Source organism: Macaca nemestrina, chromosome 12 (assembly GCF_043159975.1).
Source record: "Macaca nemestrina isolate mMacNem1 chromosome 12, mMacNem.hap1, whole genome shotgun sequence".
Classification (NCBI taxonomy): domain Eukaryota; kingdom Metazoa; phylum Chordata; class Mammalia; order Primates; family Cercopithecidae; genus Macaca; species Macaca nemestrina.
The window spans coordinates 89,119,408-89,191,496 of NC_092136.1; the positions used below are offsets into that span (position 1 = coordinate 89,119,408).

At 37.8% G+C, this 72,089-nt stretch overlaps 3 protein-coding genes across 4 annotated transcripts; 1 reads left to right on the forward strand and 2 right to left on the reverse strand.

The window, feature by feature from the left end:
• Positions 1 to 19,467: 19,467 nt before the first annotated feature.
• LOC139357557 (tripartite motif-containing protein 43-like) lies at positions 19,468 to 25,332 on the reverse strand. The gene is made up of 6 exons (XM_071075424.1): positions 24,766 to 25,332; positions 24,055 to 24,150; positions 22,750 to 22,980; positions 21,748 to 21,770; positions 21,127 to 21,224; positions 19,468 to 20,016 (listed from the first exon to the last, which is right to left on the reverse strand). Exons 1-6 carry the CDS (start codon positions 25,174 to 25,176, stop codon positions 19,535 to 19,537), a joined length of 1,341 nt encoding a protein of 446 aa, XP_070931525.1. The 5' UTR covers positions 25,177 to 25,332; the 3' UTR covers positions 19,468 to 19,534.
• On the forward strand, positions 21,255 to 49,761 carry LOC105468955 (tripartite motif-containing protein 64C-like). Of its 2 annotated transcripts, XM_071075421.1 has the most exons (7): positions 21,255 to 21,318; positions 44,142 to 44,553; positions 45,092 to 45,187; positions 45,888 to 46,118; positions 46,893 to 46,915; positions 47,895 to 47,992; positions 49,085 to 49,761. In XM_071075421.1, exons 2-7 carry the CDS (start codon positions 44,146 to 44,148, stop codon positions 49,576 to 49,578), a joined length of 1,350 nt encoding a protein of 449 aa, XP_070931522.1. In that variant the 5' UTR covers positions 21,255 to 21,318; positions 44,142 to 44,145; the 3' UTR covers positions 49,579 to 49,761. The 2 variants fall into 2 exon arrangements, with proteins under 2 accessions (XP_070931522.1, XP_070931524.1); XM_071075423.1 differs by lacking the exon at positions 21,255 to 21,318 and having other exon boundaries at positions 44,080 to 44,553.
• Positions 49,762 to 59,109: 9,348 nt separating this feature from the next.
• On the reverse strand, positions 59,110 to 65,416 carry LOC139357558 (tripartite motif-containing protein 51). Its single transcript, XM_071075425.1, has 6 exons — positions 64,899 to 65,416; positions 64,522 to 64,617; positions 62,482 to 62,712; positions 61,747 to 61,769; positions 60,696 to 60,793; positions 59,110 to 59,619 (listed from the first exon to the last, which is right to left on the reverse strand). Exons 1-6 carry the CDS (start codon positions 65,337 to 65,339, stop codon positions 59,120 to 59,122), a joined length of 1,389 nt encoding a protein of 462 aa, XP_070931526.1. The 5' UTR covers positions 65,340 to 65,416; the 3' UTR covers positions 59,110 to 59,119.
• Between the last annotated feature and the right edge of the window lie 6,673 nt (positions 65,417 to 72,089).

Genomic DNA, 72,089 nt, shown 5'->3' on the forward strand with positions numbered 1-72,089 from the left:
CTATTGACCATTCTCGTACTCACCATAGCCCTTATTCAGGCTTATGTCTTTACACTTCTAGTAAGCCTTTATCTACATGACAACACATAATGACCCATCATATAGTTAAACTCCGCCCGTGACTACTAACAGGAGCTGTTTCATCTCTCCTGATAACATCTGGTCTAACCAGATGGTTTAACTTTAACTTTCTTATTTAACCCTAGGCATATTAACCAACACACTATCAATCATGACGTGGTATTATGCGTGAAAGTACATTTCAAGGCCACCATACAACAATAGTCCAAAAAGAACTCTGATATGGAATAATTCTATTTATTATCTCAGAAATATTCTTCTTTGCTGATTTCTTCTGGGCATTCTACCACTCTAGTCTAGCCTCAATTCCAGAATTAGGAGGACATTGACCTCCAACAGGCATTTTTCCCCTCAACCCCTTAAAAGTTCCCCTCCTAAACACATCTGTATTACTTGCATCAGGAGTCTCAGTTTCTTCAGCTCACCACAGTCTAATAGAAGGTAATTGAAAGCAGATAATTCAAGCACTATCCATCACAATTACCTTAGGAATTTACTTTACCCTACTACAAATCATCTCAGATTGCTTCAAAGCCCCATTTCCTATTTCTAATGGAATCTGTGGCTCAAAATTCTTTATAGCCACAGGCTTTCATGGACTTCACTTTATTATTGGGTCAACATGTCTTACTATCTGCCTCCTCCGCCAATTAAAATTCCACTTTACATCCAAACACCACTTTGGCTTTGAAGCCGCCACCTGGTATTGACATTTCCTAGATGTAGTATGGCTGTTTTTCTATATCTCTATCTACTGATGAGGATCCTACTCTCTTAGTATAATCAGTACATTGACTTCCAATCAGATTTGATAATATGTGAAAGAGAGTAATTAACCTGACACTAGCCCTAGTAACCGACACACTACTGGCCCTATGACTACTTATAATTATATTCTGACTCCCACAACTTAAATTCTATATAGAAAAATCCAGCCCCTATGAATGTGGATTTTACCCAATAACCTCCCCCTGCCTACGCTTTTCCATGACATTTTTCCTGGCAGCCATCACTTTTCTCCTCTTTGATCTAGCATCCATAATACCCATCATCCTCCAAGCATTCGCTGCCTGTGAAGCCGCAGTGGGCCTTGCCTTACTAGTTTCAATCTCCAAGACATATGGCCTAGATTATGTACAAAATATAAATTTACTTCAATGCTAAAAATTATTATTCCAACAATTATATTGCTGCCAATGACATGATTATCTAAAAATACTTTGATCTGAATTTACATGACTACTTACAGCCTCATTACTGTACTATATTTTAACCAGTTTAATGATAATTTATACAACTTCTCATTAATTTTCTTTTCTGACCTGCTGACAACACCCCTTCTAATCTTAACAGCTTGACTACTTCCTCTTATAATCCTGTCAAGCCAATATCACCTGTCCAATGAATCACCACCACGAAAAAAGCTCTATATCGCTATATTGTTTCCCTCAGATTTAATTATATTATTCACAGTCACACAACTTTATCTACATGACATATAAAGAGAATATTATATATTCCCTTTAAAGCTACACTAATTCCTACCCTAATTATCACCCGCTGAGGCAATCAACCAGAATGCCTCAACACAAACTCATATTTCTTATTTTATACACTAGTAGGATCTCTTTCCCTACTTATTACACTCATCCATACTTAAAATACATTAGGTACACTAAATATACTAGTAAATATACTTACTGCCCAGGAGCTATTAGCCTCCTGATCCAGTAATCTTATACGACTAGCATGTATAATGGCTTTTATAGTAAAAATACCTTTATATGGACTTCACCTATGACTCCCCCAAACCCATGTAGAACCCCCTGTTGCCAGCTCAACAATACTTGCAGTGGTACTCCTAAAACTAGGCGGCTACGGCATAGTATGGCTTACTCTTATTCTCAAGCCCCTAACAGAATATATAGAATACCCCTTCCTCATGCTATCCCTATGAGGAATAGTTATGACAAGCTCTATTTGTCTACGAGAAGCCAATTTAAAGTCACTTATCGCCTACTCCTCTGTAAGTCACATAGCACTTGTCATTACAGCTGTCCTTATTCAAACCCCCTGAAGCTTTACAGGGGGAGTCACCCTGATAATTGTTCATGGACTTACTTTATCCCTACTATTCTGCCTAGCAAACTGGAACTACGAGTGAGTCCACAGCCAAATTATATTACTTACCCAAGGTTTTCAAACTCTGCTTCCACTAATAGCGTCTTGATGACTTCTAGCAAATCTCACTGACCTTGCCCTACCCGCTATCATTAATCTAGTAGGAGAACTCTTTGTAACCATGGCTTCATTCTATATTACTATTCAATATTACTATTGTGTAATATTACATTCAATATTACTATTGTGCTTATAGGACTTAATATACTAATTACTCCTTAAGTATGTTGACCGCAACACAATGAGGGAGACTTACATATTATATTAACAGTATTAAACCTTCCTTTACATGAGAAAATACATGAATATTTATACATCTTGCGCATATCTTCCTATTATCCTTATACCCTAAAATTATTATGGGATTTTCATGCTGTAGCTATGGCTTAACGAAAACGTTAGACTGTGAATCTAATAATAGAAGCCTTCAACCTCTTATCTGCCATGAAAGTACGCAAGAACTGCTAACTCATGCACCCATGCCAAACAATATGGCTTTCTCAGTTTTTAAAGAATTGGAGTTATCCATTGGTTTTACGAACCATAAACATCGCTGGAACTCCAAATAAAAGTAACAAACATGTATTTTTCCACTACTATCATAGCACTAACTCCCTTAATATTACCAGTTATTACTACCTTAACTAATCCCTGAAAAAGGTTCATATCTATATTTTGTAAAAATATCTGCTGCATGCACCTTCATCATTAGCCTCATCCCTACCACAATGTTATATATACAGACCAAGATGTCATTATCTCAAACTGACTGAATGACAATTCAAACTCTTAAACTCTAACTAAGCTTCAAACTAGACTACTTCTCCATAATATTTATCTCAGTAGCATTATTCATTACCTGATCTATTGTAGAATTTTCAATATGATATATAAGTTCAGACTCCAACATCAATCAATTTTTCAATATCTACTTATTTTCCTCTTTATGAAATTATTTCTGGTTACTGCCAAAATCTCTTTCAACTATTTATCAGATGAGAAGGTGTAGGAATCATATTGGCTTTTGTTTGGTAAATGGTTTGATTGAGATAATTTGATAGCACTTTAGTGAAGTTTGGGACTCGAGTTGGCTCAATGTGATCAGGTAGTGATGAAATCTTCCGGGTGTAAGTGGATGCTTTGATTTAAACTACATTTTGTTTTGTCCAAGTGCAGCTTCCAGTATCCTTACCATGTTCTGACTTAGCTCCTCTATATGTGCATAGAGAGTTTTTAGTGATAATAGTTTCTAGAGCAATATTTGAGGATGATGGTGAGCAGTCTGTCCATGCTTCATGGCCTTATTCAACTAAGCACTCTGCTCTTGGTTTCCTACTAAATCCTCCTTGGACCTTTAAATTTCCTAAAGGTTGTTGTAAGATTTTCTGGATACAGAAAATGTAGCCCATTTCTTGCTACCTCATGAGCTGCACCTTGACATAACATATTTATGTAAATACTTGTGCTTACTCCATAACCTTTTTAGGGTTTGCTGAAGATGGTGGTATATAGGCTGGGAGCAAGAGGTGGTGAGGTATATCGGGGTTTATTGATTATAAAACAGGCTCCTCTAGAGAGATATAAAGCACCTCCCAGTCCTTCGAGTTTTAAACTGTTGCTTGCAGTATTCTGGGGAATCGTTTTGTTAATGTAACTATTAGAGTTTAGGGCTAAGCAGAGTGGGGTATCTAATCCCAGTTTGGGTCTTAGCTATTGTGTCTTTAGGCTATTAAAGCCACTTTCATAGTATATTTTCTTTCATCTGGAGTTCATTTTTTTTCTAATGACTTAGAGTTTAGCTTTATTTAGGGACCTTAAACACTCCTTACGCCGAGTTCTATTAGGTTAACTTGGGTTGAGTATGGCCGCGGTGGCTGGCACTAAATTGACCAACCCTCGACATCAGTAGACCATAGTTAACCTTTTGTTTATTACTAAAGATTTATCACTGCTCTTTCCCGTGGGGGTGGTGTGATTGAGCAAACTGTTTTGAGTTGCCTTTGTGTGTGCTTGGTATCTGCTCCTTTTGATCTGGGGGATCTAGAGGGCATTTCCACTGGGGCGGAGATGCTTACATGTGTAATCTTACCAAGAGTTAATAGAAAGGCCAGGACCAAACCTATTTGTTTATGGGGTTGTGGAGACCCATCTAGACATTTTCAGTGTACTGCTTTTAATAATTAAGCAACATTAACTGCAAAAATACTTACGTGTAAGATTAAAATGTGAAGGGAAAAAGTAATTATGAATCGCAATTTTCAGTTCTGAAAATTTAGAGTCTTTAAAGTTGAATTGACAGAGGCTTGACTGACACAATATTTATAATTAGGGTATAACTGATTTAGGGTATAATATGCAGGGTATCACTTTCAGAGGGGTATGCTCTACGTACTATACTATTATTAGGGTGAAACTTTAGTTATATTTATTATACGAAATGGAACCTTAATTTAGTAGGAGGGTCTTAAGAGTTTTTTAGGAAAATTACATCAATTGAAGGGTAGCTGTTGGGATATTGATGGTTAAAATACAGTTTTTGGACTCTGACTGGGTTGCATTTAGTTTCTTGTTTTTGGGGCTTGGCAAGGGCACATTGACCTGGGTTGGTGATAAGTTCAGAGATGAGGGGATGAAGGGTTTGCCGATTTAATCGGAAGTAGTTCTTGGAAGTGAGTGGATGTGCGTGGGCGTATGCACCTATTGATTGATTATTATGTCCATCAAGCATGAATTAATAATCACCTCATGGTTGGAATGCCAGTTCAGAATATTCAATATAAGCTCAGCTTCTACAATTGATTTGGCAGAAATAAAATCCAAGTTCATCTACAGCTTATTTAGAGGGGACCAGGTCTTCTGCTATGGTGAGTGATAGCACCCCCAAAGTTAAAAATACCAAACGCATGGCAGTGCTCCTATGACTGGTTAATAGGGTGATAGTCATTAGTCCATAGAGATGTCTTATGTAAGGGAAAAGTGTGGGCGATCTTAATTTTATGGCCCTGAGGTAAGAACCAGATGCCAGGTATAGTTTCAATGTAGTTTCCCCCAAGTGTAATGGACCCAGAGCGAGGAGGGTAGCACTCACGAGCAGGATGGTGATTTCTCGGAGGTTGTAGATTAAGAGACCAAAGTTTGGTGGGGGATATCCATATTGATGAGAAATTTCTTGACTGGGACGTGCTGTGGCCAATGAATGAATATATGTACTATGTAATATTAAGGATTGACAGTATTAATTGGGCTAAATTTGTATTGTACTGTTAATATTAGTAGGTTGATGGAGGGATTTCTAATACATGCTTATATGCATGTGGGTAAGCTTTTAATGCACTTTCATGCAGGAATGGCCTCAGTATCCTGACCGTGCAAAGGTAGCATAATCCCTCGTTCCCCAAATTGGGACTTGTATGAATGGCCACATGAGGGTTCAGCTGTCTCTTACTTTTCATCAGTGAAATTGACCTATCTGGGAAGAAGCGGATGTAGATAAATAAAACGAGAAGACCCTATGGAGCTTCATTTTATTAATGCAAATAAAAACTCAAAAAGCCTACAGGCCCTAGCCAGTATCCCTGCATTAAAAATTTTGGTTGGGGTGACCTCAGAGCATGACTCAGCCTAACTAAGACTGCACTATTCTAAGCGTATCAATATATATCGATCCAGTAGTTTGATCAATGGAATAATTTACCCTAGGGATAACAGTGCAATCCTCTTCTAGATTTCCATAACAACAATAGAGTTTATGACCTTGATGTTTGATCAGGACATCCTAATCATGCAGCTGCTGCTATTAAGAGTTCATTTGTTCAACGATTAAAGTCTTAGGTGATCTGAGTTCAGATCAGAGCAATCCAAGTCTGTTTCTGTCTATTTAAGATTTCTCCCAGAATGAAAGGACAAGAGAAATAGGGTCCACTCATAAAGTGCCCTTTCCTCATAAATGACGTTATCTCAATTTAACAAATCATTATATACCTTACCCAAGAACAGGGTTTGTAAAGATGACAGAGCCTGGCAATTGCATAAAACTTAAAACTTTATAATCAGAGGTTCAACTCCTCTTCTTAACAATATGCCCATAATTAATCTTCTCCTACTTATTTTTCCCACTCTAATAGCCATAGCATTCCTTACACTCATTGAGCGAAAACTCAGGCTACATACAACTATGCAAAGGGCCTAACATTGTAAGCCCTAATGGACTGCTTCAACCATTCGCTGATGCAATAAAACTTTTCACCAAAGAACCCCTATGGCCCTCAATATCTACTATTACCCTTTGTATTATTGCTCCAAATCTGGCCTTTTCTATCTCTCTCCTATTGTGAACTCCCCTCCCTATAGGAGGTCCTCTAATTAATTTGAATATAGGCCTCCTATTTTTACTAACCATATCAAGCCTAGCCATCAACTCTATTCTATGATCAGGATGAGCATTCAAATCCAAAGTATGCACTAATTGGCACATTACAAGTTGTAGGCCAAACAAGTTCACAGGAAGTAACCCTAGCCATTATCCTGCTATCAATTCTACTGATAAGAGGCTCATTTAACTTATATGCACCCATCACAATGCAAGAATTCCTTTGGCTGCTCCTACCATCATGGCCCCTTGCCATGATATGACTTGTCTCCACACTAGCAGAAACTAATCGAGTCCCTACATTATATATATTTTATAATATTTATATATTTATATTTTATATAATCTATATTTTATATATTATATATAAAATTATATATTAATTTTACACCCTGTGTAGAGAGAATTTTGTTTCTATGTCTATCCATAATAAAATACTATGTCTGTCCATAATAAAAATACTAGTGAAAAGTAGGAATTATAATCACATAAGAGATAAAGGAAAATCTGTTAGTATCAATATATTAATACATATAGATGGTGTTTGTTTTTAAAGGGTTTAGTAAAAGGCATTCTAGTTTTCTAAGGTATTTCCACTTTACAATATATTTATTTTTCTCTCTTTCATGATTGGAAAGTGTGCAACAGTATGCGTCCCTATGCAATCATCCTTGATTACATCTAAGGGAGTTTCTGCAGTAATAGCATTACAGAGTTAATATATTCATCTAGGTATTATAGGGTAACCAAACAACATTCCAAATTCTTTCACCAGCAAAGCCCAGTGTAATCCTAATCCAGGTAGCCACTCGAATTAATGCAATTAACTCAGATACATAAATATAGACATATATTACATATGTATATGTCTGCATGTGTGGATGCACTTACATGATTATAAATACCATCGAATTTTTCTCTCAAACAGTATTTTTGTGGAGAATGATGTATATTCACTAGTTCATCAAAAATATGTTTAAAATTCTTAGATGATTACATTTGTTACAGTGACTAGCTGGATTAGAAATAGATTGGGTTAAAAATGATGAAAGAATTGGGGAGAGGGGGCAGAGTGTTGGCTGTTAATTAACACATGGATCAAAGGAGAGCACTGATGTGTTTAGAAGCCACAACATTGACAGAGTAAAAGATAGACCTAAGAATCCAACTGTAAATCTCTTTACTGTGGTATTTTCTGCCATTTCTGCTCCATAACACACATCTTAACCACTTTGTCTTGGTATCTGCAGCATTCTATTTTAGTCTAAATAGCATTTTCTCTCAAATTCATTGTTTCTCTCACCTTCATCTTCCTTCCCTTCTTCCTTCCAGCTGTATTTTTTCACTAGAGAACACTAGATATGTTTATGTAAAAAAGGCCAGAAACAGAGGCTCACGTCTGTAATCCCAGCACTTTGGGAGGCCAAGGCAGGCAGACCACCTGAGGTCAGGAGTTTGAGACCAGCCTGGCCAACATGGTGAAATCCCGTCTCTACTAAAAGTACAAAAATGCATTGGCAGTACACGCCTGCAATCCCAGCTACTCAGGAGCCTGAGGCAGAAGAATTGCTTGAAACCGGTAGGCGGAGGTTGCAGTGAGCGGAGATCGTGCCACTGCATTTCAGATTGGGCGAGAGACACCCACTAATAGGAAATTTTGAGAAAAATGATTATATATACGTAGACAAACAATTATATGTTTACCAAGTAATTTGAAATGTAATGTATATCTAATATTTAGAATATATGATCAATATTCCCATAATCATGTCTGATGTGCCATCCTCCACATTTGAAAATAGGTAATTCCCAAGTTTCAATGACAAGCTGTTGTCATAAGTGAGCTATCATTATTAAAATCTAAAATTGGACAGAATTAATACATGATATTATCAAATATTCTGACAGTGTAAACTAGGTACCATCAGTTACCATTTGAAATGTTGGTATAAATTTCATGGAGAATGTTATTGGGAAAATGCATTAAAATCCTTACACATAAGTTTGTCTCTGAGCCAGCAATACTAGTACTGGGAAAGAGTTCTAAAATCTTCACTGGACAACAGCAGGCAAATATAAATTCTAGCCTCAAGTATTTCTATCTATGCTTCAAATAATACACATGCCACATGCAGCAGATAAAAAACCTTCTTTCCTATTTCTTTGTTTCACAATGATTGAATCTTGTAACTTCAGGATTTTAATACATTGTATTTCTCAGTGTTTTGGCAGGTGACCTGCGTTGAGAGCCCTCAGCTCTTCTCTCTATCTTCCTTCCTGTGGCTCTACTTTCTGCTCCCAGCATCCCAAACATCAGTCAGCAAAGCTACGTGACTTGTGCTTCTAACAAAAAGAAGAAAACAAGAAGAGAGGAGGAAGAGCAGGAGTGGGAGGAATTTTTTGAAAACTTATGAATTTACTGCAATGCTGCAGTTTGAAGTTTACAGAATAGTGCAAAAGATATAAATGTAAATAAACATATTTACAATGATAAAATCTTGGATTTAGCACCAGCGTCTACAGGTTACTCCTTCGGTCAAACATAGGAAATATCTCATGACAGTAGAAATTAGCATAAGTGAAACAATTCATCAAAATAAATTCAGGATTATGAATACTTATATTCAGCTATTTATTCCTTATACCTGTCATATTCTACTTGGAGGTGGTGGGACATAAACCCTGTGTGTCCTCTTCTGATATACAGAATAACAGGATTTAGCTTAAACTGATATTTTCATAATTTTATCAACAGACTTCAATCATATTTTTTAATACATGCACTATAAAGCTATGTAATCCAGCTTAAATATCCATTGTCCACAATGTTGGGAACAGAAGAGTTTCAGTTTTTGGATATATTTGGATTGTGGAATATTTGCATATACATAATAACATATCCTGGGAATTGACCCAGGTCTAAACACAAAATTCATTTATGTTTCATATAGACTTACGCAGATAGCCTGACAATAATTTTAGACAATATTTGAAATAATTGTGTTCACAAAACAACATTTGTGTGCACATATCATTTTATAACCCTTTATGAGTGTGCCTGCCTGGGGAAATCTAGGTGGACACAGAAAGATACGTTGCAGCTTAAGAGCTTGGAAGATTCTTTCGTCTATTAGGGATATGTTTCTGACTGCCATCTTTCACATGAAGCCATGCGTGGAATATTTCACCTTTTGTGACATGTCAGAGCTCAGAAAGTTTTGGATTCTAGAGTACTTTGGATTTGAGATTTTTTGATTAGTGGTGCTTACCCTGTATACTATTCCATCTTCATCTTCTTCATGTAGGAATAAAAATTGCATTTTTTAACTTATATTACAGAACGCCGACTTATGCATATTAGATTTCTTCATATTTTGATGGAACGAAGATTCTCAGGTTATATGAATGCCTTCCAATAATTTGTATAATCTGTCCATTTGATTTAGGGCTAATTTGTCCTTTATGAAAAGATCTGCGTAAGTTTGGTTTTGCAGAAGCTAAGATTTTTGGTAGCTGTCGAAGAAATTTAAGGTGAATGAGTTTTAGTTATTCTCCGCATCCCTTGTTTAAACTCAATGCTACCTTATAACAAACACAAGTCCTAAACTAAATCTGGCTACATAAACCATATTTTGTTAACTAAACATTTACTCATGTTTATAACAAACAAACTCATCCAAACTGTTTTGTAGGTTTCAGAATGTTCCATTCCATGAACTTCTAAGTTTTTCAAACATAACCTTGCCAAGATTACTGAGGCAGAATTCTACTTACTTTATAGTCAACATCAGGCATCCAGAGTCCTTCTTGGTTCATGATTTGCACAAGAACAATTAAAAATTTAGCTAGAGCATTATCTGTAAGGGTGAAAATTACAGGGCCCACAGGATTCTTAATTCTTCCAAAGATAAAAGGTATCTCTAAAATACTTTAGCTTAGAAACATATTTAATTTTACCACTCAGAACCCATTTTAACATTCCTCATGCCAGATAAGAGACCTGTAATTTAAGTCCGTTACGGACATTCACCCATACTACTTATGGTGCTGGATGTTGTATGAATTATGAGTTGCACTGGTAATAGTTGCCTGTCAGGCTGGAGTTTCCCGACTTCTATGCGATCTTACCATTTCTGTGCTTCAGACTGTAATCAAAATTCTAGCAGTGTGTATGCTATATTTTAACCTAAATAACAAATACAACAAATGGTTTCACACTGTATATCCTGAAGTATTTTAACATCTGTGAAAAATATTGTAGATGTAGCAAATATTAGAACAGTGTTTGATACAAAGAGGGGGCTCAATGAATGCTAATTCCATGTTATTAATTCATTAATTAATGAACTTATCGTTGTGTAACTACATCCAAATAGAGTAATATGACGACAAGCTTAGATGCAGAGTTAAGAATATTGAGCAAGAATGGATTAAGAGGTTGTGAGGTGTAGGTCACAGAGAAACTTAATTTCTATAATTTACTGAGTCATGTTTGAAAGGACTTGTATGCCAACTAGGCACACAATTTTTTGTATTTTTAGTAGAGTGGGGTTTCACCACATTGGCCAGGCTAGTCTTGAACTCCTGACCTCAGATGATCCCCCTGCCCCAGACCTCCCAAATTGCTGGGATTACAGGTGTGAGCCAGCGCACCTAGCCCTTTTTCCCTATTCCTAAATGTTTTCTCATAATTTGTTCCTTACATACTTCTTTACTGGAATACTCAGACCCTTCTTTGCCACTCATAAACTAAAATGACGGTCCAATTCAAGTATCATAGGAACAGTTCAAGTAAATTTTTTTATAACTAGCCAAGAAAATAAATGGTTAGCACACAGGGACTAGGGAAGCCCAGAGGAAATGCTGCTGGATCCATTATGGACCCCAGACAGTGCATGGGTTACACTGAAAAGACACTCTATTGACCCCAGATGGGGAGAGCATTTCAGGCAGAGACTCACAGGTGCAACTGATGAGAGAGAATAGAACATGAAGTGCATTAGAGGAATTGCCAGAAATTGGGTAAAATTGGATCAAAGGAATGTGACCTTGTGATCTCCCCCATGGGACTGAAGAATGTTAGAGTGGTTGTTGGAAAGACGCCGTTCTGAAGGCAGAAAGACATTTAGGCACCTATTGTAGAAATCCAGATGAGAACGTAGAAAATAAAAATAAAGCAATAGTCAAAAATAATTTCACGAAATATTTGTAAATCAAGAAAAACCTGATTTTGGAAATATTTTCTTGTAGACAAGAATAAATAATTATCTAAGGCAATCCTTTATACTGTGACTTAAATCCCAGGAAGATGACCATGTTCCTCAGGTTTTGAGATATGGAATAAATGATGAGATAAAACAGAACATGTTGAATGTAAATGATTATGGAATATACAGCTGACGATGATGTGATATGATACATTATCTACATGATGAATTGAAATGAGGTGAATGATGTAGGCACTGACATGAGCTTTAGGCTATTATTGACCTTCTGTTTTCCTGAATCTGTGTTACTGTCCTTACTTGCACTAAATGGTTTAGCATTACTTGTTTTGGGGGCTCTTTTGCTAAAATCTTCATATAGGTTCAAGGCTTTCTGAGGAAACATGTTGCCATCAGTTGGAACACGTTTCTTGTTCATGCCTTCTACACACACATTTAATGACCATTGTTTTTAAATCTTAAATAAGCACTTATTACACACTGCGGCTGTAACTTCTGCAGTTTGAAATGCAATAGCAAAACTAGTATAGATTTGTTTTTCCTTCTTCACAATTTAATGAGTAAAAGATTCAACCCACGACCTCAGCATATATTTTTTTTCATTTCTTTTTCAGTAGAAAACTTTTACCTTCTCACTTAAAAGAAGCACTTTATTATGACTTCTCTTTAGCATATTTGAATCACCAGCATCACTACTCATGTGCTTGGGGACATTATACAATAAGAAATGAATTATTTCAACACAAGCACTACCATACCATGGCAGTTGAAAAAAGTGATAAGTGAGAGGTTACGGATGATTGTGGTGGTGTAAATCATGTCCTAGGTGGGACAAAGCAGGAATGAAAAAGATTTCTTCATGCTATTCAGAATAGCAGGGAACTTAAAACTTAGAAGCTGTTTATTTGTGGATTTTTTTTAATTTAATATTTTTTGGCCAAGTTTTGATCCCTGGTAACTCAAACCTCAGAATGAAAAACTGTGGATAAGGGGGACTACTCTACCTAACCATAGACACATTTTCTCCATGATTTTCATGTGGTTAAACATAAAATAAGCTGATAAAATACACAAGTAAAATAGAAAATAGATTTCTACAATTGATGTTTTATAAATGTTTTTGAAATTAGAAGAAAAACTTTTTAATGTAAAATTAGCTTTAGGAAAAAGCTTGTTGAAAGTGTGGACTTCTAATATATTCTTGTTTTTGAAATGAATATTAATTAAAGCATAATTAGAATTTTTCTTAAGTAAACAAGAAGGTACAGAATCAAAAATTCTTTGATGATGCAAAAAAGATGTTTTACGTATTTTTACTGACTCTCAAGTCTTGCAGGTTGTTTCAAGAGTGCAGTGAGGGTACATGTACACTTTTCTTCTTTCAGGGCTATGATAATGTATCTTTTGTATATTAACTTCTCGTGGCTAAGAATGTTGTACGCATTTGGAAAACACTGTTGACAATTGTACCATTTACTTCCCTGCTCAACATTAAATTTGTAAATTAGCTTAAAAGATTTGATTCTTTTCATTTCAAATAACAGATATCATAAGTGATTTTTACTGGCAGGTGGTTTTAAGGAGTATAACTCAGGATAGATATTAAGATATACAAATTAAACTGGGGTTCTTTTCGTGATGTTTTACAAACATTTCAAATTAGTTAGGCACGTACTGTTTACTAAGCCTTATCCTCCTTGAGTAGAATGTAGAAATGAAAACTGTAATTTTTGACTTCAAACACTCAGTCTAATGAGGAAGATTGACCAGTAAACGTCATCAGTAAGAGGCTGTATTATTTGATTTAAAAAAAAGTGCTAGCAGTAAAATTTGACAGATACATACAAAAACTCAGAATGTGCTATTACTGTAGTTTAAATGAATCCCCTAAAGTGTGAAAACATAATCTGCAGTGCAATTGCATTAAGGGGTGGGGCCTAATTAGAGGTGATTAGGTCATGAAGACTCTTCCTTCACGAACAAATTAATGTCATTAGTGAAAGGGAGTAGATTAGTTCATCTCAAGAGTGGGTTTATCATAAAAGTGAGTTTCTCCTGTTTCTTTGTGTGTGTGTGTGTGTGTGTGTGTGTGTGTGTGTGTGTGTGTGAATCATGTTCTTGTGAGTTAGGTCTGACATAAACAAAATAATCAGTTTCCTTAAGCAAATTGGGAGCCATGCCTGGATTTAAGTTATATTTTAAAGAATCACTGCCACCTTTATACTTTACTTTTTGAAGTGAAACCACCTCGCTTGAATACACTATAGTCCTGGAATTTGATATTAAGAATCTGCAGTTAGATAACTTCTCAATGCTTTCAACAAATTTTGCCCGTATTAAAAGTATTGTGAAAACTGCCTTTCAAAACTTTTTGCCTGAAAATAATTTCACAATAAATTTCCCCGTATGCCTGAAAAAGGACCATTGGCTGTGGCTGCAAAGACTGCTGCCACACAAAATGACAGCTTCAGGGCAGAACTCAGAAAGCACAAGGGAAGAAAGTAAGTACAGTCTGGCTCTGCATAATGACTTTTTGACCAATAGCGGAATGCATACAAGATGGAAATTCCATAAGTTATAAGGAAACTGAATAAGTCCCATCTGATAGCGATGTTACAGCTGTCATAACATACACAATGCATTACTCATGGAAATGTATGATGAACAAAAGAAACAAACCAAACATATACCACGTGTTTCTAAAACGGATTATCTCTCCTTAAGAAGAACCTCAGGCAAGTTCTTCAGGAGCTATTCCAAAAGAAGGCGTTGTTATCATGGGAGGTACAGTTCCATACATGTTATTGCCTCTGAAAACCTTCCAGTGGGCCAAGATGTGGAGGTGGAAGACAGTGAAGGTGCTGACTCTGACGCTGTGTAGGCCTTAGCTAATGTGCGTGCTTGTGTCCTAACATTTAACAAAATACTTTAAAAAAAATGCTTATACAACCATAATATAAAGAAAATATTTGCAAAAATCTGAACAATGTGTTTTGTGTTTTAAGCTAAGCATATTACAAAAGAATAAAAAAGTTAAATTAAAAGTTTAAAAGGTAATAATTTACAGTAAACTAAGGTTAATTTAATATTGAATAAGGAACATTTAAAAAATAAATTTTAGTCTAGCTTAAGAGTACAGAGCAATGTTTATAAGCTAATGTCCTAGGCATTCACACTCACTCACTCACTAACCCAGAGCAACTTTCAGTCCTTCAAGCTTTATGCATGGCGAGTGCCCTATACAGGTGTATCACTTTTTATCTTTTATACCATATTTTACAGTATCTTTTCTATGTTTAGATCTGTTAAGATACACGAATACCATTGTGCTACAGTTGCCTGCAGTATTCAGTAGAGTGACATGCTGTATAGGTCTATAGCCTAGGAGCAGTAGGCTGCACCATATGGTCTAGGTGTGTAGGACGCTATACCGTCTAGGCTTGCTTTAGCACAGTGATGAAATTGCCTTATGACGCATTTCTCAGAATGTATTCCCGTGGTTAAGTGAGTAATGACAGTACTTACAAGGTGCTTTCACATGGACCTTATGTTACTTCTTGAGTACTGTGCCCAGGAAGTGATGTGTGTACATCTGCAGTCCCTCAGACTTGAGGTTCCCAGATCCCAGAAGCAGTTCCCCCAAAAATTCCAGCACCAGGTACATCCTTCATTTTCATTTTGAAAGAAAATGTAATGCTCTCAGAATTGTGAACTTTACCATTTTGGTGCAGAAAAAAACTTGAGTAACAGAATCAGTGATGAGACTAGCTGTGAAAACAGAGAAGCTTTTTCAAGAAGTGTACTGTGAGCTATTAACCATGAAAAGGACAAAGAATAATATCCCAGGTAAAAAAAAAAATAAAACGAACACAAAATTGTTTTACAAAGATCTACCTGAATACTAAAATTTGGTAGAAACCATTGCTGTTATTTAGGAAGAAATACAGGGGAAAGAGAGGAAGGGAAAGATGGGGCTGGGAGACAGGAGTAGGGAGAGAGAGAGAGAACTCAATCAGTAGACTTAAAAACTACAGATACCAAGACAATATGATTGGGTGTTTGGTATGAAGCAGAAGCGGCAGAGAAAACCACAGGAAGGCGTTATTTACAATGGAATTTTTAGGCCTGGCTTTTATTCTGTCAAGGTTGTAATGTTTTCCCTGGATCCACGCGCTAAATAACAGTCAACACCCACAAATTCTTTCATCATTAATGTTCAATCTAATCCTAATCCGGATATTCAATCTAATAAAAGCACATACCACCGAATAACTTGGGGGGAAATCTGAATAAAGTCTGGAGTTCAGCTCGTCGTAACGTATCAATATTGATTTCCTAGATTTAACAAATGTACAATGAAAATGTAAGATGATTATTTTAGAGTAAAAATTAACCAGGTATGGGAATATGTAAGTCTCTATCATCTTCCCAACTTCTTATAAATCTAAAAAATTATGAAATAAAATCTGAAAGATTACGATGAAGGAAAACATCCATCTGTACTCCACAGCATATTTATATAATAAAAAAGGCAAGTTGTAGAAAGATTCATATACATCAAACCCTCAAATAACATCATTTCATTGTAAGTAATTTTGTTATAAAATTGATGAGAAAAAAAATCAATTACCAGCCATGGCCACTGTCCTTGTACAGTTTGTATGGTCACTCCGTGTCTGCGTATATACAATTACTGTGTATGTACAAATACTATATTTTATAAATATATGCCTAATATACCCATACACCCCACACCCATACACAAGGCTTTGAGAAAGGCACTTTGCTCTGGGAATGAGGCTTATGAGCAGTGAGTTTGGGAGTCAAATCCAGGCAATTTAGCTTCAAGACATCGCTCTTAACCATGCTACCACATTACTCTCGCCTGACTTTTTCACAGTGGAAAATACACAGTAGAAACCTCATGCCAATTCCAGGAAATGTAAGGACTCAAGAATTATTTTGACATGTGCAGGAAATGTTGCTTCTTGTCTTCTTTATCAGTATCCCTTGTTCTCTACAACTTTGCTTTTCCTCACCAAACTTTACTTTCCTGACACATTTATGAGTGCATTCCGGTAAAGAAAGAGAGTTTTACTTTGTGTCAGACACTGATAGAAACTCTCCTTCTCCATATATGCCTGAACTTGACTGTCCTCTTTCTGTTGCCATTAGTTAACCCCGAATACCATTTACCCTTTTAGATTCATAAGGGTGTGACTGAGCAGTTTCAAAGGCATCAACTTTTGCTTTCTCCTCCTCCCTTAGAGTCCTGCATCTGCACTGCTGGTCTCAGACAAAACAGGCAACCCCTATTTCCCATTCTGGGATGTTTTAATGACCAACTTTTCTTATGTTGTGAATTTGAAGGGCAAGGACAAATCATTGGAAAGCAGATAGACAGGGACCTGTGTTCTGAGAACTGGGTCAGAAGACTGACAGAGGCACAGAAGAATTTCAGAGTGATTCTGGCAGGCATCATGGTTCAGTAAGGGCCAGAGGAGTGGAACATATCGTCACAGGGTGAGAGGCCTGTGACAGGACGCGGCCTATCTCTTTTGCAGCGGAATGTTAATAGACATTAGATTTTAGTAAACAGAGAGCATATCTCTGAGTCAGCATCAAAAACTTCCACAGTCTGGAAGAATGAAGAGTCACAGGACCTAGCCTCACCTTCCCTTTTGAGTATGAGAGTCTACAAGGCAGTGAGAATGGAAAAGCTTTTATCTGAGCTTAAAACCAGTATCTGTCTCTTCAGTCCACACTTACTGGTAAGGTCCAGTGGATGACTCGGCTACAGGTTTCTGAACTTCTGGCTTTTGAGGGAAAGACTTTGTCACCCTCTATGCTGAAAGTATTCTATGTACTAGGAACCCCAGTCAGTGAATCTTAATATCAAGAAATCTTGGGAAGCACAAGGTATTCTAAAGGCTTACATGAATAGTTTGCAGCCACATACAGACATCAGAAGAGGGGTCCTGACAAGGATGCACTGACCTTCTTTATCTCACTGTCCTAGAATTACTGTGTCTGTACGTGGTCACCTTGAAGGAGACGGACCACCCCTTCCACCCCTCTACTCCAGTATCGTGTGCATCTACCTCAGTGATTTTGCTGTGTTGTGTTCATAATGATTGTCCAGTTGATACCAAATCTTGAAGAAAATTTCCAAAAGAATATTAACGTGGTTAATTGTCGATTGCCCCTTTACAGGAATCTGGAATCTGAATGGTGTTTCTATAAGGAGCTCTTTGGATCTCGTTTTACAGGACCCTGAATCTCTGGATATAGATCCTCAATGTCCACTTCTTAGGAAGAGTAGGTGTAGTAGGTTATATTCCTCCCCCATTCTCACTAAAAAGTGCTAAAATATATATTCCATCCCCCATTGTCTTTCTATGATGTAACTTCAAGACTGCTACTGCTGTGTGTGTTCTAGTCCCTTTACTCTGTGTAGGGTTGTGACTGCAGCTGATGTTTTACTCTGTAGCATAATGGTAGTATAGACTTCTCCTGACTCTGTGGGAATCTTCACTGTGGAAAATTATCTACCATGCTGTGAGCAAGGCCAAGCGACTACCTGGAGAGGCCGTTTGAATATATTCTAGGTAACAGCCCCAACCAAGGAACCCCAGACATCAGCCAGGATCATCTGCTGGACTGGAAGTAGAATGTTTGTTTCCATTATTTAATCAGTGATCATGAAAATGACCATTTGGTGGGTAGACAGACTCAATGGACTCACTATAAACTGGGTTTTCATCAGAACTGGGTTATGTTTGTTTTGTTTTTTGATTTGGTTTAATTTAGTTAGTTGTTTTTTTTTTCCCCCTGATACTAATATGTTTCCACTGTAACATGAGGTAATGGTTATGTCTCAGGTCTCTAGAGTATCAATGAGAATTCAGTCTGTCTGAATTGGAAGTATTAACACATTTAATACAGACAGTCTCCTCATCTGTCTATTTTTCCCTGGGTGATGCTGTTTGATTTAATAAATAGCAGAATTCCATGTGGGTTAAACTCTTTTGGTTCTTGCTCAGACATTGCTAGCAACTTCTCAGAGAAGCAATAGACTGTACCATTAGCCTATGTCTGTAGGTGGATATTCTACGTAGGTTTTTGTAGTGTGTTCTGATGTTTACACAATGATAAAATCGCCTAATAATGCATTTCTCAGAATGTATTTTGTCTCCATAGGATGTATGACTGTTAAGTTCCTATTCTAGCCCAAAGATTCAGTGAAAACTTCTGTGTAAAGTACATCTTTCGCCCTAAAGTGATGAGGTGTAGAATTTACTGTATTAATAGGAGGGAACGTTCACACTTACAAGTGCATTGTACAAAATCCTGTCAGTCTGTGATGTGCAAATTTTGTTCCTGCACGAGATCATTAAGTTGGAAACATACACCTACATATTTCCAGAATTCCATCCAATAAATTCACAAACACTTGAAAATCACAATACATATTTTAGGAAATGGGCCATAGGAGATTATTTTAATTGTAAGAAAATGTACAAAAAGGTTTTGCATTTTACATATATTCTATTTAATAGCAACAAAATGAAGTGACACTAACATAGATAAAAGCCTGAACAGTATGATTTCTTTGTATCAACAGTGAAGGGATCCCTTCTATATGGAGTTACCAAACAGTCAGGGTTCTTAATCCTGATCATCTGTGGCCAGTGGAAAAGAAAGGCCTGACAGGAAAATTTAAGGAGCCAGCCGGGTAACTCCATATGAGGGAACTCCTGGTGACATTCAAAAAACTCACACTTCCAGCTTCAAAATCAAGAAACACACCAACCCGGCCCAGAGGTTTCTCTACATAGTGAGGAAACAATGGGGAGGTGGTCAAGAGACTGAAACGATTATCCACCTTCACGCACAAAAGAAGAAATATGTCCTTAGATGTAACCATTGTGCTATTCTTCCTTATCCAGGAGTCCTTACAGACTCCCAGAGCCCAGTCCCAAGAGCTGTCCACATCCAGCTCCCAGTAGTGTTTCCCAGAGGAGAAGACCCAGGTTCCCCATGCAGCAAAATAGTCAGATCTGTCAGAATTCAAAGATCCACGTCTAAACATCAATCTTCTCACATCCCCAAACAGCCTGATATTGTGATTGGTTACTTCCCAAGTGAAGGCAATTTCCACTGTAGAAAAAAGAGAATGTTCAAGTGAAAAGTAGTTTATAAATTCTCATGTTCAGATAAGAAAGAGACTCTCACTAGAAAACACAGGTCAAGATTAGAAAGAAACTTCTGTCTGGAAAAATGTTGGAATCAAAGGGTGTTAGTGTATCTGTACAAGTAATTGGCTAAACTACAATGATCACAATTTCTATAAACTCAAAAAGTATAAAGGGGAGGAAGGTCATGTGTATGTCTAGTTGAGCGACCTTTCGTAACAACTGAAAAACTGGAAGCTCTTGCCCTGCAGCCAAGTCCATAGCAATAAAATTAACCTCCATTGCCTCTTCTCTGTCAGGGCAGAGCAGGAGGCTGGGGACGGGAGATGAGGTGGGGAGCATTCCTAGACCCAAATAAAAAGTTACCATTTTGCCAGAAATATTATAATCTGTCACTGAAGCTAGCAAATTCATACTTAAAGAGAAAATCTGAATCTGCCTTCTGAAAAGTGCAGATTCCTTGCAAGAATTATCTGACTTTCATGTCAGATTCAGACACAGGCTTCTTTCGTCTGCTAGATTTATCATGATCTATCCTGGAGTTCTATCTAAGGCCTCATCAACCACTAAATCACGTTTCTGTGCTTCACAGATTCTCAGTTTTGCGCTGTTATATAAGTTACTCATGTATGCTTTTGTTGATTAAAAACGTGACTAAAATTATAAATGCTGTGAATCTTCACCTGAAATGTATTTTAAAAAACACTGTCACTCAAATCAGTTGTTAACTGCACTAAATTTGAAATTGAAATGTCCTCAATTAATTTAGTTCTGCATATTTCATGTAATAATTGTATACATGAAATTGTATCAGGGAATGCTTCCTAAAGTCCTAAAGGGCCCTTCTGCATGTTTTATTTTTCTAAGAAATTTGTTATGTGGCTGATTCCTATTACATTTCACCAGATTTTATTTATTCTGGTCAGTTTGATGATAGTGAAACTATAAATAGAAATACCTCTTCACAGACTATTCTCTTCTTCTAGATGAAAGATGATTACACTGGTAAAGCTGCCCATAGAAAACCATAAATGAAGGCATTGCATGTTGATCCCACCAAGAGGGCGACACTCACCTCGGAAGCGGTTGAGCCTGTCCACCAGTCCAGTGATGGGCCCTAGAGTGAGCTCTGGATTGACAGGCTGCGGCATGTGCATCAGCACAGACTCACTCCTGCAAGGAAGTTGGTTGAGTTGGTTAAGTTTCCCATGTCTGTGTTTAATAGATTCCAACAGAAAATGCTTCATTCAAATCCACTTCTGATATGGTAATGTACCTTCACAATCCTAGGATGGGTTTGTGGCTCTTAGGGAATCTTTCTAACTATTCACTCCATTTCTAACCTACTGCCACTGAAAGATAAATGCCTCTATCCCTATCTGCCACCAAATAGTTTATCTCTAATTAGGATTCTGAATCCTAAAAACAGGCAGTTGTATTCTAGCAACTTCTGCATTGAACTATTCAAAACATAACCCCCTGAGTCACTTGGGAAACTAAGAAATGGTTAATGTCTGATAAAAGGCATAGGTAACATTCAACACACCACACAAACACATGAGTACATGCGCATTCACACACCATCACACTGGCACATTATGGTGTTAGTAAATTATGTTTTCATTTTGTTGGAAACAGCTTGATGTTTTCATGGCATGCCTTGTGCTCCAGCTTGCACTGATGACCAAAGACATACCTTGCCACGATGTCTCCCAAATCCTGTAGAGAGGGAGAGAGAAAGAAAAAATGACTTCTTTAGAAAGTTGTTATTCTTGTTGGGTGAGGTGGCTCACACCTGTAATCCCAGCACTTTGGGAGGCCAAGGTGGGTGGATCACCTGAGGTCAGGATTTCCAGACTAGCCTGGACAACATAGCAAAAACCCATCTCTACTAAAAATACAAACAAATTAGCTGGATGTGGTGGTGCATGCCTGTAGTTCCAGCTACTCGGGAGGCTGAAGCAGGAGAATTACTTGAACCAAGGAGGCAGAAGTTGCAGTGAACTGAGATTGGGCCACTGACTTCAGTCTGGGTGACAGAAGAAGACTCTTTCTCCAAACAAACAAACAAAAAAGGTGTTATTCTGCCTATCTGGTCTTTAGCTTTGAAAACTTTAGAATTGCCATATACTATCACTGCAACTCTTTTAAAATGTGTTCTCATCTCTAGCAATTATACCAGTAAGACCTACTGACAGAATCAATTTCTGATAAATTCAGGACCCTAAATTTGCATGAGAGAGAAAGGTGTGAGTAGTGACTGCGCATTGCTGCAGCTGTCTACAATGTAGTCTTTTTCAGGGCTAGCCCCCAAAGGTTAATATGGCTGAAATTAAGAGCATTTCAAACCTAGGACTTCCCAAAAGGAGGAAGAAGGAAATGTTAGTTTTTCCATAATTTCTATGGATTATCCACTGGAGACAAAAGTAGAATTTTCACATGAAATTTTTTCTTCCACAGTTTTAATGAAATGTGCTGGAGGAGGAAGCTTGTGGTAGAAAATGATCTATGGAAATCTAGTTGCACAATTCCATAAAGGTTTACTTCCATGATTAGGTTAGCAGTTATCGTTTATCTCTATATGGCTCTCACCATCAATGTGGGAGAAGAAGAAATAATGTCTTGGGTACCCAATGGAAGGCAAAGATGTAAAGGGCAGCTAATACAAAGTATCTCAAGGGGCATCCTCCATTCTTACCTGGAGCAGCTCCACATCTGGTTTATGACACATTTTCATTAGTTCCTGATACATTTCTTTCAAGTGTTTACTCTTTTGATCCATGTTGACCCAACTTCTCTGGAGTTGCTGAAAAATCTCTTGGTACTCCTTGTTCAGTCTCTCTAGATGTTGTTTTTCTTCCCTATGGAGAACTGGATGCAGCTTCCTATACTCATTCCTGATCATCTGTGCCCGTAAAACCACATCGCCCTGTAGGGACATGGATTTTGTAGGTTACATACCCAGGCCTACTTCCACCTCACAGAACCCACAAATTCATCCTCCTCATTCCTTCTTTTATTTTCCATCATTTACAAACAGTCTGATGAGTTAAACAAGACCTTCCTTCAAAATTTAAGTAATTCATCAATTCCCAAACACCTGCAAATTAGCCCTGCAGATTTAAATGTTTAAATATATGTCCTCTTAAATCTGAAATACCATTAGAAAACAAGTAAAATTTATGATTGATTGTCAAATTTTCATGGATAATATATGTAATCTTTGTTACTCAATTAGTTTGTTGTTTCAAATCTCTGTACTTCACAGACTAAAGAATCACTGTCAGTAGAAATGATTTTAGTATATTATAATCAGAATCAGAAGCCATCACACAAAAAGGATCTTAGTAAAAAATTTAACCCCCATCTCTCAAACCGACTACCTCTTTTCTGTCTCCTATCTTTCTTCTGTCAAAAGCCATAGGCTCTGTATTGCCCTGCCATTCTAAGAACATGAATCTCCATTCCATTGTGTCTCTCCTCTCAATATTGACATAGTTATTCTCTCACTCCCCCAGTCATTTTTTACCCCTTCTCCTCAGCTTTTCATCATGTTACATTTTCTCCTACATGAACTGGCATCATCTGGGTCCTTTGCTATCAGACTTCACCAGCACAGGCACATTTCTTAAATGACTGTTCCTACCTGATTTCTTCCCCCTGGCCAACATCATATTCAACATTAAATAACTTTATTTCTCAATTATGTACTATGTAATTAATATTCTATAATTCAACTTATTCAGAAAACTCTGCCTGAAACATTTATTAATTTTAAGCACATACTTGCCCTTCAGAATTTATATTTATTTTTTACTTATCTGAAGAACATTTCCAAAAAACCTGAACAAGCATTATATTGAAGAGTCTGCTTGTTTTCCAGCCTATGAATAAACACAGGACAAAATCTGGCATATGAGAATTTCAACTCAAGTTGCTAATATAAATGTTGTCAGCATGCTTGTCTCAAGCTGGTTGTGAGGACTCACGGTCTCATACTTACCCTCCAGAGGAGGGCTGTTCTTCTCTCCTCATTTAGATTTCTCTGATTTTCTTGAATCTTTTTCCATAAAATCCCCATTTGCTCTAAGAGCTTCTCCTGCAAAAGAATTATGAGGTTAAAAAACAGAAAGTCAAATACCATAGATTCCACACTCTGAATGATATACGCAGGCAAGGGATGTAATCTATAAATACATTAGAGAGAAGGGAAAAAAACAATTTTTTCACTGCTCATCCTCAATTGATATTTTCAGTTCTGAGGTTTCAGAATATAGAACAGTTTAGAAAACTGAAGAGTCAAGATTTCCTGTAACCTGGCTAATGTTCAGTGAAACATCCTGCTTCAGAACCCACTATGCTAGCCCCCTGATTTTGTAGTGTGCTATCCCCATACTCGTTTGTCCAGTAATATAAATATATTTCAAAAATACGTTTCTTTGCACTTGTAGTTTTGGTTGCTTTTCAATGCCTTTAGCATTGAACTGTAGAGTCAATAATAAGAACATTTACTTAATCAGTCTCTTTTTGGGTGCAAGCTCCATGAAGGAACGTAGAGTTGCACATTTTATCCAAATGTCATAATTGATACCAAGAACAGCACCTGGCACTCAGTAAAGAAGAGAGTAATCACCATGATAATTCTCATCGTCCTTCTAATCTCTTTAACTCTGCCACCCTCCAGCTTTCAGGTGATTGCAGAGCTATCTCTTACCCGGTGTTCCTCAGCGGCCCCTTCAATGGGATAGTGTTTGTGAGAGCCGTGCTCCTGAGAGTTGGAGCACAGCAAACAGAGCAGACTCTTTTCCACGTCACAGAACATCTTCTTTATTTCCCTATGGGTCCCACATATTTGTTTCTCAGAGCTCAGGAATTGCCAGAGACTGGCTTTTCTCGCGATGGTCACTAAATTCTTCAGAAGAATATTGGTTTTGAAGTCCTGTTTCCGTGATGGTTCGCGGCATGCAGGGCAGTTGGCAGGACTTTGGGCTTCTTCCCAGGAAATGCAGAGACAAGGCCTACAGAAGCTGTGCCCACAGCAGATGGTGACAGGGTCTACCAGGTAGTTCGAACAGATGACACAGATGAGTTCCTTCTGGAAGGCATGTGAGAAGTCTGAGTCCATTTTCCTAAGGAAAGAAAACCACAAGAATTTATTCTCCTACCCTGAAGAGACAAAGATCCAAGCAAAGTTTGAATCAGGTTGTGATTGAATAATATCCTTTTTTTCTAGAGAAGTATAGGATTTAATTTGCAATGACAGAAATAGGAAAAATGGAAAACTAAGGCACAAAGAGACATCAACCTCTAGAAAAAACAACCGTTCTCCAATCGACACATGTCCGGCTTTCCAAACTCTACTTTCTTGCATAGAAGAATGTCAGATTTTCTGAGGTGTTAGTGTCCACCAAATTGCTTAGGGTTCAAGGGTTTCATCAACCTATACTCTCAAGAGGTGAGTCTGAATAATCTGAAAATCAGTAACACTCTTAATTGCCAGTGATTGGTTTAGAGAAGGAAAGCTCACTAAACTCTTCTACTCTCATTATTTTCTTTAACTACAACAACCATCTATAATGACTTTTCCAGAAGGACCCTGCTTGAAAAAGTTAGAGCAGAACTCACACCTTTCTCCAAATCAGAAAAAGCTAGCCTTTACTCTCCAAGGTAAAACAGTCAAATCAAGGTAAGGTCAATCTAAAGCTAAGAATCATTGTTCTTCTAGGCTGCTATGTTAATTCAATCAACAAAAACTTTCTGGCATGTTTACTGTTCCTGCACTGTCTGTTAATTTGGGGATATACTGGTTAATATTACAACATCCTTAAAAGACAGATAATTAAATTTACAGAAAGATAATGATAATTGAAGCATTATCATCACTCTTTCACACAGTCAGAAAAATAGTTAGTATTATGCAATAATACTAGGCGCTAGAGGCCCGGCACGGTGGCTCACGCCTGTATTCCGAGCACTTTGGGAGGCCGAGGCGGCCGAGGTGGGTGGATCACGAGATCAGGAGATGGAGACCATCCAGGCTCACATGGTGAAATCCTGTCTCTTCTAAAAAATACAAAAAATTAGCCAGGAGTGGTAGCGGGCACCAGTAGCTGTAGTCCCAGCTACTCAGGAGGCTGAGGCGGGAGAATGGCGTGAACCCGGGAGGCGGAGCTTGCAGTGAGCCAAGGTGGCGCCACAGCACTCCAGCCTGGGCGACAGAGCAAGACTGCGTCTCCAAAAAGAAAATAATAAAAATAAAACATTGGCACTAGACATTAACTCAGCGTTTTAAATGAATGTATGTTTTGCTAAAATAAAAATAAAAACCTAGGCCAGGCAAAGTGACTCCAGCCTGTAATCCCAGAATTTTGGGAGGCCAAGTCAGGCAGGTTTTTTGAGCTCAGGAGCTCTAGACTGGCGACAAAGCAAAATGTCTAGATCATTCTGTCTCTAAAAATACTTATATAAATTTTAAAAAATAGGCCCAGCGCCGTCGCTCACGCCTGTAACCCTAGCACTTTAGAAGGCAGAGGTGGGCAGATCACAAGATCAAGAGATCGAGACCATCCTGGCCAACATAAAGAAACCCCGTCTCTACTAAAAAAAATACAAAAATTAGATGGGCGTGGTGGCAGGCGCCTAGAGTCCCAGCTACTCTGGAGGCTGAGGCTGAAGAATCATTTGAACCTGGAAGGCAGAGGTTGCAGTGAGCCGAGATGGCGCCACTGCACTCCAGCCTGGCAATAGAGCATGATTCCAACTCAAAATAGATTAATTAATTAATTAATTAAAATAGATAAATAGCTGAACATGGTGGCCCACATTTAATCCATAAACCTATGGATTATGTTTAATGTAATTTTAAAAAAGAAATGGAACCATTTTTAAAACTCAGAAAATGAGGCCAGGCGCGGTGGCTCAAGCCTGTAATCCCAGCACTTTGGGAGGCCGAGACGGGCGGATCACGAGGTCAGGAGATCGAGACCATCCTGGCTAACACGGTGAAACCCCGTCTCTACTAAAAAATACAAAAAACTAGCCGGGCGAGGTGGCGGGCGCCTGTAGTCCCAGCTACTCGGGAGGCTAAGGCAGGAGAATGGCGTGAACCCGGGAGGCGGAGCTTGCAGTGAGCCGAGATCCGGCCACTGCACTCCAGCCTGGGCGACAGAGCGAGACTCCGTCTCAAAAAAAAAAAAAAAAAAAAAAAAAAAAACTCAGAAAATGAGATCATTGCATTAAAAATAATCTAAGTTTGCAGATAAAGTCCCCAAATTTTGTTTTGGTTTGTAACCTAATAGTAGCTCCTACTCTGGAATTTGTGTCCTTACCTCAGAAATGTATCTATGTTCTCACCAAAGCTTGCTGTCGAATATGATGGATTCCACTCAGGGATGAGAGTCTCACAGTGCAGAGTCGGTAGCTTTTGGAAGTCTCCAAGGCCAGTTGCAAAGTTGCTCTGTGGGCTCTGGAGAAGAATGAGCTTGGCTCCTGAAGTATCCTTTTATGACTCTCTGAAGACCACACCCCTTTCTTCCAATTGATTGCATTTCACAGGGCGTAGGTGGGTGTTAACATAGATGATTAAGTTTCTTCAAAATAGAAATTTTATTTTTATTTTTATATATATATATATTTTTTGAAAGGATTCTGGCTCTGTTACTGGCTAATTTTTTGTCTGTTTGTTTGTTTGTTTTTTCAGTTTTAGTCGAGAGGGGGTTTCACCATGTTTGCCAGATGCGTCTGGAACTCCTGACCTCAAGTGATCCGCCCGCCTCAGCCTACAAAAGTGCTGGGATTACAGGCGTGAGCCACCACACCCAGCCAATTGATTTTTTATTGTAACGTAAAAATTTAATCTAAGAACACCGTTGGCCTCCATTCCAGAAGGGATATTTCTCCTGCTCCTCATGCTCCGGATGAAGCCTTCCAAGGGTCTCTCAACAACCACAGGATGGAGGATTCCCTCCTATATTACCTGGCACTGCCCAACTCAACTCAAGGGGTAATGGAGAGAAAGTCTAGAAAGTTCCATCTCAGGGACGTCCCTGGGCCAAGATAGTGTAGGACATGTTGCTCCAAGGTAAATTTAAGGAAGGAGACCACTACTACTCCTGCTGCCCTCCTCCCCCTACCTTGCCTAGTTCACAAGACAGGAGGAAAGTGAGAAAGAAACAAAAGTAAGATAAATAGCCAGACAACCTTGGCACCACCACGCGGCCCTAGGAGTTAAACAAAGTAATAATAATAACATCAACCCCTGGCCTAAACTACTTGTGTTATCTGTAAATTCCAGACACTGTATGAAAAAAGCATTGTAAAACTTTGTGTTAGCTGAGGCATGTAGCCCCCAGTCACGTTTCCCACGCTTGCTCGATTTATCACGACCCTTTCATGTGGACCCCTTAAAGTTGTAAGCCTTTAAAAAGGCCAAGTATTTCTTTCTCGAGGAGCTCGGCTCTTAAGACGCGAGTCTGCCGATGCTCCCGACCAAATAAAAAACCTCTTCCTTCTTTAATCCGGTGTCTGAGGAGCTTTGTCTGCGGCTCGTCCTGCTACAAATAGAAATGTATTTCTACTTGACAAAGTAATGATGACAGGGCTTCATCTGAATGCGTTTATTCCACTGCTTATGGAGAGGAGTGACATGCCATTTGGACACATGAGAACATTCTCTGCCTAGTTACCAGTGGCTCCAGATCTTCATGTAGTCGTGGAAAACCATGCTTCAGATTGCAGAAAAGCAGCTCAGACCTCATGCAGACAAGAGTTCTTCTAGAACCACCTTGGCTATGCAAAAACTATCAGGTCCAGCAACAGTCTGAGCTGGATGAGAGATAGAGTAAAGCTCTCAGGAGCAGCAGAAGCTGTAAGGGAGGGAAAAGGCAAGGAAGAAACTCTAGATTTCAGGATGTCCCCTTTATATCTTTGAGAATCTCAGGACCCACAAGGCTCCTGTTTCTTTGTCTGACTCTTCTGGCATCCAGGAGTTTTCCTGGGTTAAACCATCCAGGGATAGGACAGGAGATGCCATTTGGTTTTAGGAGCAGAGGAGAGAAACTCAGTGGGAAGAGAGTTTCCAAGGGAGGAAAATTCAGTTGAGCAGGTTTATAAGGTCACAGGACTGGATATGGGTAGAGTTCAGTGTACAGGTTTAGAAGCCATACTTCCCCCAGATCTTCTGATTCTAACATAAGTACACAGAGCCAATCAAATGAAGGAGGAGGGGCAGGTCAAGAGAATTCTAAGACAAGGGAAATGAGGGATGAGTATTTGCAGGAGGGCACTGTCAAAGTCAATAGACAGACATTCTCCCCTCCTCTTATATTCAGAAACAAGAAATGAAACTTAAAAGTGTTGCTTGTGTTCTGTGCCAAAGGCAGCAGAGCACTTGTCTCTGGTCTCCATATACACTTGTCATATTTACTTGCAGTATTAAGAGTAAGATTTTGATTCATTTCACACAGAATAAAATTCACCTACCATGTTTAAATTGCCATACATATAATGAGACTTTACTGATCATAAATAAGTTACTCTCAGCCTTGAGGCCTGGCTTAAATTTTCTCTATTCTCATTCCTTCTCCTTCATATCAGAAGCTTCATAATAGACAATGGGGGCAAATATGGTGTGGAGAAATAAACAGTTTGGATTTAGATATTTTTAATGTAGTTATCACTTCCTAAAAAGCTAGGAAAAAGCCAAAATACATGAAATAGCCACCTGCTTTAGTTTCTAGTATCCCTTCGGTATCTGCCGACAGGTATTCTATATTATATCTTTTCTGAATACGATATTAAAAGTTCAGTTTTGTCTATGCTACTTTCTTTCTTTTCCTTTCCTGCTGTATTTTTCCCTAAAGCACTTATCACAATGTGCCAATCTATTAAAAACATTTTTTTGTTTGTTTGTTTTTTTGTTTTTTTCTAGACGGGGTCTTGCTCTATCACCCAGGCCTAAGTGTGGTGAAATATCAGCTCACTGCAGCCTTGACTTCCCAGGTTCAAGCAATCCTTTCACCTAAACCGGTATCGGAGACCACAGAACTTGCCAAAACACCCAGCTAATTTTATTTATCTTTTCTTAGAGATGGGCTCTCACTTTGTTGCTGAAGCTGGTCTCTAACTAACTCCTAAGCACAAGTGATCCTACTGCTTCAGAATCCTGAAGTGCTGGTATTACATGCCAGAGTCACTGTGCCAGCTTCACTTTTTGAATGTTATATTTTGACTTGTTGACTTGTGTTTCTCACCCTACAACCTCACTAGCTCTTTAGGTGCAAGAAAATCTGTCTCCTTTTTTCATTTCTGCATTGGCTTAGAATGCTTATTAAGACACAGTAGGCACTTGATATATTGAAGAAAAAAGTAAGTAATATCCTTAAAGATATCACCTTTAAATAATCAGGATGACTTACGAATAATTAAGCTGATGATCTCTCTCTCTGTCTTTCAGACAGAGCTATTTGATTTATTTCTTAGTACTTAGAAGTGTTCACAAAGAGCCACTGGATTTCTTTCTTAGTGCTTAGAAGACTCTTTAATAGCATTTGTTTATATCCAGGCACGATGGTTCATGCCTGTAATCCCAGCACTTTGGGAGACTCAGGCGGGCAGATTGCAAGGTCAGGAGATCGAGACCATCCTGGCTAACATGGTGAAACCCCGTCTCTACTAAAAAAGAAATACAAAAAATTAGCCAGTCATGGTGTGGGGCGCCTGTAGTCTCAGCTACTCAGGAAGCTGAGGCAGGAGAATGGCGTGTACCCGGGAGGCGGAGCTTGCAGTGAGCCGGGATCACGCCACTGCACTCCAGCCTGGGCGACAGAGTGAGACTCCTTTCAAATAAAAAATACATTGTTTGTTTTTACTTTTCCATCAGGAAATCTGTACTCCTTTCAGAATGCATATGTACTTTCATTTCATCTTTTCTCTTAGCAGTATTCATTTTATGTTTGAATCAATAAATAATCAATACAAATTCTTCAGCCATGCATTTAGGCCCCATCTTGAACTACCCTATTTTCTGCTACATCTCTAAGCACTGCCTCTCTCATGATATATCTGTAAATCGCATACGTGAACTCTATGGAATTCCAATACTATGATGGATCGTGTATATAGTTGCCAACCCCTCCTCCCCAGTTTACCTGCCTGAAATTCTCAGGAATTTCCTTTTTTTTTTTTGTAATGTAGTTTAATTTTATTTAGAAAACGAAAGAGAATATAGTTTTAAAACTTTTGACTTACATATACTCTTGATCCTTGAATAACACTGGTTGGAACTATGTGAGTCACTTATAACTGGAGTTTCTTCTGTTTTTGCCACCCCTGAGACAGAAACCCCTCCTTTTTCTCCTCCTTGTCAGCTTACTCAATATTAAGATGATGAAGATGAAATCCTTTATAATGATACGCTTCTACTAATTGTATTCACTGTTGCATTAATGAATAGTAAATATATTTTTCTTTTGATTTTCTTGATAACATTTTCTTTCCTTTAGCTATCCTTATTGTAAAAATACAGTATACATATAACATATAAATTATGCATTAATCAACTGTTAACATTATCAGTAAGGCTTCTAGTCAACAGAAGGCTATTGATACCAAAGTTTTGAGGAAGTCAAACGTTACATGCTGATTTCTGACTTCATGGGATCGTGGCACTCCAACCACCAAGTTGTTCAAGGGTCAACTCTAAGTTTATTAAATTTTTTTTTTATCATTCAGATAATCTGAGAATCTCTTTGTGAACACTCAAAGACTTTATCTTTCTGTGAAACCCTGTGTTTATCTCATGCAATAATTATTGCATTCCATAGTGGTAGTGTATTTTCTCATACCTATTAATATTTTATATCATTCCCCAGGAAACGAAAAATATTTTAGCTGAATATGTTGATATTAGCAATAAATCCCAATGAAAAGTTTGCTTCCATGTTGAAATGATTAGATGGAACCCTTTTGCTATCATTCTGCCGCTCACAGTAGCATAATAATTTGTACCTTGGTAGTGCCCATTGCTCTAGTTGGTACACTGAAGCATGATACCCAGGCTTGGTACCCAGGTTTTTCTGATAATATTGTGAATTATACTAACCTTTCTGAAAGTGATAGTTATGTATTGCTAAAGTGTGCAAGAGCTGTCACAAATTCTGTACTTTATTGTAGTATTTTCATTTCTTGAATTATTTCTGAAGAAAAAGTCTCAATTTTGGAAAAGAAAGAGTGCTTTGAAAAAGATTTGAGTTGTAAAATAATAGCAAGTATTTCAAAATAACCTATTCCTAAGAGAACAGACATATTAAATAAGTTGATATTCACCAATTTGAACATTTTATAATCATTAGAATTGATTCGTTAGAGGCCTGGCACGGTGACTCATGCCTGTAATCCCAGCACTTTGGGAGGCCGAGGTGGGCAGATCACCCGAGGTCAGGAGTTTGAAACCGGTCTAGCAAGCATGGCGAAACCCCATCTCTACTAAAAAATGCAATAAATAAACAAATAAACAAACAAAAATTAAAAACTAGCCGGGTGCAGTGGTAGGCACCTGTAATCCCAGCTACTCAGGAGGCTGAGATAAGAGAATGGCTTAAGCTCTAGAGGCAGAGGTTGAAGGGAGCTAAGGTCCCGCCACTGCACTCCAGCCTGAGCTACATAGTGAGATTCTGTCTCAAAAAAAAAAAAAAAAAAAAAAAGATTATCAAAAATACAATATAAGAAGATATTTATAACAAAATATGAAGTAAGTAGAAAGGATGTAAAATTGTAAATATAATTTGATTAATTTCATTTAACAAATATAGGAACAACTTAAAGGGAGTTAATCAATTAGTATAATAATTGTGTTATCTTCAGATAACTATTGGCAGAATTGTTTTCTTATGCTTAACAATTCTTTCCAATTTTTTTATGTGGGTAAAAAGTCAGCAATGAGTACGAAAATTTAAGCAGACTTCAAACACGGCATATTCCATGAAGCTGCTTTTCTATCTTTAAAAGAAAAGTGATGTTTTCTCTCCCTGAAAAATGCCTCATCATTTGAATCATGGTTTGTTAAGGACACACAGCTTTTTCTTCCTTGAATTTCTCTATATTTGGTTCGTTTTCTCCAAATGATAGTAAAGATTACGTCTGTGTCTCTATATGATGTTAACAATTCCTGAAACACCTAAGCAGTGCGTTGGACATAATAATAGTAATTTCTCACTAAGTAAATTCAGCTGAATGTTGAATTTCTCAACCAAAACTTCGAAATCTAATGAAGAGACATGTCTTCATCTTGCTTTTCTTGTGTGACTTCTTTCCCCTGTATCAAAGGACACAGGGTGTTAACACAGGATACAGAGAAAGAGAAGTGTGTGTTTGTGTGTGTGTGTGTGTGTGCATTTACGTATGTGTAGCCACATCAATTTTTGTATTTGTAGAAATGCCTTGTGAATTTGATTCAGAAACCCATAGCATTTTATTGAAATTATGTTTCATTTGATTGTCTTATCTGTTTATGGGAGCTGCTAACAGGTATTCTGGGTTTCACTTATCATACACTATTACAAAATCTGAGTTCATGATGTTAAATTCATAAATGTTGAATACAACTGAAATCCAAATTATAGAAGTTTTCCTATTATATGTTATTCCTGTTTTTCTTTTGTCAACGGGGTGCAGTGGAAAGAACAATATGGGCCTCCCATTTCAGTGTGAATTTAGGCAAGTTATTTAACTCCCGACCCATCGTTATCTCATCTGTGAAATGGGGCCACTACCCTGTCCAACTTGCAGAATTGCTCTGGAGATTAAAAATCACGTTATTGTATAGACATACAAAACAGCAATTGGCACCTAGGAAGCCATCAGCCAGTTCTAAATGCTAACTGATAGTAAAACTAAATTATAAAAAAGTAGAGATAAAGTAATGAATATAATAATTAATGCTTTCTTAATGTAATAATTGTTTCTCATTAGTTAACTACATTGTGACAGAATTGGTATATTGAATTCAGTGACTCATTATTCTTCTACTCATAGCTTATGGATACATGATACACTTTCAATTAGATTGAATCATTCTTATTGCAATAGCAACCTCATCACTCCTTTTGGAATGTAAGTTCTGTGAAAGCCGGGAGTGTCTGATATATAGCAGGCATTCAGATATTGTAGAAAGACTGAAATAAACACCATGTTTTGTTTTCCTAATAGGTTTAGCTTTAAAAATAAGAATATTGTTAGTTATTACTTGGCAAATATTTATAATTTGCCAGGCATCTTACTAAACATTAGTAGATTATCTTATTTTAATGTTGATATTACTTCTGTGAGTAGATTACTAGGATACCTAAGGTGAAGAAAGTCTTGCCTATATTTATATATCTGGGTTTATCAGTGAATTATTTTTCCAATGTAAATAAAAATCACTACCATTTTTCCCATTGGCACATGCAGCTGTTTCTGTGCTTTCGTAAGCCTCAGCAGAATGTATTTTATAAGATTTAAAAATATGGTAGCTATGTATGCTATTGGTTTTAATTTGCATATTATAGAAATTTAAAATAGGCATTTCATGCTTCAACAAAACTGATTTGAAATGCACAGGTCTACTTAAGAACAATTTTTTTGTTTGTTTGTTTTTGTTTTTTGAGATGGAGTTTCAGGCTGCAGTGCAGTGGTGCAATCTCGGCTCACTGCAACCTCTGCCTCCCGGGTTCAAGCGATTCTTCTGCCTCAGCCTCCCAAGTAGCTGGGATTACAGGCATGCGCCACCATGCCTGGCTAATTTTTTGTATTTTTAGTAGAGACGGGGTTTCTCCATGTTGGTCAGACTGGTCTCAAACTCCAGACCTCAAGTGATCTGCCCGCCTTGGCCTCCCAAAATGCTGGAATTACAGGAGTGAGCCACCACGCCCGTGCCACAATTTTTTAAAAAAAATATATAGTCAGCCCTTTCTATCTGTAGATTTCACATCAGCAGGCAAAGGTGGATAGAAAATACAGTTTTATTCACTGTAATCCCAGGTACTTAGGAAGCTGAGAAAGGAGGATTGCTTGAGCCCTGGAGTTTGAGGCTTTAGTGAGGTATGATCAAGCCACTGCACTCCAGCCCGATGAAAGAGTGAGACTCCATTTCTTCAGAAAATGAAATAAAATACAGTACTGAAGGAAAGAAACCCACATATATGGGGGCCAACTTTTTATTTTTAAAGATGGTAAACTTCATTTTGCCAAATATTTTTTTGTTTTCAAACTTATATTTTCAAATATTAGTATTGCATACAGTAAATGATTTTGTTAAAAATATCACAAAGTAGAAAGGACATAAATCCAGAAAAAAGGCTTTTAAGCGAATAAATTTATTTCTATGGAATAAATCTCAACAATTATTTTTCCTTTAGCTTTGATATATTAGAACTTTTATCAAAGAATGACACTCATTACATGAGCTTGAATCTGAGAACCTCAGATGTGGCTAATAAAGAACTAATGAATAATGTAAAGTAAGAGAATTATGAATGCTTTTCTAAAAAACAAAAGTAAATAAAACAAAACTGTTACATTCCATTTGGACTCTTAACCATGTATTTCAGAAATATTTTCTGTTTTATATTATTGCCTACTTCACTGTCTTAACAATATGAAGACCAGGATGTCAAAGGGCATTAAACATGTGGTGAGAGTTACATTATGGCCAGTTAATGCAAGGGAGGTCAGATGTGACTTCAGATCCCACATACACAGCTACCTTTCCTCACTGAGGCAGAGCAAGGTAATCCAGAAAGTCTTATCAGACTCTGAGAATGCTGTACTTACATTATTCTGAAAATCACTTGAAAAGATGAAATAGTAAATAATTTATACTAAAATCTGGATTATTATTCTGATAGATCAATTTGATTTGTTTAGTTGTTTGTACACATTCAGCTTGTTAATTCCACAGAAGAGAAGGGTTAACTTTTCATATATACGTGTCTTTACTGCAGGACTTAAGTATGCACAAATTTTGATATCTATCAGGGTCTTGGAACCAATTCCCAGAGATGACTGATTAAATTCAGTTTTATTCTGAAATTTTTATTTTGTGTGTAGAGATACATTTCCATGAAGTTATAACTATGTTCATTTCTCATTCCAATATTATTAAGAATTATGAATGATCAACCGATATTTCTGTAACGAGCATTTATTGATCCTTAGGGTTACCAGATAGGGATTTTTATAGGTAGGAAAATAAAAAATGACTCCCTCTTATAAGATCACTTTTTCTTTTTCTTTGGACTGTGGATAAATATCATAGTTGATTTCTTACAATCCAATAGAAAATTTCAAAATATATGTAGTAAATGATAAATATCATATTTTCTCAAACAATGTAATATAATTTTGCATAGCTTTATTTTCAGTATCTTTTTGTTTCTTCTTTTAAAAGAATATATGTTTATTTTAGAAAATGTAAAGATCAAGAAAGCAACAACAGAAAAGAAATATCTCCCTAATTCCATCAGAAAAATATAAAGTCATGGTTATATTCTTGTGTGTATAATTCTAGTCCCTTTACTATTTTAAATATATTTTTGTTTATGTATACAGAAAACTGAGTAAATCTCTCCACATATAATTTATATAAGAAATATATATTTATTTATTCTTTTTCCCATTTTTTATATTTAGAGGTTTTTATCCCCCCTAAATGTTGACTATTGCAATTTTTTTCTGCCAAACATTGACTATCCCCAGGTTGATCTTATATATATTGTCGAAGGTGTTAGGTCATTGGACAGCCAGAAAAGGCTCCATCTTTCTGTCCAGGGATTATCAAAGGGTCAGGATCGGGAGTAAGAGCATGTTTGAAACAGTTTGATTGGTTGTCCAATGGCAACATATTTTTTAACTTACCCATCGCCCCCACTTATGTTGTTGTTGTTCTTAAGAAACAGGGTCTCACACTGTCTCCCAAACTGGAGTTCAGTGGTGCAATCTCAGCTCACTGCAGCCTCAAACTCCTGAGCTTGATCAATCTTTCCACCTCAACCTCCAAAATCACTAGGACTACAGTCACGTGCCACAATGCCCAACTAATATTTGTTCTGAGATTTGTCGAGACAGAGTATCCCTATGTTGCCCAGGATGGTCTACAATTCCAGGCCTCAAGCAATCCTCCCAGCCCAGCCTCCCAAATTTATGAGATTACAGGCATGAGCCACAGCTCCTGGCCTTATCTCTTTACTTTCATTTGTCCTTCCTTTCTAGGTCTGTTGTGTGAACCGTCTTAGCCCATTCTGTAAACATTCTTCTGCCGTGGTCATGTGAAACAATACAAAATTGCTTTTGATGATTCTTCATGTTTTATGTTAAATATTCTAACATAGTACTGTGATGTTTTTAAAAAGGACAAAAAACACAATAGAAGTTTGGCTAATCACAAGACTTTGATGATCACAGTTGTGCTATAATTTATTGTAATATAATAAAAATTCAGCACTTACTTGTAATGTGCCTTGGGACAAATCATTTAGTCACTTGATTTCTCAGACCTCAGTTTCCTCCTCTGTGAAATACTAATATCAACTGTATGTAGCTTATTTTAAAGAATTAGAAAAATCGTCAGTAATCACTTTAATACCGAGCGTGATTGCTGTGGTTACTATATCGTTGCTACTATTGTAGCATAGAACCACTTACCACTTTACATTTTTGTTTGTTTTGTTCGTTGTTTTTGTTTGTTTTGTTTTGTTTTGTTTTTGAGACAGAGTCTCGCTCTGGAGCCCAGGCTCGAGTGCAATGGCACCATCTCGGCTCACTGCAACCTTCGCCTGCCAGGTTCAAGCAATTCTCCTGCCTCAGCCTCCTGAGTAGCTGAGATTACAGGCACGTGCCACTGTGCCTGGCTAATTATTTTGTATTTTTAGTAGAGACGCGGTTTCACCATGCTGTCCAGGCTAGTCCTGAACTCTTGACCTCACGATCCACCCACCTCGGCCTCCCAAATTGCTGGGCATGCAGGCTTGAGCCACTGCACTCGGCCACAGGAGTCTTTAGAGATGATTGAATGTGGAAGTTCTGTTGACAAGTGGCTGATTCAAATTGTTAAATTAGAAATATTCAATGTTAGAATTGTAGAGTGCTCTTGCGTTTCTCCTCTATATAATTTGGGAAAATAGTAAACAGCATGTTGTTTTATCAACAGGCATGTCACCTATGCTCCAAGCAGCCACAGCAAGTATTCAGGGGAGTCATTTCCAGGAATTTCTAATGCTCTGTTTGAAATGAAAAGCAAAGTGGACCCTTGCAAGGCTAGGGGAGAAGTGAAGAGAAAAATTTCTGTTGCAGCCTTCACAGTGCAGGCAGTTTCAGAGTCTTTGAAACAAGTAGCCTATGGGGATTCTTTAGAGAACCTATATAGAATTTGTGTGGTATATCACTCAGAAAGAACCATGATAGGTTCTACTGATGAATTTTTAAATTAGCATATTAGACATAAAGCTGGATATTATATACAGTTATGTGAGTGTCCATATATATGTTTGCATATGTGTTTTCTTTTATTGTCTTGTAATGGATTAAAAAATTAAAAAATTAAAATGTATAATCATACAAGGTTATTCTGAAGTGGAAGAATCAAACTCAGTATTAAATCCAAGGGGAATAGACAAATATCATAAAACTCTCATCTGGCATTATCGGGGAATCAAGTCTAACGTGTTCATGTCTCTTCATACATGGGAAAACATCAGTTTGTCATACAGCACAGTGCAGAATATGCACAACTACTCCAAGCCAGAGTTCTCACGCCCTGCCTGGGGACCCCAAGGCTGAGAGGATCACGATCTCAGCACACTAGTTGGGACACTGGTTAAATTACACTTTTAGTAAACGTAATCTTTCTATAGCATAGGATATCATTATTTTTTAATTGAAAATATTTTATTTATATAAAAGACTATCATGGAACATAGAAGTATAGAGAAAAATAATAATGAAATGAATATCTGTGAACTTACTAACCATATTAAGAAAATAACATTTCCAATATCTTTGGGTTCCCCATGCACTATGACAGTTGTGTTTTTTCACTTTCTTGAATTTTCTGTTTACCTTTATTTCCTGTGGTATTCTTTATAATTTTATCACACAAGGCTATATCATTTACATGTTTCATGGTTTGACTTTAGGTAGTTTTGAAATTTTTAAAATAAAATCATACCATGTATAGTTTTATGGTACTTGATTTTTTTTCACTGGTCTTTAAGTGTTCAGATAGACAGATAGGTAAGTAGATAGATAGATGGATAGCATTTATTCAAATGAAAGTAAGATTCATGGTCCGTCACGAAAGAGAAAACATATAATAATGTGAATAGGGAAAGTTAATGAATAGAATGATTAATTATAACAGCAGCTGAGCAAGGAAATATTGTCTAGTAGAATGTAAGGAGAAGTCTAAATAATACGTGATGACACATATAAGGAATTGCCGTTGTTTCCAGGGTGAAGCTGGAGTAGTCAATGGAGAGTCCTCTCACCCCTTGGCCTCACTGAATGTTTAGAAGTTGCTGTATTGTTGTTCTTGAAAAACTTGCTTTAAATCCACACTTCAGAGCTCCCCAGAGACTTGCCTTCTGGGCCACTGGTGAAGCTGTTTATGAAGAAATGTCATGCCAGACGGGCTCCACTGCAAATATGGAAAAGGGTAGTATCAGGAGAAGCTCGTGGCTGCTGAGTTCTCATGGGCCCCAGTGAACTTCAGGAAGTGGGTGCTATAGCAGCAGCCTGAACTACACAATCTGGGCATTGGTGTATCCCTGTATGTCCTCCAGGCCAGACACTGGAGGTGTCATTTCCAAAGCAGATTGGAAGCACTTTTTTGTTATTTCTCTCCAAAGCTTTCTACTCACAAAGACTGACATCATAACACATGGCAAAGGAAAAGTATTTGAAGGATCCAGATCTATTTATGTAAACATACTAATTTGCAATGCCATGGACTGATGAAAAAGACAGCCACTTCATCTTTTCCTAGGATATGTTGGTTTTTATAAATTTTATAATTTTGTAAATGTCCATTAATAGATAAATGGTGATTTTCATATAGATTTTTACTTTTTCAACTTCTAGCAAGGTTTGTAATTTTCAGTTTATAGAAATGACCTAAATCCCCAAACATTAGATAATTTGTGAATTTATTAAATCATGGTAAACGACAACAAAATCTATTAGCATGGCAACTGTGTTAAAAATAACTTTCATGCACTGTTAAAGATAATTATGCACATCATTATTGTGTAAATAGCAGCCAGGTGCCAAGGCGCATGCCTGTAATATCAGCACTTTGGGAGGCTGAGATGGGCGGATCACCTGATGTCAGGAGTTTGAGGCCAGCCTGGCCAACTTGGTGAAACCTTATCTTGACTAAAAATACCCAAATTAGCCAGTCATGGTGGCAGACACCTGTCATCCCGGCTACTCGGGAGTCTGAGGCAGGAGAATCATTTGAACCTGGGAGACAGAGGTTGCAGTGAGCCAAGATCATGCCATTGCACTCCAGCCTAGGTGACAGAGGGAGACAACATCTCAAAAAAAAGTAATAATAATTATTATTATTGTGTAAATAATTACTACATAATTTTAAAAATATGAATACATAACATCGATATAGATAGTTATGTACATATATGTGTAAATTATCAGTTTTAAAATTATTGAAAAAGGTGAATTAATAAAAAACAGATTTTATTTTCATATAACACAGAAATAGTCATAAAATAGTAAAAATAAGAAAAACAGGCTGCTACAACTAATTCCATCAACCATTATATATACAATTATGTGAAACACAATTGAGTTCCTTGCTGTACTTTTTTAAACAAGGGAGTTACACAGTACAGATGTGCTGGTAATCCCAGTTAATGTTTTATCTTTGAACATATTCAGATAAATAACGGCTAGGCACTTAAGGAATTATAATTTTAAAACAGTGAGAAACAAAATTTTAAAGTTAGCATGTGGCCCGGTGCAGTGGCTCACGCTTGTCATCCCAGCACTTTGGGAGGCAGAGGTGGGCAGATCACCTGAGGTCAGGAGTTCAAGATCAGCCTGAGCAACATGGTGAAACCCCGTCTCTACTAAAAGTACAAAAATTAGCTGGGTTTAGTGGTGGGTGCCTGTAATCCCAGCTACTTGGGAGGCTGAGGCAGGAGAATCACTTGAACTCAAGAGGCAGAGGTTGCAGTGAGCTGAGACCGAGCCATTCCACTCCAGCCTGGGCTACAGAGTGAGATACCATCTCAAAAGAAAACAAAAAACAAAAAAAAGCAATTAGCATGTGACAATATTTAATGAAATAATTGTTACAGTTAAAATATTTCTTTGAATAACCTGTGTTAAGTCAACTTTCTTGCCTCTCATTCCAAACTTGTCTGTTGAGCTTTGGGCCCCCAAGTGTGGTTTTTAATACTTAATAAACCTAATCAGTCAATTTACCCCTTTCTGTGCAATCTAATCAATCTCAGGAAGTGGGTGTGGTCTTTCCTGGGCCCATACCCTTTAAAAAGATGCTTGTCCAGAGACTTCTCTCTCCTTCAGTGAGGACCCACTGCATTTGTGACTGCTGGGCTTTGGAGCACCAGGAGTTACTTCTAATCTCGATATCTACAGAGCTTCTAGACTGAGACCATTCATAATAGCCTTGTGAGTATAAAATCTGCAGTAAACTCATCATGCTCACTTTTTCTCTTAAAAATACTTTAAATTTACCCAGCAGCATGCTTGGGTCTTTTCTAAGCAAACAAGTAACTGTCTTCATGATTTTACAGAAAATCAATGTAAAGTATCTTCAATTTGTAACATCTGGTTTGTGTGCCTTGCTATTTGATTCTTCTTATGTGACTATTTTCTGTATTGTTAGATTTTTTTTTAAGTGTGAAAAGGTATATTTCGATAGTTTCATGCAATGATAGAACCCATAAAATACCTAAAATGTTCCCTAGAATGTTGGCATGTAGTAATGGTTATAATGTACACCAAAGTCAATGTTAAAAATGTTGAATTACTTTGAAACTTCTTATTGCAAAGGTCTTATTTGCTGTGTCTTCAAAATTTGCAGTTTGTAGACTAGATGTGAAAGCTGTTGAAAATAGTTTTAATTGGCCAGGCACGATGGCTCATGTTTGCAGCCTAGCACTTTGAGAGGCCAAGGCAGGCAGATCGCTTGAGGTCTAGAGTTAGAAACCAGCCTGACAAACATGGCGAAACCACGTTTTTACTTAAAATACAAAAAAATTATCATAGCATGGTGGCGGGTGCCTGTAGTATCAGCTACTCGGGAGGCTGTGGCAGGAGAATTGCTTGAACCTGGGAGGCGGATGTTGCAGTAAGCTGAGATCACGCCACTGCATTCCAGCCCGGGTGACAGAGTGAGACTGCATCTCAACAACAACAATAAATAAATAAATAAATAAATAAATAAATAAATAAATAAATAAAAGGGAAAGAAAGAAAGAAGTAAAAAAAATAGATGTAACCCTCTGACAAGGGCTCCCAAGAGGCTGCAACTCCCAAGTCACTAAAAGGAATGGTGAATTGGTGGCCATGCTTCCATTAACTGCATTTCTGGATTTTCTAGTGTAGAGTGGAAAACCTAATACATATCTTCACTTTTATTGTTATTTTAGAAGATAATTAATTGTTGATTAATTCTTGTAAATTATTATAGTTTAAATATTCACTATTTCAGAATGTGAAAGTGTTCTCTCTAATCATCTGAATTGAATATGGGAAAAAATTTTCTAAATTAAAAATAATAGATATGATTTATGATTAATGTAGTGAAAGGAAAAGTTTTGATATTAAAGTTAAAAGGACAAATTTAATGATTGATAATTTTAGGAGTTGATAGTCCACTCTGATTAATCAATCTTAGATAAAACCTACTTCATTTATAATTGTGTGAGCAAACTTCATAGGTGAGTTTGGAGGCAGGGAGTACAGAATAATAGCATAGATACTAAGTGTCTTTCATATATTATCATCATGGAATCGTTGAGAGAGAATGACAGACATAGAACGAGATTAAGAATGTGGTTAAGAATGAGACTAAGAATTAAGAATCAGCTTATATAAGTGACTTATATAAGTGACTGAGAAATCGCCTCAGCTTTTACCGTCTACCCAGGCTTTAAGCTTGCTAAGTAACTGGGATTGATTGAGAATATGGCTTGTTTAACAAAAATACTATGAGGGCTCTCATCTCATTTTCTCATTTGAATCACAGGTGCTTGTTCATATTCATAAGTTTCAGAACTGTGGATTCAACTAATCTCAGAAAAAAATATGTACAGGAAGAAGGAAAAAGCAACTGTACTGAACTTGTCCTTTTTTTTTTTTTTTTTTTGAGACAGAGTCTCACTCTATTACCCATGCTGGAGTGCAGTGGCATCATCTCAGCTCACTACAATCTCTACCTCCTGGGTTCAGGCAATTCTCCTGCCTCAGCCTCCTGAATAGCTGGGATTACAGGCACATGCCACCACCCCCGGCTAATTTTTTCTATTTTTAATAGAAACGGGGTTTCACCATGTTAGCCAGGATGGTCTGGGTCTCCTGACCTCGTGATCTTCCCATCTCGGCCTTCTGAAGTGCTGGGATTACAGGTGTGGGCAACTGCGTCCTGCCAAACATATACATATTTTTAACAATCTTCTTGCTGTTCCTAAACAGTATGGCATTACAAGTATTTATACAGCATTTACATTGTATTAGACATTCAAAGTAATCTAGACATAAAGTATTCAGGAGGATAGGTTTAGGTTACATGCAAATCCCACACCATTTACTAATAAGAGCCTGGAACATCTAAGGATCTTGGTATCTCAGGGATTCCTGGACCCCAATTTTCAATGGCTATTGAGGGAAAACTTTATAAATCCAGCATGTTTGCATTTACTATGTCTCAGTTTATACTGGAGCTAACTTATTAGACATATTGGACAGACTCAAGTAGACAAGGAAAATTGTCCACTGGCTTTTTTTTTTCCTTTTCATCGGGGCAAATAAAAATAAGAGAAAGAAATTCTCACTTTTTTTTTTAATTTTCAGAGATATGGATTCAGACACCCTGCAAGCCTTCCAGAATCAGCTCATTTGCTCCATTTGCATGAACTACTTCATAGACCCGGTCACCATTGACTGTGGGCACAGCTTTTGCAGGCCCTGCCTCTACTTCTGCTGGGAAGAAGGCAGAGCACCAATGCGCTGCCCTGAGTGCAGAGAAATCTCGGTGAAGCCCGACTTCAACACCAATGTTGTACTCAAAAAGCTGGCTTCCCTAGCCAGACAGACCAGACCTCAGAACATCAACAACTCACACAGTATCTGTGTGCTCCATGAAGAGACTAAGGAGCTCTTCTGTGAGGTTGACAAGAGATTGCTCTGTGGGCCCTGCTCTGAGTCACCAGAGCACATGGCTCACAGCCACAGTCCAATAGGATGGGCTGCTGAGGAATGCAGGGTATGTGATGCCTCTAAGGCAGTTTGATATGTATAGAGTCCCAAATAAGAATGGTGAGGGCCAATGCAACGATGGTGATGAGAATGCAGATGGTGGAGGTGGTGATTATTCCATGTCAATCATAACACATAAACGTGTCCTTTCAATGTTGCTGACTAATTTAGCACTCTAATCATAGCTGTGTTGAGACTTCACTAAAGGAGGTTTCCTTAGAAACATTGTTCAAACGTGTAGAATGGAGCTGTGGAACAGGTGACCAGCACCAAGAACTCTTTTCAAAGTCATGTTATATAAAAGCCAGTTTCTCAGAAAATTGATGATATTATCTGAAGGGTCCCTTCAAACTCTCTATTATATTTCTATGACTTTTCATATCCAAATTAATAGAACCAAATTTGTTTAACTTGGAAAAATCTGACCACTCCACTCTAACTTGAATTTGTGTTTCTTTCAATTACAGCCTTTTTATTTGATTGATAAGGGGATGAAATCTAGTATACTGTCTCCATTTTTGCTAAGCTTCTTGCTTCTTTTACAGGAGAAACTTATAAAAGAAATGGACTATTTGTGGAGAATCAATCAAGAGACACAAAACCATCTAAATCAGGAAACTAGAAAATTTCGTTCGTTAGTGGTAAGAATGAAAATATTTCCTTTATTTTTACGCAAATAAAGACAATGTTGGCTTATACTTTTTAGCTAAATTCAAATTACCAGTTAAAAGATAGTGATTTCATCCCAAGAAAATGTAGTGATTTCAACTGGTATAATAGGAATCGCAAATACAGAAGCCCACACAAGCTAGCCAAATTAATTCTAGTATATTGGATAAATGGCATGATATGTATTCTAGTTCAAATTTGAAGGTTAATATAAACTTTTTCAGACACTGGAGATGAGGCAACATTTCACTAAGATTGGGTGTGAGGAAGAGGAAAGAAATAGAATAGTATATAGAGTAAAAATATAGTAAAAGTAAAAAAAAAAACCGTATAATATGATGTATGGCTAATTGTTCTTTAACATTTAGCGAATCAGACATGGAAAAATCCTAAAAGAGAGATTAATAGAGGAAATAATTGACTCAGTAAGAACTGTAAAAAAGGATCACAGTGACAGAAACCAGGAGTCTTTATATAGGTTTTAATTTAAAAAGGGAGAGAGAATAGGAATATTGAAAAAGATGGACAGAAAAAAACACCAAATAGTCAAGACTCTTTGCAAGAGTGAGGCAGAAAGTTTACAAATTGCTTGATTACACCCAGCATATAATTATTTGAACTTTTCTATTGAGAGTGAGAACATGTAATTCTTTTAACCAAACATCTCTGCAGGACTATGTGTCAATAAGGAAGGTGATAACCACTATTCAATATCAAAAGATGCATCTACTTCTCGATGAGGAGGAGCAACTGCATCTGCAGGCACTGGAAAGAGAAGCAAAAGAGCTTTTCCAACAACTACAAGACAGTCAAGTGAGAATGACCCAACATTTAGAAAGGATGAAAGACATGTACAGAGAGCTGTGGGAGACGTGCCACATGCCTGTCGTGGAGCTGCTCCAGGTGAGGAGGGAGGGTCCATCCTCAGAGACAGGAAGTCCTTGCTGGACATTGCTGCCAGGACATGCAAATGTCACCTGCATATGTCACTGCTCTAAGCTAAGTGACACATGCTGTCTGACTCCCACCATTATAGTACATCTGTCCAGTCACTTATTACTGGATACTTTGGTAATCTTTGGGAAATTTTTGCCATTTTAGGAGATCACATATAACAAAATTCTCTTCAACATAATTTAGAGTACTATCCACACAGAGAGATCATCTAAAATCATTAGAACTTGAGGCTAGGGGAAGGTTAGTAATACTCCATTTATATGCCCTAGTTCCTCCTCACTCTCTGATGTCCCATACAACAGTGATTTGCTAAAGCCATTGAGGGGTTTCCCCTTGCCTGGGCGGGGTTTGTGAAAGTTGCTCATCAATGTCCGTGTACTCTGTTTCTCATATGGTTCTGCTCTGTTTTTTACCAGTTGTCATGAGTGGTCAGACCTTTCCTTGGAAATAAGATTAGGAAATTAATGACACTGGAAACCTAGATATCTTTGCTTTACTCTACCATCTCTTGCTCAGCTCCTTTCTTCTTCATGCCCACTGATGATGCTTTCCATTATTTAGTTGAGGTTCTGTTATTAACGTAGCCTTGAATGATTACTTAGAGGGGAATGAAGAGAGATACACATTTTTAAAACACTAAAACAGAAAGAAAAAAGAGTATGAGAAAAGATGCAGAAGGAAAAATCTCTCATAATTAACATTGTCTTTTATTTTTTGCAGGATGTGGGAAATGTATCAGCAAGGTGAGTTTACACTAAAAAAATGCTTTTTCTGAGAAGTTCATTCTCTTGTGAATGAACGGGGTGTATACATTTTGAGGTACTAATATCATTCTCAGTGGCTATTTCCATTTTTGTTTGAAAAGAGAGCCTGAGGTCTTCTCTTTGGTCTGGAAAGTTTTCATCTTAAAATTTGTATGAATTCAAATATATGTAAAAACAGTTTGCCATTCTGAAGTTTGTTCTTCCCAGTCCATCCATCCTGTCCAGCCCTACCCCACAGATCTTAATACAAAATTACTTTGAGGAATCATAGAGGTGTCTTCTACTCTGGAGGGGTAGGAGATTAAAAAAAAAAAAAAAAAAGACTGAGGGAGGAGAGAGATTCCCTCTGGGTGTCCTGAGGAGGAAGGTTTTGTTCCTAAAAGTGTCAATGACCTGGACCTACTCCATCACAATACACCCAGTTCTAGGAAAGACCTCAGGAAAATGGTTGCCTCGGGACCCTCAGCAGCAGGGTGTTCAGGCTGGAATTATTCTCTTTTGTTTTGCACAAAAGATGAAAGCTTTTTGTCTCAGTGAATATTCTATGTTAGACAGTGACTAGCATTAGTGACAGCTACAGGCTCAGATCCCAAAGATTTTTGTTTGAGTTTTTTGCTCTCTGAAATGTTTCCAAGATTTTTGCATACCCTCAGGGGGTATGATGAGGAGAGGGACGCAATGTCTTTTAATGACTTTAGAAGTTGTGTAATGTCTGAAAACAACATATGTGGGGAAATTGGGTTTTTATGCAAAAAAAAAAAAAAAATCAGAAAAAGCAACCTCTTCTGGCCCTTGGAGTGTGGAATAAAATGTGCATGCAGTTAACCAAAACATGAATTCCTCAGAATTCATGTTTCCAGAATTCTGAGGAAACATGTTATATGAAAATATGATATCTTTGTATGATGGTATGATTAGCTCTGGGCCTGGACATATAGCTGAGGCCATTTTTTTGCAGGGCTGATTTGGCACAGATGCAAAAGCCCCAGCCAGTGTACCCAGAGCTTACTTCATGGCGCATAACTGGAGTCCTAGACATGCTCAACAACTTCAGAGGTAAGATCCAGCTGCTTAGCAGTCCAGCCTCAAATCATTTGCTTATTGCGTCCCTTGGTCGAGGCTTTTCCCATTTAAGTTGTATTATTTTTGACATGTAGGTAATACATAGTTTTCCAAAGCATGTGCATCTTCTCTACCTGCATAGTAATACTACAAAGATCAAAACTCAATTTCCTGAGTTAGAGTTTGATGAAAATGTAAAGCAAGGTACATACTTTGTCTGCAGAATAAGAGGACAAAGAGTATTCAGGTCATGTAGTTATGAAGACACTAGTTGTCACGGTGGCATCAGTATTTCGTGTTAGTTCAATTTAATTCAATTTTGAGGGTTAGATTTGGCATAATGGTTTTTAATTGGCTCTATTCCATGTGCATTTACATGCATTCTTCAAGTAACCTTTATTATTTACAAAATCAGAGCATTTTGATAAAAAAATGACTAAAATATCCATAATCAGGACAATTTTAATGCCATCATATACGTAACAACTGAAAGGTGAGGGATCTGTGAACATGGCCTAAGCATGTTACCTCCATTCAAGAGGGCAGGTCTAGGTAGCAGAGGGCAGGAATGCAGAGTAGATTGAATCAGGAGCTAAAGAGATATTGTAAAGCCAGAGTATCCCTTTCAGAAACTTATAAACTTTACATGTGTCAATTTCTACCAAAGTTTTGAGGTTTGAGACTATAACAGGCATAACTTACATTCCAATAAATACTCACATCATGGCAAAGTGATGTCTACCTGTTGATGATCTTAAAGACAAATAATACAAGAAGATTTTCTATTAAAGAAAAAAAAAACATTTTATATATGTCCTGAAAAAAACTATGCAGAGGTAGACATTAAATCATTACTTCGCCCAGTGATATGGTCACATTTTTTCTCTATTATTTAAGGAATAGTATATAATTGTATGTGCTGTAGAGTTTTAATGACATTTCATCTTCATGCATGCATGGCGCTGAACTCTCTTGGCTTCCTCTTTTCTGTATTTTCTTGGAAGAAAAGCAACTGAAGTGAATAATTGGGCCACAGAGCCTCTGTCCCTCATAGCACTCACTAATATAGTACTTTTTCCTTGTCAGTGGATAATGCTCTGAGCACGGAAATGACTCCTTGCTATATAAGCCTTTCTGAGGATGTGAGACTTGTGATATTTGGAGACGACCATCGCAGTGCACCCATGGATCCCCAGGGAGTGGAGAGCTTTGCTGTGTGGGGAGCGCAAGCGTTCAACTCTGGCAGGCATTACTGGGAAGTGGATGTGACCCACTCCTCCACCTGGATTCTGGGAGTCTGTAGAGATTCCACGACAGCAGATAGCAGTATCCTTATTGATTCTGATGAAACATTTTTGTTAATTTCCTCAAAGAGGAGCAATCGTTATAGTCTCTCCACCAACTCTCCACCTTTAATTCAGCATGTGCAAAGGCCTCTGGGTTGGGTTGGGGTGTTTCTGGATTATGATAATGGATCTGTGAGTTTTTTTGATGTTTCTAAAGGTTCTATTATCTATGGTTTTCCTCTTGCCTCCTTCTCTTCCCCTCTGAGACCTTTCTTTTGCTTTGGTTGTACATGAAAAGTTGGTTTCATGATGATTTATTGTGACCTCCCATATATGATGTAAATAGTGTCCTGAGACCTTATGTGTGAGAGCCTGTGAGCTCCTTGTAACTTCATGGAATGTAATTACTTTGTGGTTATACATGGTATAACCACCTTGAATGTGTACATTTGTTAATTAAGTTATTTTAAATAATAAATTATTGTGGAATCTTTACTAGAACATCAATAATGGCTTTTCTTGTGCAAGTTTTGTTGAGATTCATTCACTTACCGTGAAAGTCATGTTCTAATGTATTTAATTCAGAGAATGTTAGTATATCACACGTGTGCAGCCATCAGAACTCTCTACTGCCTGGGCACTTTTATCATTTCCAGAAGAATCCCAATACCCATTAACATTTATTCTCCATTCACCCTCCCCCATTCCTTCACAACACTTAATCTACTATTTATGTTTTTGTATTCAGGTAAATAAAATCATACAATATAGGTTTTTTTAAATCTGATTTTTTTTTTTTTTTTTTTTTTGAGACGGAGTCTTGCTCTGTCACCCAGGCTGGAGTGCAGTGGCCGGATCTCAGCTCACTGCAAGCCCCGCCTCCCGGGTTTACGCCATTCTCCTGCCTCAGCCTCCCGAGTAGCTGGGACTACAGGCGCCCGCCACCTCGCCCGGCTAGTTTTTTTGTATTTTTTAGTAGAGATGGGGTTTCACCGTGTTAGCCGGGATCGTCTCTCGATCTCCTGGCCTCGTGATCCGCCCGTCTCGGCCTCCCAAAGTGCTGGGATTACAGGCTTGAGCCACCGCGCCCGGCCTTTAAATCTGATTTCTTTTTCAGAGATTATGTTTTCAGTTTTTACACACTGTAAACCATTTGTCTTACTTGTATATTTGAACAGGCTGGGGTAGAAAAATGAAGTGGTATATATCTTATCTTACAAAGAATAAAGAGTGCTTATTTTCTTTAAGTCTGACCAAGTTAAGTTGACCTCACAGACTTTATTATTTATCAGCTTCCTAGTTATTAATCACATTTCAGCTCATACAACAGTTTCTCAGTGCTGGGTTGCTCTGCTATTACAAATTCTCTGAGTATATTATATCAGATTATAATATTCTGAAAACTCTTATTACTACCAGATTGAAAATTCCAAGGGGGTAATGGCACTATTTGTCTTCTTTGCTAATGCAATTTTTAGAATAGATTACACAATAAATAAAATGAATAAATGGATAAGTAGAGGAGTTATGTAATACTATTCTAACATTAAGAAACTTTCCAAAATATAAGTAGCAAAATAAGATAGAACATACTAATGAATATCTAATCAAAAAGTAAGAAATACATTGATTTTCAGATTCATATCAAAGACAATACTGTTATGTTAGGGTTTAAGATAATTGTAGCATAATTTTTTATAGGGTTGATTTCAATTGTCTTTGGTTTTTTAATATAAACCATTGAAAGAGGAAGGTTCCTATATAAGATGATGGGGAACAGGAACAGGACTTAGAATAAAGGAGACTGTCCTGATTTTAACTGACATATACTTTTAATCACTTACTAAGCATAAAGTGGTATAAACATTCTTATGCAGTAGGAAGAACAACATTAGTTTAAATTTTAAATAAGAATCCAGATGATACAGAATGGAAAATTCTATAGTAGAATGTGATAGCTACGTCTCCTAAGGCACCAGCTTACCTGCTTTAACAAAGACCATAAATTTGACATGATTCAGAAGGTGCATTGCTCTCACATGTTTGTACCAATATAAGAGTTGGTCAAGAAGAAGACTAACATCTTCAACAAGTGAATTTTTTCTCTGTGTGCAGAAAACTCCCATTTATTGCCATGACCCATGCAGCAGGAAAGCCAAAAGAAAAGTAGGAGGGACACGAGTATTTGGCTATAAGGAAATCACCTGGTGTTCTTCACAATGCTTTGATTCCCATCCTATAGGTTCAAAATTAGGCAGATGGCACACCAAGACGTAAGATATATCTGGTAATGCTGTTAACATTCAAAACAATATTTATTCTTATCATTTGATTCAGAAAACAAATTAAATGACTGGCACAACAGAAAATAACCCAAGAGATTTGTTCAATGAAACAAAGCAGAACCTCAACCAAAGAGATAAGGTGCTGCCTAAGGTTATCACCAGTCCTTAGTATTCGAGAGTGAGTAAACCCTGCTTTTTACCACTGTCAAAGTGTCCAGTGTTGTCCTTTTTAGAGCCTGGCTAGCTGAGGGTTATGTGGCAAGAAACATCTTACTTGTATTTTAGTCCCTTAAATGAATGATTTAGATAGGAATGATTCTCCAAATTTTGAAAATACTTATCAGAAATGTTCTCTTATTTCTTCACTCTATACCACACAGACTCTGTAATAATCTCTCTCTCTTCTGCCTCCACATGTTTATTGCAGAACATTAGGGGTTAGCAGAGAGAAAGCTTCTCACCCGCATCTTTTGGACTCACTGCTTTTTTCCAAGTGATCTGAGAAGATAAAATTATTCACCTTAGGGCTCCAACCCAGCACTCCTTTTTGATTTTCACGTATGTTTGTGAGCTTTTCTGTTGATGCTAAAACTCTACGCTACAGTCAATGCCTCATAATTTAATTACATTAGTTGTTCCTAGCTTTCAAGGAAAAATTTATTCCCGACATTCTTCTAATTTAGCTAAGATTCACTTTTGCAAAAAGACAGAATTAGCTACTTTACGATCGTTTAGTATTTGACTCTGATTTTGGAAGACGAAAAAGTGTTTGTGTCTATTTAGCATATTTTCTTAGACATTTAACCAAGATAATCTTATTCTATTGATTCTCCCAGAGATACTTTATTTACTCTCTTCACCTGTCAGGATTTATGTTAGACTATTCACCTGTCAGAATTTATGTTAGACTATCACCAAGAATTACTTACAATTGAAATAAATCAAAGAGAGACCACTAAGATCATTGTCAATCATTAATCCAGAAATCTTGAACTTCCTGAGTTGTTTATCCCTAAAAGAAGTTATTTATCTGCCATGCGCGGTGCCTCACGCCTGTAATTCCATCACTTTGGGAAGCCGAGGTGGATGGATCATGAGGTCAGGAGATCGAGACCATCCTGGCCAACATGGTGAAACCCCATGTCTACTAAAAATACAAAAAAATTAGCCAGGCCTGGTGGCAGGTGCCTGTAGTCCCAGCTACTGGGTAGGCTGAGGCAGGAGAATGGCATGAACCTGGTAGGTGGAGCTTGCAGTGAGCAGAGATCATGCCACTGCACACCAGCCTGGGCCACAGAGAAAGACACTGTCTCAAAAAAAAAAAAAAAAAAAAGTTATTTATCAATAGCCTGGTTACAGATTTTTTTAATACAATCATTTTGACTCTTTTCTAGTGCAGAAAGTAAAAATTGATAAAGAGGATAACTTGGAAAAAATCTAACAAAACTGAGACACATTCTTGATTAGCACTCTATTTCTGTACTAAATTTAGTAGACATGTAAATGGCAGTTTTCTCCAGTGAAATAAGACAGACACACAGAGAAAAACACTTCATGGCCCCACTCATATTTGAAATCTATTTTTAATAGCTCAATACATTAAAAAAGGTGGTTACATTGATGGGAATAAAATAAGTAAACGAAGGGCAAAAGTTGTAAAGGCGCAGTAATGTAGAATAAATGAATCTGATGCACAACCTGTAGGTATATTCGATAATCTTGTATTGTTTTAGGGAAATAGTCTAAGGGACTAGATTTTTGATGTTCTTATCATAAAAAAGAAGCACAGCTAAGTGATATGATAGATTTGTTAATTTTCTTCATTATAGTAATCATTTCATTATGTATACGTATCTCAAAACAACATATTGTGCACCTTGAAAATATAAAATAAAACAAATTAAAAAATAAAGGTAATTTTGTTATTGTACGTAAGCTGAAAATAAGGGAAGACTGGGTCAGTAATAACACTGCTTTGCTAACTTAAGAGAAGTCTAATAAAATACTTTTCGTTTTGAAGTTATCTGTAATAAAAAAAATAAAAATTGATATAAGGCTTGTGACAGTGGCCATACTTATAATCCCAGGGCTTTGGAAGGCCAGGACAGAAAAATCACTTGAGGCCAGAAGTTTGAGATCAGTCTGGGCAACATAGTAAGACCTTATCTCTACCAAAAAGTAAAAAGAAAATTAGCCTTTCATGGTGGTGTGCACCTGTTGTCCCAGCTACTCAGGAGGCTGAGTTGGGACGATAGCTTGAGTCCAGGAGTATAAGACTGCAGTGAGTTCTGATTGTGCTGCCAGGCTGCCAGGCCCTGCCCCTGGAGTCTTTCTTTGAAAAGGCCTGGGGTGGGGCCCAAGATTGAGTAGAAGAACAGGTTTCCTGGTGAGGTTGATGCCGCTGGCCCAGGGATCCCACCTTGAGGGCAGAGGGCTTTGAGGTTTTCATGCCTGATGAGGGCCAGGAACCCTTCCTGGTAGGCACTGAAGACCCGCAGAGTCACAGATTCCAGGAGAGATATCGTCAGAGGGACACAGAGGCATCACGGAATTAAAATGAAAATGAAGAAAGGAGCTGAGCATCTGTTTCATCACTTTCCTGCGCTGTTTTACTAAAGGGGCTGTTCTGGCCCAGTCAGGGCACGCTATCATCAATCACCAACTACTTGTTGAACTATGTCCCGGGTCTTGACCTTGAAGGAGGGACGCGTTCGGGTTGAAAGCCGCCATGCCTGGTCGATCGCATCCCAGCCCTGAGCTGGCAGGGGCGAGTTTCCACCCGAGGGCCCCCGTCGTGGGATGTCGCCAGAGGAGTGGCCATTTACAAGTTGGCTTCATGCAGAGGCTCCAGGAGCGCCCCTGCGGGTAGCAGTTCAGGGAAAAGTAGCAGCTTCAGCTGTCTCCGCTCCTCTAGAGGGCGCGGAAGCCCGAGTTCTCCAAGAACCGCCCGCAGAAGCTCAAGGACTGCTAGCTGTCCGCGCTGACGCTGCGCTCCGTGCGCGGCCCGGAGGATCTGGGCGCCCTGGATCACATGGTCAGGATGACCACGAGCCTCTTAACAGCCCCGCCGTGGCCATCGCGTGCCAGACACTGTCCCCCGAGAGCACTCTGTGCGTGCGTAAGAGGCGGCTGGCGCTGCAGGAAATCCTGGCTCTGCAGGAAATTCTGGCGGCGCGGCGGGGGGTTGGGGGAGGGGGCGGGCGCAGGAGGCAGGTAAGCGGAGGGCGCAGAGCAGCCCAAGCGGCCCGGCCCAGCGGCCGCGGGCTCCCAGGAGGGCTCCGCAAGAGCCGGCCTCCCACCTGCCCCGCTACAGGGGTCCTGGGGCTCCGCTACCCCCGCCCCGCGGAAGGCCAGCCTCTGCCCCTGCAGGGCTTTCAGCGGAGCAGCTTGTGGCCGGCGTGGTGGTGCCCCAGGTCAGCCTCAGCATGGAGCCGGCGCCCACCTTCCAGCCCCGAGAGGTCGGCGCGGAAGGGCAGCACAAAGGACAGCAGCCACCTGCGGATACCAAAGTGGCCTTACAAGGTGACCAAGGAGGAGAAACGGGAGGCGGAGGAGGCCTAGAAGAAGTGCTAGGCCAAGGTGCAGGAAAAGCGCCCGCCGCCCTGTAAGAAGAGGACGTGAGAGTCCGCGGATGCTTGACGTGGGGTTCGAGGGCAGGAGGAGGCCGCGGGGCTGGGCACCATGGCTGCTCCCGGGACCACCGGGCCGCGTGCGTTTCCACGCTGTCTCTCTAGGATGCTCCCAGGAAGGGGCTGGGGGAGGAGCCACGTTGATTCGCCTGACACCAACCACCCTAGGAATCAGTACACCTAGCGGGCATGTGGCCTTAAAGACTCCCTTTAGAATACCTCAATGAAGATTTTTTTAAAGATCGATTTATTAGGCCAGGCGCGGTGGCTCACGCCTGTAATCCCAGCCCTCTGGGAGGCCGAGGCTGGCGGATGACCTCAGGTTGGGAGTTTGAGACTAGCCTGAACAAAATTGAGAAACCCTATCTCTACTAAAAATACAAAATTAGCAGAGAATGGTGGCACATGCCTGTAATCCCAGATACTGCGGAGGCTGAGTCAGGAGAGTCGCTTGAACCCGGAGGAAGAAGTGGCAGTGAGCCAAGATCACGCCATTACACTGCAGCCTGGGCAACAAGAGGCAAACTGCGTCTCAATTAAAAAAAAAAAAAAAAAAAAAAAAAATCAATTTATCGAAGGGTATTTTCTGTGTAATTTTGTATTTTTAATCGTCATCCGATTTGCTAAGTTTTACAAGTGATAGGGCCCTTGTATCCAAGGCAGTTTTAATACACTTGCCTGAAAACCTTTTATTTAAAATACTGTTTCTAGCAATAAATATTTATGTTACCTGTAGGAGTTTACACAGAAATCATGGGATTCTCTCCTTTTTGGCTGTTTGCTTTGGTCTTCTCATCGTGGGTGCACGTGCACACTGGATGTTCTTATTTATTAGGTTAAGTGAGGCCGGATATTTCTATTTGATGGAGGTATTGACTCGTTCAGCCACTTAATCAAGTGAGACAGAGAGATCGGATTTTATTGTATCTTTTTAAAAAGTATCCATACAGTCATATATTGGGGGAAAACATTTATCATCAAATTATAAAACAATGCAGCGATAAGCATGTATAGCTTGCTAGAATTAAACTCATTTTAAGCAAGGAGTTTTAGATAAACTGGATACAAAATTTTTAACATATTAAAAATAGACATGAGAAAAACGTGTCATTTGATAAAATGGGGGAAATGTAATAAATGATTACCAGAAATACAAAAGTAAGCCTTATGTGCTCCTATGTAAATCGAATCCAGGTGTCCTTAAAATGTAAAAAAAGGATGCAGCAAAAGTAAGGAGCCCAGAATGATGCAAATTACAGGAATGGGGAGGAGGTGATATTTAGAACAAGCAAAGAGAATACAATGGGAAGCAAACTTCTTTTAGGCAAATTCTCCTGGAGTGGACCAGGCAGCCCTCTCTTCCAGACTCAGTTCCAAAGAGTCCATTATGTGGAGGTTTCTTTTATTTTTCCCTTGAGGACTGCCCTTGGTGTTTATTTCAACTTCATGCGGACCTCATGGAATTTCGAAGACGTGGGACCTTGGCATTGTGGCACCTTCCTGCCACACATACATAATTCACAGTATTACCAAGTCCCTATGAGCCCTACCCTCACCTCTGTCAGCCGAGGACCCAGCTAGGCAGTGCCACATCGTCTCCCAGGCACGCTTCTCCAAACCGCTTTCCCTGCTGCAAAAGTTCTCAAGGCAGTGCTCTGGGCAGTGTCACACGGGAGAGATGGGGAGGTAAATACAGATCTTAAAATGTGATATTCTGTGAATCTCTTCACAGACTGTAAAACAAATGTATGTGGCACATATACACCATGGAATACTATGCAGCCATAAAAAAGGATGAGTTCTTGTCCTTTGCAGGGACTTGGATGAAGCTGGAAACCATTATTCTCAGGAAGCTAACACAAGAATAGAAAAGTGAACACTGCATGTTCTCACTCATGAGTGGGAGTTGAACACTGAGAACACATGTACACAGCGAGGGGAACATCACACACTAGGGCCTGTTGGGGGCTGGGGGGCAGGGCAGGGATATCACTGGGATAAATACCTAATGTAGATGATGGGTTGATGGGTGCAGCAAACCACCATGGCACATGTATACCTATGTAACAAACCTGAACGTTCTACACATGTCCCCAGAACTTAAAGTATAATAATAAAAAAAGTTTATGTCTTGATGTTAACTTACCATAAATTAAATTATGTGTGTGTGTGTGTATATATATACATATATATGCATTTGAAAAATTAGGCATAACATCAAATTCATTTATTTCAAGCTTCTTATTTTATACATTAAAATATTTTATATATGTATATAATTTTCTTCTGCCTGAAAAAATACTTAGTTTCTCTCTTTGATTGAAATGATTCCTGTATCTCATCCTGGTTAATTTTTAAGTTTCCTAACGATTACCTCCCAAAATATCATTCAATATTCTAACTTCTAGTATCAATTAATGGAGTTCACAATTTATCTAAATATATTTATCTATAATATAACATTTGTGTGTTTCAATTCTTCTTCTTCTCATTGAGATTCATTAATTTATTGCATTTTCATCTTATCTTTGTTTTACAGAATTATTTTTTATGATGAGATCACAATTTATTTAGCAATTCTACTGTTGACTAGTATTTATTTTGTCTCCAATTTGGAGCTACTATAAAAATTGATGCAATGATCAACACTGTGTTTATCTTGAAATACACATAGGCAACCTGTGGAATCTATTTTAGAGTTAGAATATCTAGCCCATAAGGAATGCTCATAGTCAGTTTGCCAAGAAGTATTTCAGTTTACATCCCTCCAGCCATGAATAACTTTCACTGATTCTTTGTCTTTCACAACAACACAATATTATGTGTCTTTAAATTTTGCTAATTTTTATGGACGCCTGTAGTTCAACTTATGGATTAATTTTTATTATTCTGAGGACTAATACAAGTAATCCCTTTTACATATTTGTCCAGTTATTTATGCCTCCAATTTTATGAAGTGCCTGTTCAAATATTTTCCCAATTTTATATTGGGTTCATTTTCTTTTATTGATTACATTCATTAATCACATGTATTGTATTTTATTGCATATATGTTGGGTTAAATATTTTTCTCCACTCTTCCTTTGCATTTTAATTCTTGGGTGGTATATTTTGAAATGCAGAAGTCATCATTTTTGATATAAACTCACTAAATTTTCCTTCTTAATTGTTACATTTTTGTCTTGGTTAGGAAATCTTTCTCTGTGAGAATATTTTATTGTGTTCCCTTCACCTTCAGAATGTGAATCCATGTGGAAATGAACTGTGTATGGTTTGAGCTAGGGGTCCGTATTCAGTTTTGTCCATTTGAATATTTAATTGATCCAGCATTGTCCTGATCACCTTGTAAATTTCACTGTAGAAAAACACTCTAATAATGTATGAGCATTTGTGTATATGAGATTTAGAAAGATCAGCACAGCATAGGAGGTCAAATAAGATGACTTCAAAGTATAGATTCATAAATAAAACACATGGATAAGTATGAAGAGACAGAAAATATTAGATGAAGAGGCAGAAAATATTGCCAGGTTACCATTCAGTCTTTTGCCTCCAAGTTTTTTCATGAAGCCCAAGATCCCTACTTTGTTCCTTTGATTTTAACTTTGTTTAGACAACTCTGTCATCTATTATTTCACTTTGTGACATTCAGAAATAATGAAAAACCAGAGAATATATTCTATTCCATACATCATGGGTAATGATTTTCCAAAAACGATTAAACAAAGAACCAATACACGTGGTTTTAAAGTTTTCACCATATTTAATAGAAACACTATAAATGAGGTTTGATGACATTAGAATGCAACTAAAGACATTGAATATAACTTATTTGTCCTGTTTGATGAGGTGCAAAAAAGAGGGCTTTCTGTGACAAATGGGTTCCCACAGCATATAGACACACTTCTGACTTGTCTCTGATCAGAAGTGACTACAGCAAAAGACAGGCCTGAGAGGAGGTGAGAAGGAGCAATTAGGGATGGTGTATATCAGGGAACTTTGATCAACATCAACAAAGGTCATGGTTCTACCTTCACAATCCAGGAATAATCCTACCCGACTGGTAGGTCTTGGAACATATTGCACCACAAGTGGGGAGGTGGTAAAGAGACTGCTGTGAGCGTCCTCCTTAACACATCCAAGAAGAAAGAGTCCCTCCTCTCCATCTATCTTATCATTCTGTCTCTTCTCTTTCCAATAATTGTTACAGACACCAAAAGCCCAATTCCAAGAGTCCCCCACATGAACCTCCCAATAATATTTGCCAGATGTGAAAGTCTGAGCACCCCATACAAGAAAACATTCAGATTTTGCAGTGATGTGGGGATCATCCTGAGGGTCACATCCAACATTCATGCTTCTCAAATCTCCATACAGGAAGATATGACTATTGGCTCTTTCAGGCTGCAGAGTAAAATCAACTGCAGAAATAACAAAAAAAGTATAGCTACATGTAAATAATAGAAATTAGAATTCTTGAGGGAAAATTTGTTCTACCAAGAAATTTGAAGTTACAAGGACAGGAGAATTTTGATTACAACATTTAATCAAGTATAAGGATGATTAATATTCTCTATAGGAAAAACAACATCCTAAAAACAGACATTGAAAATGTATTGAAAACTCAAAAATTGAGAGTTGAATATAAAACCAGCCTGTTTTAATCCAATTTCCAATGTAAAAGTGAAATGTTATATGCCCCGAATGCCCTTCAGCTATCAAGGTCATTATTAAAATATTTCTTGTTCTTAAATACTAGTGATATACTTTTGACAAGAATGGGAAGATTTTAGTTTATTCAAGCACTGCTCTAGATAACTGGATAAAAGTCCATATGTTCACATTATAAGTGGTAACTTAAGGCAGATTTTTGCAAAATATTTCACCAGTCACTCTGTGGACTTCCCTGCTAGCTCTAGATTGAAACTGAATTTTAGATTTTACATGTAGGTCTTCATGTTGTAACTGAACTGAAATTATCATTTCTATTTTTACTTTCTATTTACAAAATAATTTCTTCTTTCTTTTTACATAGCAAGTCAAATTTTTACATTGTATCAATAATACACATTTATTGTAAGAAAATACAAATACTCCAACAAACTGCTGTGAACTCTATTCCCCAAAAAACTGTTTTTTAACAATGCAAGTGAAATACAGTAAAGAAATGTAAAATTTTTATGTAACTTTGGATTATTAAGCTTCCTTCTGAGCATTGTTCCATTTATTCAATTTTTTATTTCTTATGTCATTCCATTTACCCAAAATATAGCTCTATCCATGTGAGCCCAGAACATATTTGTTTTTCACTATGTTTTACTCTTCATGTTATAAATTGGACTATAAATAGAAACACAGATAAAATAGGGTTGCATAGTCATATCGCTCACTTCCTTCTGAAATGAAATAACGATTTGATGAAGGGTAAAATATTACCCCCATGATTCTAACAAGAAGTGATACACTGTGGGAATTCTGCCAATGGGCTGACACTCACCTCTGAATCCATTGAGCCTGTCCAGCAGTCCAGTGATGGGCCCTGCACTGAGCTCTGGATTCGCAGGCTCGGGCACTTGCAGCAGCAGGGACTCATACCTGCAAGGAGAAAGATGCAGTTACCACATCTACAGCCAAAAGGTACATAAAAATCAACTACTTTTATTGAAAAGACATTTCATGAGACTCCCTTTAACCCACACATTTGCTAATTCCAAAATTACCATTTTCTGTTTCAGATTCATTCTTATTCACAGTTCCTGATTTTCAAGCATGATAGAAAAATCTGTCTGAGTGAGAATTCATTTGGGTCTTTCTTCTTATTGCTCCAAATTAGTAAGGATCATTAATCCTAAGACCAAGAGAATATTCAAAAATAAAATTCTGGGTTCCAGACTTCACCAGAATTTCCTGATATCACCATCTGGAAAGGTGGGTTTATTTTTAAGACTGCTGCATCTGTTGCTTCCTTCTCAAGGCCAGGGTGTTGAAATATGCTCCAGGCAGGGAGATCTGCCTTTTATATCTGAGGTTCTCTGGAGGCCTACACAGTTCAAACATTCCAAATAGTTCGTCTCCTCTGTTTTTCAGAATTATATATTTAAATATAAACTAGAAATCATCAACACTTTTCACTGCTAAAATACTTTCCTTTTTCTCCCTGGCTTCCCCTGGTTGACTTTGTAGCCATGTAGTAAATGTAACATTTTCTCTTTCAAATATGCAGGTTTTTGAGCAATAAAAAGGAAATTAGGAATAGAGATGCTCACATTCTTACTCTTCTTTCACCGATTTTTTGTTTTCTTTCTTTTTTATTTTTATTTTTATATTTTGTCTGTTTTTTGGTTTTGCAGGACTTTCATTGAACTGCCTAATAAAATCACTGAGTATAGCAACAAAATAGAAGACAACATGGGGTGGGGGATGGAGAAAGTACAACCAGCACAAGGTAACATCAATATCTGAATCAATTATGCCTTCAGTGTCAAAGTTCCTGCTTGGTATTTGTGGAAACTGATAGAGCAGCTCCTAAAATCTTGGTATGCACTCACCTGTGTAATATGTCTTCAAAAGCCTGTAAGATAAAAAAGAAAAAGAAAGGCTTAGTGCTTTCTACATGATGCAATTTCCACTAAGTTCACTGTGAGATTTGGAGGCAGTTTCTGAAGATATTATTTTCCTACAATTTTCCCTCCTGGAAAGCATTTTTTGTTTCTTTTCTCATGAAAATCCCAGTCTGTCATATGTCATGAATTAATGTTCTGATAAAGTCTCAGTCTTGAAGACATTCTCTTTCCAAGTGAAGGAAGAGGAGGCCCACAGAGTCTGTGCTCTGCTGTAACCATAAAGAAGCTACTCAGTCATCTTCCCTAAGCCCTGTTACCAAAATGAGTGGATCTCAAAATAATATTAATGTGATCCTAGATTCGCCAACTTCTCCATCATGCCGTGTCTCCAAATTAACCTAAGTGCAAATGAATCACTTCTCATTTTATCCACTTTCAAAAATCCTAAATATATCATTGACTTTTGATGGGAAATATTTCTTGGGGCTGTTACCTTGGTCATTCCACAAAGTTTTGTTGCTGGTGGATAAAGTAGGAGGGACCTTCGGTTGGTAGAATCCATAGGAGAGGCTATAACCTCCCAACTGAGTAGCATTAGTTATAGAAACGTGTTTTTAGAAGCAAATCATGGAAGTAAAGTGGGGTTGGATTTCAGGAGAGAGGAAAAACACCCATGTATGTGAAAGTTCTACATCCTGATACCCCATGGTCAGCCCGTACCTGGAGTAGCTCCACATCTGCTTTATGGCACATTTGCTTCAGATCCTCATACATTCCTCTTAAAAGCTCCCTCGAATGTTCCATTCTGGCTTTGCTTTCATTGAGTTGCTGAAAAATGTCCTCGCCCTCCTTTTGCAGCCTCTCCAAGTGATGTTGCTCTTCTTCATGGAGAAATGCAGGCATCCTCTGATATTCAGCTCTGATTGCTTCTCTCCTTAAACTCACATAATCCTGCAGTGACAAGAGTCAAAATAGAAATGTTGTATCCATCTTCTCTTGAAGTTCACTGATTCCTCTTAGCATTCTGAACATCCAATATTTTAACCCTCAGTCTTGTCAATTCTCAGATTCCACAACATTTTATTCCTCTCCTTTTTTCTGCATTAATATCAACATAGGTGTTTCTGCCCAGTTATGTTTACTTGATTAATGATAAAATGTTTTCCAAGATCGTTATATAAAAATGGATTTCTCTCTTCCAACACACATTTATAGAAAGAAAACACAGTTCTTGCTTAAGAATTAAACTATCGAGCAATATTGGCTAGATAGGAAACCATTATTTCTATTTTGGAGAATTGGGGCAATTTATGTAAACCCATTATATGAGAAATTATGCAATGACCACAGACTAGCATTGTCAACTCAATGCATTTCACCCAGCACCACATAGTCTAATTAGGTTTCATTTATTCTCATCCAAACTCACCCTAATCTGCAACATGGATTTCTTTGTGGTTCCTCAACCCCCCAAATAAATGCAAATGAAATATTACTGCACATGCTGTTTCCTATATCTAGAATTATTTTCATATATATACATATTTCTCATATATGTACTCATATATATATTTCTCATATATAGCTATATATGGATATATGAGGAATATCTATGTGTATCTGTGTGTGTATATATATTCCTCACATATATCCACATATATATATATATATATACCCACAGCCAGATACACATATATATTCCTACATTTATGAGGAAGGGGAAGGCAAACAGGAGGATATATATATTTCTTATTGATCGATATTTTGTTTCAGTGTGAATTTTTCAATGAGCCTTTTTTCTGACCACACTAATTAAAACCCAAACCCTCATCCCCAGTCCCTGACCTCTGTGCTCCTTTTCTACTTTCCTGCTTGATTGTTCTCCAAATACACTACTACCCTCTAACACATCATGTACTTCACATATCTGCATGGTGACCATTTGCTTCTTTCATTTCAATTGCAAGATTTGTATGTTTTCTTTCTTCTTAAAAACCACTTAATTTTCTAGGTTGATATTTGACATACACTAGGCATTCATAAAATATTTTTCAATGAATTTATATTAGAATGAATTAATGAATTAATATTAGATATCATACCCTCAAGATAAACAGCCACAAAGACAAAATCATTTCTAGAATTCTTCTCAAGTCCCTAAAGTTCTCCTTATGTTATATACTAGTTCCCATATTTCTCGCATATTTGTGTCTTCATCAAGACACGAGTCTACATTTCTTACCACTTTTTCCATTACTTGTTATGACTTATTCAATATTAATTAGTTCTGATACTTAATTTCATGCTTCCTCTAAATTTGCACTCTTGCTCCTTCTGCCTGATATTTAACTCACATTTCAAATATATTTGCCCACCTGGATTCAAATTCATGCTGACTCAGCCTTAGAAAGTTCACCTGAAATTTCCATGTCTGCCAAATAACGCTTGTGCCCAGAAGTTATCCAGGCAGCCCAATGGGAACACTGTGAAATGGCCCAGTTTCTTGTATTTGCTGGTGTATTGCTATAGATTTGTATGGAGACAGATGAGCATGCTTGGGTAACATCTGTGGTCTGGTTAGAAATCCTACCAAAGAGTCACATTATCTTATATAAAAAATTAGGGTATTTTTTCTCAAGTGTTTTTTCCTTTTTTATTGAATTCCAGAAATATTATGGATTGAGATCAAGTTCCTATTTTAAGAGTCACCCATTTGTTCACCATAAGTTACTGGAGAAGGTAGAGTAATACGGTACTAACCTTCCAGCATCTGGTTCTGGTGGTTTCCATGTTCAGGTTTCTGTGATTTTCACAAGCTTTTTCCCATAAAGACTGCATTTTCTTCAGGAGCTTCTCCTGCAAAAGAGCCATGAATTGAAGCACAAGTGAAGACACTAAAGTATCATTCACTCTCTAATATACGAAGAACCCCAAATGAGAGACAAATTGGTCCATAGAAAATAGTTTGCTTTGTTTCTCCAAATATTTGTCAAATCTGAGAGGTGTGAAGCCAAGGAAACTCATAACAGACGTGCTTAAAGGGACACAGAGATGGCATCATCCAATCTCCAAAGAAATAGACTTACAAGAATTTCCTGTGTCCTTTATAGAAATGGATGTTCAGAGGCATCACTTACCCGGTGTTCCTCAGCAGCCCACTCAATGGGACAGTGTTTGTGGTCTCGGTGCTCCTGAGAGTTGGAGCACAGCAAACAGAGCAGACTCTTGTCCACTTCACAGAACATCTTCTTTATCTCTCTGTGAGTCCCACATATCTGCTCCTCAGAGCTAAGGAATTGCCTGAGACTGGCTTTTCTGGCAATGGAAGCCATATTCTTCAAGCGAATGTTAGTTTTCAGGTTTCTCTGCCGTGTTGTCTTCTTGCATTTAGAACACTGAGCAAGAACCGTGATGTCTTGCCAATTGAGGTAGAAACAGGGCCTGCAAAAGCTGTGCCCACAATCTATGGTGACTGGGTCTATGAAGTAGTTCATGCAGATGGGGCAGGTGAGTTCCCGCTGGAAGACTTGCAAGATTCCAGAATTCATGTTTCTGAGGAAGAAAGAGCAGCATGTCATTTTGGGGTCTGGGTTGGTGAAAATCTCTGAACATGTGGTGATATGTGATAGCTATATTTTCTTCTCAACAGTGCTCATTAAAGCAGAACAAACTATTTCCTCTGTAATAAAATTGAAAAATTTATACACAAAGAGAGTCTTCAAGCTTTATAGCAGACACCACTGACTAGATGACTCACAACCTCTTCTGCTCCTAGTTCCTGACCATAACATGATGCAAATCTGTTCAATAACCTATTCCCTGGGATTGATATGAAACTTGGGTTTAGTCTTAAGAGGTCTAGATTAAATCATGTTTGTCCCTATTCCTCTTTCAAGTAACTACTGAATGACTATGGGAGAGGAGTAGAAAACCTACACTGGATAAGAAAACACGAGAAGATGGTCAGAGGGCTCTATGGCATATTTTCAGAAAGAGGGACCCAGAAGCCTGGCTCTTTAAAACAAAAGCAACCCCAAAACAAACCAACCAACCAGATAAACAAAAAGACAACAACTAAAGTAGTCTATGTTCACTAGGACAGAAAATAAATAATGAAAGATATTGGATTTATTTTTCTTGTGGCTTAAATTAACTTCTTCCTTGGGCTACTCAAACTGTGAACTCACATATTGTCAGTTTTTTTAAAACTGAAATATGTATAATTATATTACTATGGCATTATTATTAATTTTAGGTGTTGACTTGACTGGATTAAGTAATATATGGAGAATTGGTGAAGCATTATTTCTGGGGGAGTCTGTGAAGGTGTTTCCAGGGAGACATGTGAGTTGGTGATCTGAGTGGGGAACAGCAGCCCTCAATGTGGGTGGACACCATCCAATCAGCTGGGAGCTCAGACCGAAAAAAAGGGCAGAGAGAAGGCCATTTGCTTTCTCCCTCTCCTAAAGCTGATTCTAACTCAGCCAGGATACTGGTATCTCCAGGACACCAGCTTAATGACAGCCTATGTTCAACTTCTCAGACTCCATAATCAAGGGAACAAATTCTTGTAATAGACTTCCTGCCCTGTGCAGTTATGTGTTCAGTGAGGACAGATATATGGTCTGAGGAATGCATTAGGCAGTTTTTTAATTGTTCGAACATTGTAGATTATATGTGCACAAACCTAGATGGTATAGCCTACATATAGTATAGCCTGTTGTTCCTAGGCTACAAACATGGGCAGCATGTCATGTATGGTATACGAGAGGGAATTTTAACACAATGGTAAGTATTTTTTTGTGTGTGTATATATATATATATAAAAGTATCTTTTAATTATTTTGTATACATATGTATATATACACACACAATTTATATGTATTTATAGTTATAGTTATGTATACATCCTATGGTTCTGTCTCTCTGGAGAACCCTGGCTCATACAAACTATAATCTTTGCTTTGGCAGTTTGAAGTCATTTACCTTACTCTCTCTTACGGAGCAGTGTTAAATTTAAGTGCCAGAAGTGAAAATTTAAGAATTGCAAATATTTAGGCTGGGCGCGGTGGCTCATGCCTGTAATGCCAGCACTTTGGGAGGCTGAGGAGGGTGGATCATCTGAGGTCAGGAGTTCGAGACCAGTCTGACTAACATGCTGAAACCCCGTCTCTACTAAAAACACAAAATTTAGCCCAGTATAGTGGTGGGCGCCTGTAATCCCCACTACTCGGGAGGCTGAGACAGTAGAATCGCTTGAACTCAGGTGGTGGAGGTTGTGGTGAGCCAAGTTCGTGCCTTTGCACTCCAGCCTGGGCAACAGAGCAAGACTCCATCTCCAAAAAAAAAAAAAAAAAAAAAAAAGCAAATATTTTTCAGAAGTCATCTGAGCCATTTCCAGGAAGTTTTCATAGTTTCATCTGACATAAGCCTCAATCAAAATGACAACGAGTATCATGTATCAAATTATGCCTTACACATTTATCCACTCAACAACTGTATTTTGATTTCTAAGCTAGGATATTTTGGAGAGCCTTCTTGTTTCCTTTAGTATCACCAGTTTCATCTCATCGTTGCTTTAGTAATTTAAAATCATGTCTAAAAGCTTAAGGTTATGAAAGCACAACATTTATAATATTCAATAATTCTCTCTTTTTACTTAATTCAATGTACCAATATTAGTACCTGCAGTACACACACATATATGTTTTAATGTGAATTCCATGTATTTATTATATATACAAATCTATTGTAGCAAACACTAGACATCTAAAATTTTACAAAAATGTACTGAACACTTCTGGAATATACAAAATAACAACAATTAATACCTCATGTCATAAAATGAATAGTAATATTAGGAGTTACAAATAATATCATTAAGTAGATTTAAGACAGGTAGATATTTTAATCACTGTAATTTACTATTTCGTAATAAGTTGCACTCACCCCAGGGCTCTAAGAATGCTTCCTGCAGTGATTTTTCCAAAAAAAAGTTATTTTAAGTACTCCCAAGATCACGAGCTCATTCCCTGCAGAGCTGACTTTCTGAGGCCACCTGAATGCAGGTAACTCTAAGTGCTGTCCTCCTCTGGAGCAAAATGAGCTTCTCTCTTCTACATCCTTTTATATGAATCTTTGGAGACCACACCCACCTCTTTAGTGGTATTTAGCATATTAAGAAAGGTGGAGACATAGTTGATTAGGTTTATGCAATATTTAGTACACACCTTTTCATCACTGATTAAATTAGCATCACACTATCATTGTAAAAACCACTGCTTGAATGAGGCATACCTATCATCAATCTTATCAGGGTAAACATATGCTAGAAATTAACTAAGATTGATTAATACTGTTTCCTGAGTTTCTTCGAAGGCACAGGCTTTCCTCTAAGGGCACATTAATTCATTTGTTTATTTATTCTAGAGAAAGGTTTTCCTGGTGTGCAGTGGTACAATCTTAGCTCACTGCAGCCTTGAATTCCAGGGCTCAAGTAATCCTCTCACTTTAGCTTTCAAATAAGGACTAGAGTTTTATGCCATTGCACATAGCTAATTTTTTATTGATTTATTTTTCTTAAAGACAGGGTATGGCTATGTTGCCCAGTCTAGTCTCTAATTCCTGCCTTCAAATTATCCTCTGACTTCAGCCTCCCAAAATGATGGTAATACAGGGTGAGCCACATCACCCAGTCATAAAGCCTCCTTTATCTACATGGTATTCTCAGAGTAGGCCAAAGGGAACTAAAATTTCCATTTTTGTTTTTTAGCACTCTATGAGTATTCATTAATTAATGAAATAATCCCACATAATAATTTAGCATCTTATCAAATTTTCAAAAGTTTTGCCAATCTCATGGGTAAAACACGAGTTATTCTTTTAACTACTTTCCTCCACATAGTGCATAATATCCTAGAATGGCTCGAAAAGTACCATGAGTATTGATTTTCGGATTATAAATATCTATTAGGATGTAGGCAAATTCATGAATGCAGAATCCAGATGATGGGGAAGGACTATGTAGGCTTTTTTCTATTCCAAAGTTTGTTTTGTGAGATGAAACTCCAAAAGAAGGAAAAGATTCCAGAAGGGGACACCCAAATATCTTCTCACAGAGGAATTATTTGCTAGTACCTCACAAGATTTATGGTCAAGACTGACGGAACTGTGAAAACATATCTATCAGCCATATATCAGTCAAGTTTCAAAGACAAAAGCAGAACCCTTAAGATATATGTACACTTAGGGAGATTCATATATGGATTTAGTACATGGAATTAGTTTACTCAATTGGGGGGCTGATGAAGGAAGTATAAGGTCTCTGGTACAGTCAATCAGGAAAAAACAATCTGCTGTTTGGATCCCAATGGTCCTGGAATAAAGCTTTCAGTAGGGATCAACTGGAACAATAGAGATCCTTCACACTTTAGTCTTGTCCAAGGAATGTCTAAGTCTTCCTTCAGAGGACTTTCACTGGTAAAGTCAGACTTACTGGGGTAGACTTCCTAGTCCTAGAATTAGAACATTTATTTACATCTGAAAACTGCTTTCCCAGCAGGGCCTAGGTTAATATTTCATTGAATAAGAAGGAGGTGTGTGTATGCTACAAAATGGTTGCTGCTGTCATTTCCCTCCTTGTAGTTAAAGCTCGCCCACTTGCCACATTGAACAAATCATTACGAGGTTATATGGCATAAATTTAAGAAAGAGAAAACTAGGATTCCTTGTTCCTAAGTTTACTGTGCAAGACCACCAACAGAATGAAGCCCCTGGATATACATTCTGTAACTCAATAGATTGAGGTAATCCAAGTGTCCACACAGAGGTGAGATCGGCCCCGGGTGCATGGAGGGTACTGGGGGCTCAGCCCTGCACTCAAGAGTGGGAAGCCTTTGAGACCTTAGTTCATGGACTGGACCCTGCAGATATTCTCTGCTGAGATTCAGGGGCTCCCTGGTGGGGCTCTGGTATTCCATCACAAGGTCTGATGACTATGTGTATCAGAAAGTGTTGGGGCAAGGAGAGAAAGGGAAAAGGGTAGCTTCTAGTTTAACTTCAACAACTTTTTGCACCACATAATTTACTCATCCCAACAGTCAACTTTAGGCAGATGAAGTCTAGAGCCTTGGAAATCAGGAGCTCTCAATCTAGACCTACTTCTGTCTACTGTGGCCTTATTAATGAAACAACTTATTTTCCTACATGAGTCTCAAACCATGAAACAAATATGAGAATGTAAGACCCTTTAGAGTTGACATTTTGTAGGTTCTAAAAGTCCAAGCTAGAAGCGGGATTAGAGATGGGTGTGGGCATTAGAGATGTGTGTATGGGCAAGAACAATATATGATGTGGACAAAGAGCACTCTAACCAATTTTGAACACTTCCTCATTTCCCACTGCATCTCCTTTCAATACAAAAGGCTCTTTTTTGGATCTGAGAGTCTGTTTCCATTCTAGCATCTGAAACCTTCCTCTACAACAAAGATTTCTATTGATTTACCATTCTATTTTTGAGAACTGTAAGAGACTCTCTCCCTCATCTGGGTTTCATAATTCATTATAAAATTTTCATACAGGAGTTGGGGATCTATTTCTGCTTTCTCAATATGCATAGAAAACTGAATTTATTTTATTTTGGAAATGTTAATTTTTTAATGAAAATTCAATTACAGCAAATTATTCAAAATTCAACAGTTATAATTCCATTGAAATTGTAATTGCTACTTTATTTTATTTGCTCACATGGAGAAACCTGTGCACAATTTTATCCATGCTAATAAAAATGCATTAATTTAATAATAAATTATATTTTGCTTTGTGGCCTCTGAGTGTCCAAGACTATATTTAAACCTCTTAAATTTCTTTCTTTGAAAACCCCATTTATTAGATATTCTTCTGGAAACCCCAGTCATTTTCTCTTCAAACCCCTTATTTATTTCTGTTAAGATAATAAATATATTAGATCAATGTACTCCATGGGCTATGATGTACCACATACTTTGCTATCTCCCTACCCACACCTTCCATAATCCCAACAGAAAATGTCGAATATGTATCCCATTGTCCCAACTTCATACTTAAGCACATAAAGGATAAGCAATCTCTTTTCTATCCTGTTTCCTGTATGGGAGGGAGTCAGGAATCAGTCCCATGTCACCAACTCCATAAATCCTCAAATATTTCAATGTATTGCCTTATCTAGAACCACAGAAACATGTGGGATTCCTTTTGTGTTTGTCTATCTGATTTTCAGCCTACATTTTGAGGTTTATTTATCTCATGAATAAAGCATTCAGTTGTTGAACATTTTAACATGAGAGAAGCCTGTAAAAATCAGAATCAAATAACACAACAATTCAACATGTCTTCCTTTATGCTACCATAGCTTTTATGTCACAAGTGTTATGCCTTTAAATGTAAGAATGTATTAAATTTATTATTATAAAATAAATCAGAATCAAATAGATTATATTCCTTAAGGAAATAATGAAGGCAGCAATTGCAAACAGTACCATAGATGTTCGATTTGAAAGACTTTTTTTTCTTTTCTTATTTATTTTCTTAGAGACATGGTCTGGCTGTGTCACCCAGGCTATAGTGCAGTGGGTGGTTCCTAGCTCACAACAGCCTCAACTTTCTGGGGTCAAGCCATCCTCCATCTCTGCCTCCTGAGTAGAAAGAACAACTGGCAGGAACTACCATTCTGTTTTTTTGGTTTTGTTTTTGTTTTTGTTTATTTTTATTTATTTCTATTTTTTGTAGAGACATGGCCTTCCTATGCCACCCAGGCTGGTCTCCAACTCCTAGATTCAAAACATCTTCCTGCCTTTACCCCAAAGCAGTGAGATTACAGCTGTAATCCAACATTTCCGGCCTCAAAACATTTTCATAGCAGATTTAACAGAACATTTTCTTCTATGCTAATGTCTAAATTCAGTAGGCAGAAGATTAATATCCTTTACTCTTCCCATATCTGACTTAGTACCCCTTTCTTACACAGCCTACTGCTAAATTTGAATGCTTGATTTCAATTTAACAGTTATGTTTCATAGCACAGAATAGTGAAATGAGTAATGTGAAGTAGAGTTCCCATCTTATTTCCTAGCCCCTGCCGATCTAACCGTAGATATTCTAAAATGGCTCAAGATCTTACCTGTTTCCCTCCATTGGATTCCAGGTAATGAACTAATGAGTGTTGGGTTTAAAAAGTTTAAGGAATAGAGCAGAAAGTAAGACTAGCGCCTCTTATGGTTCTACCTACTCTAGAACCACTATTTTCACAGGAACTCTTATCGCAATGCTAGGCTCACACTGATTTCTCATCT

Bases quoted from the DNA above. Each gene is read 5' to 3' on its own strand.
- LOC105468955 (XM_071075421.1), top strand. From the start codon at position 44,146: ATGGATTCAGACACCCTGCAAGCCTTCCAGAATCAGCTCATTTGCTCC. The intron at 44,554-45,091 runs GTATGTGATGCC...CTTCTTTTACAG, and splicing joins GGGCTGCTGAGGAATGCAGG to GAGAAACTTATAAAAGAAAT. The intron at 47,993-49,084 runs GTAAGATCCAGC...TTTCCTTGTCAG, and splicing joins CATGCTCAACAACTTCAGAG to TGGATAATGCTCTGAGCACG.
- LOC139357558 (XM_071075425.1), bottom strand. From the start codon at position 65,339: ATGACATGCTGCTCTTTCTTCCTCAGAAACATGAATTCTGGAATCTTG. The intron at 64,618-64,898 runs GTAAGTGATGCC...GCTCTTTTGCAG, and splicing joins GGGCTGCTGAGGAACACCGG to GAGAAGCTCCTGAAGAAAAT. The intron at 59,620-60,695 runs GTGAGTGTCAGC...TTATTTCTGCAG, and splicing joins CAGGCTCAATGGATTCAGAG to TTGATTTTACTCTGCAGCCT.
- LOC139357557 (XM_071075424.1), bottom strand. From the start codon at position 25,176: ATGGACTCAGACTTCTCACATGCCTTCCAGAAGGAACTCATCTGTGTC. The intron at 21,771-22,749 runs GTAAGAATGGAG...CCCTCTCTACAG, and splicing joins CAGATGTGGAGCTGCTCCAG to GATTTGGGAGACATCGTGGC. The intron at 21,225-21,747 runs GTATGTCTTTGG...ACTTCCTTGCAG, and splicing joins TTGGGAGACATCGTGGCAAG to GAGTGAGTCTGTGCTGATGC.